The sequence below is a fragment of the Peromyscus californicus genome, unplaced genomic scaffold (assembly GCF_007827085.1).
Source record: "Peromyscus californicus insignis strain IS unplaced genomic scaffold, ASM782708v3 Scaffold_21__1_contigs__length_65335640, whole genome shotgun sequence".
Classification (NCBI taxonomy): Eukaryota; Metazoa; Chordata; class Mammalia; order Rodentia; family Cricetidae; genus Peromyscus; species Peromyscus californicus.
This window is the reverse complement of record NW_026294514.1, coordinates 25,290,284-25,361,544: the sequence shown is the minus strand read 5'-3', so window position 1 is coordinate 25,361,544 and position 71,261 is coordinate 25,290,284. Positions and strand designations below refer to the sequence as shown.

At 46.4% G+C, this 71,261-nt stretch overlaps 1 protein-coding gene across 2 annotated transcripts; it reads left to right on the top strand.

Annotated features, from left to right (window-relative positions):
* Window positions 1–12,125: 12,125 nt before the first annotated feature.
* Mreg (melanoregulin) lies at window positions 12,126–68,290 on the top strand. 2 transcript variants are annotated; one of them, XM_052749804.1, is made up of 6 exons: window positions 12,210–12,325; window positions 28,730–28,843; window positions 33,049–33,208; window positions 63,561–63,651; window positions 64,981–65,144; window positions 66,429–68,290. In XM_052749804.1, the coding sequence occupies exons 3-6, from the start codon at window positions 33,116–33,118 to the stop codon at window positions 66,561–66,563; spliced, it is 483 nt and encodes a 160-aa protein (XP_052605764.1). In that variant the 5' UTR covers window positions 12,210–12,325; window positions 28,730–28,843; window positions 33,049–33,115; the 3' UTR covers window positions 66,564–68,290. The 2 variants fall into 2 exon arrangements, with proteins under 2 accessions (XP_052605763.1, XP_052605764.1); XM_052749803.1 differs by lacking the exon at window positions 28,730–28,843 and having other exon boundaries at window positions 12,126–12,325.
* The last annotated feature ends 2,971 nt before the right edge of the window (window positions 68,291–71,261 follow it).

Here is a 71,261-nt window from a genome sequence, read left to right as displayed (position 1 = left end):
CTTCTAACTTTCCTTCATTTGGCTTCACTTCTGAGCCTCTGGTGGGGCAGCAGCCTGTCACTCCTACTCCCGAGGGTGGAACTGTGACACATTTTCTAGCGTCTTGACCTTGGACCAGAGGCTGAGGACACAGGGAACTAAGAAGGAGGTAGAAAGACAAGCTGGCAACAAAGAGAGGGGAAGCTTTTTCAACAGCGATGCCTGGACACAGTGTGCAGGAGAAAGCTGACCTCTGCGTTTCCAATGCTCCTCACAGACAGTCTTTTAAAAGGCTAATAGTGAATTCCATAATAAATAAAAGAAGCCAGCCCCTTGGTAAAAGGAAAACATTGAGATGCGTATCACCTTGCATTGTGGAGCCCTCTCTTTTTTCTCTCCCTGTAGCTGATAGTTGAGCTTTTGCTCACACTACCCCTTTGTGACATCAACTCCTCTTCAGGGCTGTCCAGACTGCAATGGCAGGAGTACACTTCCTAACTAGTGCTACATGGGATTAAGATTGCTGGAAACTTCCAGAAGCTTCCAGATGACACTTCTCTCTTCTAGAATCCCACGGGTGCTTTTCTCATAGTTCAAGAAGGGCTAATTGCCAGGCGGTTATAGTGGCGCACACCTTTAATCCCAGCACTCGGGAGGCAGAGGCAGGTGGATCTTTGTGAGTTCAAGGCCAGCCTGGTCTATAGGGCGAGATCCAGGAAAGGTGCAAAGCTACACAGAGAAACCCTGTCTCGAAAAACCAAAAAAGAAAAAAAAAAGAAAGAAAAAAAGGGGCTAATAAATATGCTTTCCTGTACAGTCAACTGCCTTTCCTGACAGCAGTCCGTCCTGTGTCTCTTGCCAGAACTAAGCCCCGTGAAGCCTCTATAACTTCCTGCCAAACACGGATAAGGAAGAGACCACCCCAAAATTATAGTAACAAGGGAGGCACCTGCAGGTTGGTGGTGGCACTCAGGAGGCAGAGGCAGGCGGATCTCTGTAAGTTCGAGATCAGCCTGGTCTACGGAGGGAGTTCTAGGACAGCCAGGGTTACATAGAGAGACCCTGTCTTAAAAAGCAAAAACCAACCAAACAACAAAAACAACAAAACCAACAAAAAATTAAGGGAGGCGCTAAGTGGACTTCAGCTGACTTGAGCCCTGAACAGCAATGATAGGTCCTCCTGAGAATGCCTGGGGACATCCAGGAGAGTGGATCAGAAGCCAAGTAATGAGAGCTCCAGCTGATCCATGGTCAGCCATACAGTAGCTATGTATGACCCGAGAGAAGCCGTTCATTTAACCCCTGGAGAGTTCTTTATCCATCACACAACAGATTGAAGTGTGCTGGCGTGAGGATCCACACAGGTGAGGGGTTTCACTCCGAACCAGCAGTGGTGGGTTCCAGGTTCCTGCCGGTTTGAAAATTTAATTAGGAAGACTTTTTTTTTTAAGGTTTATTGATTTATTATGTATACAGTGTTCTGCCTGCATGTGTCCTTGCAAGCCAGAAGAGGGCACCAGATCTAATTGCAAGTGGTTGTGAGCCACCATGTGGGTGCTGGGAATTAAACTCAGGACCTCTGGAAGAGCAGTCAGTGCTCTTAACCACTGAGCCATCTCTCCAGCCCACTGTTAAGAGATTACTGTCACACCAGACTTAGTGGCCCACATCCTTAATCCCAGCACTCAGGAGGGGCAAGCAGATCTCTGTGAGTTCAAGGTCAGCCTGATTTCATGGTGAGTTCCAGGACAGCCAGGGCCATGTGGAGAGACCCTGTCTCAGAGAGAGAGGACAGAAGAGAGGAAGAGATTGTTGTCCACCTGTCGAGGTATTCCTGCAAAGGAACTAAGGCTGATCTGGGAGGCTTGGCTCTGGGAGATCAGTCTTATCGGAGAGCTAGGGGTCTTTTCTGATTCTTTTCTCCCAAGGTCTTTAAAGCAACCTCTTCTTCGTATGTGTAGGGCAGTAGTGAAGGATTTCCCTTTCTTTCCAAGTCTCCTTTTCCTGTCGAAAGCATTTATTCTAAGATGAACATTTTCAGGGGGTTGTTTTTGAGGTTGCCAAGACCTGTGGAGGAGTTATCCTCTCATCTGGAGTTAAACCATTATACCAACTCTTCATCTTTAGGAACTGTACAGAAACTAGACAGAGATGGGTCTGCCTGGGGTTGGAGCATTCATAAGGAGTCCAAGTAGCCTGGCAAGAAACTCAGGGTACCCAGTTTTTGTGTTGATTATTTAGAAGAGGTTAAAAAAAATCCCTACCTGAAGTGATTCTCTCCTCCCTCCTTCTGTCCCTCCCCTTACTCCTCTGGTGAGAAAGCGTAGTCCAGGTTGGCTTTGAACTCATGATTTTTGTGCCTCAGTGTCCAGAGTGTCAGGATTACAGGCATCTCCCGCTATGCCTTGTCAGAGGATATCCTGATTAGACTGGAAATGAGCCCAGGGACAGGGCTCATGGTGGGAAAGCCTACAGGGAGGCTCTGCATCAGAAAGAAGAGGGGAGCTTAGAGATGCGTTAATGAACTTCACACAGTGAAAGCAGCACTCCGCTCTGACCAAATCCGACATTTAGAGTGATTGCCGTCTTTCCCTGAGTCCTGGCACACAGCATATCCTGTCCTCATTGGCAACAGCCACCTTCCTGTGGCCCAGCTTCACTGGCTGTGCCCAGGGGAGCTTCCTCCCTCCTGCCTCCCTCCTATCCCCTTCTGGTTCTTGGCCTGGTCCTGCCTGTGCATCTCACACCGTCTCTAGGGAGTCTCAGGCACCTTCTTAGACCTGTCCTCTGCACAGTCATATGCAGCCCTGTGACACTTCACAGTGGGATATGTTTTGAGAAAAGCGCCCTGGGGCAGTTTTTCTCGGTGACATCACAAAGTATAATGGGTGCTGTATTGCCAGGGAATATTAGGTACAGTCAACAATGTCATTAGGCAGCACTCAATATAGTTTTCTTTCTTTCTTTCCTTCTTTTCTGAGACAGGGTTTCTCCATGTAACAGCCATGGCTGTCCTGGAACTCTTTTTGTAGACCAGGCTGGCCTTGAACTCACAGAGATCTGCCTGCCTCCGCCTCCCCAGTGCTGGTATTAAAGGTGAGCACCACCACACCTGATTCTAATCATGAATTTTTTTTTTTTTTTTTTTTTTTTTTTTTTTTTTTTTTTTTTTTTTTTTTTGGTTTTTCGAGACAGGGTTTCTCTGTGTAGCTTTGTGCCCTTTCCTGGAACTCGCTTTGGAGACCAGGCTGGCCTCGAACTCACAGAGATCCGCCTGGCTCTGCCTCCCGAGTGCTGGGATTAAAGGTGTGCGCCACCACCGCCCGGCTTAATCATGAATTTTATGTAGTTAAAAATCCCTCACCAGCACATTTAATGAAAAGATGGATCTTTTCTGTGTAATTGCATCTACTATGCTGTCAAGAGAAATTTATTTAAATAGATAAAGTGGAATAAACACATTTAGGAAATCTCAATTTTAATCATTTGTTGGAATTCTTTTATATAATTTAAGAAATAGCTGGGTGGTGGTGGTACATACCTTTAATCTCAGCACTCAGGAGGCAGAGGCAGGTGGATCTCTCTGAGTTTGAGGCCAGCCTGGTCTACAGAGTGAGTTCCAGGACAGCTAAGGATACACAGAGAGCCCTGGCTTGTGTGTGTGTGTGTGTGTGTGTGTGTGTGTGTGTGTGTGTGTGTGTGTGTGTGTGTGTGTGTTGCCTCTTTCTTTTCTTTTCTTTCTTTTTTTAAAGATTTATTTATTTATTATGTATACAGTGTTCTGTCTGCATATGTCCTTGCAGGCCAGAAGAGGGCGCCAGATCTCACTCTAGGTGGTTATTAGCCACCTTGTGGTTGCTGAGGATTGAACTCAGGACCTCTGGAAGAGCAGTCAGTGCTCTTAACCACTGAGCCATCTTCTCTAGCCTTTCTTTTTCTTTTTTTTTTTAAAAATATTTTATTTATTTACTTATGTGTACATTTGTCTGTGTGAGGGTGTCAGATCCCCTGCAAGTGGATTACAGACAGTTGTGACTGTTGGGAATTGAACCCAGGTCCTCTGGAAGAGCAGCCAGTGCTCTTAACTGAGCCATCTCTCCAGCCCGCCTCTTACTTTCATAGCCAAGAGAAGGGAGGGCATTCTGTTCCATTCAGCTGGGCACTCGCATGCTGAGCGTTTGGGTGGAGTCAGTTGAAACCTCTTATTTTAATGTTGCCGTGACGATTTCAAAGAGACCGTGGAGGCGTTGAGGGGCTGCAGCTTTGCATGTGGCGTAAAAGCCGGTTTGCTGATCCATTTTTAGGTCTTCAGGCCCATCTGTGCAGACTGCGGCTCATTTACAGTGAAAGCCACAAGGTGGCAGCATGGAGACTCATCCGGGATTTAGAGCAAGCCCGATAGGTTGGTTCATCTGGTACCTTCATCTGTGTAGAAATCACATGGGAGAGCTGCAGGACCATTTGTGTCTTGGTAGGTGTTATGGAGAGATAAGATAAAGGAACAGGAAGGTAAAACACAATAGGCATAAATAAATGTGTTTATCTGTGACAATGAAATTGGTGGAATCTGGGCTTAGGACTTGGTGCAAGGCTTTAGGAGGCTCTAATAGCCAATATGAACCTGTCTTGTCCTTGCCTTGTTATAGTTTTATTATTTTTTTTTCTTTTTTAGGCAGGAACTTGCTATGTTGGCAAGACTGGCCTTGAGCTTACAGAGATCTGTTTATATCTACCTCCCAAATGCTGGGATTTGTTATAGTTCCTGTAGCTTTTATTTTGTGATTTTTGTGACATCTTGCAACAAGTAGGTGGTAATGAATGTTTATTAGAGTTTAATTGGGAAAAGGCACAGCATGATAGGTAGTTCTAGGCTTATCCTTAAACTTTAGTTGGGTTTAATATCACAAAACCTTGGAGAACATGGGATACTTGGTATTGGGTCTGGGGAGGGGGAGTGTCATCAAAATCTAGATACTGTTCTTTGTTGATCATTTCACCCACTCAGGGAGCATTAGCAGTGCTTGTTGTGGTAGGATTGCTTGATGGTAAGTGTAGACATATGGGTATAGTTAAAATGGGAATGTGTTGGACGTAGAGGTATGGACAGCTGTGGGAATAGACTTGCACATGGAAAAGATGGCTGAGGTAAGGAAGACCATCCCTAGGAATCAAAGGTTGAGCACAGACATCTGAGTTTCATAATTTTCCAATTTTTGTTCTGGGTTCATGTTTTTTTTTTCTTCTGAGTATCAAAAGCCTACTTTTCATCTTTAGATATATTCCATAAGATATTGGGCTCAGAACCAACCTTAAATGGTTGGCAATAGGTATTTGTTCAGTTGAATAATTTCAGGTGGTCATAGTTTGCTGCGTATGGGGATGCGGCGCATACCTGGTTTCCCTTTTGTGAAAAGTTTCGGCAGGCCAGGTTGTTGGGTTTGGGACCTCACAGAACCATGGCCTTGCCGTTCCTTGTGAGGTCAGCTTTTTCTCTCCACTGCTGATGGCAGCATCTGTGACCACAGAGAATCACAGTTCACCTAGTGTATCAGCATCTACGGGGGGGGGGGGTACAGGGGTCGATTTAGCTGTGACAGGAGAGTTCACATAGAGTACGGATGGCTAAGCAGTGCAGTTAGACATGGGAAAGACGGCAGAAGATCTGGGCTGCCTTTCGCCTTCCCAGGGCCGTGCCTCTGGTGCTTACAGCTGATTTTCCTTAGGAAACCATCCCTCTCCTGCTGAGTTCAAGGTCTCACTTTTCCTGTCTCCCAGTTCCCCTTCACTTGAGCACTGTGTGAGTGTGCATGAGATTGGCATGTGCTCTGAAGCCTGGTTCCCTCCATCTGCACAGTCCATCCGGTCTGTTGTTGGCCAGCAAGGGTCAGGCCCAGACCTGGTGGCTGAGTGGTAGAGAAGGAGTTGTTCTCTGTGTGCTGAGTTAACTAACAGGAAACACACGCAATCCAGGGCTACTGGAGGCGTGAGAACGGCGCCAACGCAGCCCAGGGTAAAAGCAGACCAGCCTTTCATCCTCTAGGGCCTGGGTCCAGTTGTGAAATCTATAGGCAGCATTACTTCGGAACTTGTGGGTTCCTTAAGGGGCAACATTGCCTTTTGCACTTGTACCAGCCTGAGTGTGGGGGCCACTGGTAATCAGTAGCTCATCTCTACCCAGTGATGGTCACTCACATTTGGACAAGGCACTAGGTGGAGTTGACACAAAAGGTTAGTTTGCTTTCATGGTAGGTCTGTATGAATCAAGTTGGCGCACGCCTTTAATCCCAGCATTCAAGAGGCAGAGGCAGGCTTATCTCTATGAGTTCAAGGCCAGCCTGGTCTACAGTGTGAGTTACAGCCAGGGCTCCACAGAGGAACCCTGAATAAGACTCTCGGTACCGTTTATATGTTTTCTCATATTTTCATATTTGGGGATTAAACTAGATGGTAGGTATCTGCTCCGCCACTGAGCCACATCTCCAGCCCCTCACTTGTTTCTCTTTTCCCAAGGGCTTGGAAATTCAGGATGTGTCTTGCCCTGTAGGAACCACAGGGTGATGGGGCTGAAGTGGAGAAGCCAAGCCAAGCAACAGTACAAATCCTGTCTGACCAACTCTGACTTTGTGCTTTAGACACTGCCTAAGTCTGAGAAGTGCTCTCCCTCGGTCCCACTGATCCTTTTCCTGACCGTCATCCCGTGACGGGACAGGAAAGAGATACATTTGGAGGCAACAGAAGCTGCCCCTGGTAAGCTAAAAGAATATTGAATGACCCACAGAGAATGGGAAAAGTCCAGTAGGAACGCTCCAGGCACCTGGGTAGCCTCTTCTTCAAGGGACTTCCCTCAAACATTCTCCATCGTCGGGTCCTGGTGTTTAAGATGTGAACTGTGGAAGACATGCTTGCTTGGCCTACTTCGGTCATAGTCCATCCCTTATAGAGGTTAGGGAGCAAGGGGTGGTGAGGTGCCTTCAGTCACGTGCAACCCATGGAATTGAGGGTGTTCGAAAAGAACACAAAGGAGAGGTGGGGGGTATTGTAGAAGCAGAAGTTACTCAGCTGGGCACAGTACTGCACTCTCTTTTGGTTGTTGTTCTTTTTCAAGACAGGGTTTCTCTGTGTAGCCCTGGCTGTCCTGGAACTCACTCTGTAGACCAGGCTGGCCTTGAACTCAGAGATCCACCTGCCTCTGCCTCCCGAGTGTTGGGATTAAAGGCATGTACCACTACCACCCGGTGGTACACGCCCTTAATCGCCACACTCGGAAGGCAGAGGCAAGGGGAGTCTCTGTGAGTTCAAGGCCAGCCTGGTCTGCAGAGTGAATTCCAGGACAGTCAGATACATACAGGGTCTCACAGATACATAGTGAGACCCTGTCTCCAAAACAAACAAAACCAAAAACAAGCCGGGCGGTGGTGGCACACACCTTTAATCCCAGCACTCGGGAGGCAGAGCCAGGCGGATCTCTGTGAGTTCGAGGCCAGCCTGGGCTACCAAGTGAGTCCCAGGAAAGGCGCAAAGCTACACAGAGAAACCCTGTCTCGAAAAACCGAAAAAAAAAAACAAAAAAAAACAAAAACAAGTGACTATGAGACCGTCACTCTGCTTTTCCCTTGATTAACTTTTACTTAAAAAAATATTCATATTTTTGTGTATGAGTGTTTTTTCTGTATGTAAGTTCACCATACATGTACAGGTGCCTCTGGGTACCAGAAAGAGGGTTTTGATTCCCTGGAGTTACACTTATACGTGGTTGTGAGCTACCATGTGGGTGCTGGGAACAGAACATAGGTCCTCTGCAAGAGAAGCAAGTTCTTTTTTTTTTTTTTTTTTAAAGATTTCTTTATTTATTATGTATACAGCATGTATGACTGCAGGCCAGAAGAGGGCACCAGATCTCATTACAGATGGTTGTGAGCCACCATGTGGTTGCTGGGAATTGAACTCAGGACCTCTGGAAAAGCAGTCAGTGCTCTTAACCTCTGAACCATCTCTCCAGCCCGAGAAGCAAGTGATTCACTACTGAGCCATCTCTCCAGCTCCTATTTATTATTATTATTATTATTATTATTATTATTATTATTACTGCTACTATATCATTTTGTTATTGAGACAGAGTCTCACTATGTAGCTCTGGGTGGTCTAGAACTCTCTACATAGATGGGGCTAGCCCCAAACTCACATAAACCTTCCTATTTCTATCTTTAGAGTGCTGGGATTAAAGGCACACACCACCAAGCCAGGAGGCAGAGGTAGGTGGATCTCTGAGTTTGAGGCCAGCCTGGTCCACAGAGTGAATTCCAGGTCAGCCAGAACTACACAGAGAAAACCTGTCTCAAACAACAACAAGAACAACAACAAAGTAATAAAAACAAGACCAAAAAGGCACACATCACCTTGTCTGTTTTGAAAAATTGTTTAATTATGTGTATATGCATGCATAGCTGACTGTGGGTGATGTATACGGGAATGCATTTACCTATAGAAGCCAGTGGCATCAGATTCCCCTGGATTCGGGCTCCGAGGTAGTTGTGAGTGGCTTGATATGTACTTGGAATTGAACACAAATCATCATTTGCAAAACCAGTATATGCTCCTAATTGCTGAGCCATCTGTCTAGCCCTGGACACACACACACACACACACACACACACACACTGATGTGTAAGTGGAGGTCAGAGGACAACCTTTGTACGTCAGTTCACTTCTCCCATGAGTGTCCTGGAGATCAAACTCAGGTTGTCAGGTTTGGCAGCAAGCACCTTTAACCACTGAGCCATCCTGTTGGCCTTCACGGGACTACGTGATATGATTTCTCAGAATCATGTTGGCTGGTCCTCCCCTGTGCCTTAGCATATCTCTCCTGGAGGGGTACAACTCCTAAATCGAGCCACCAAAATTAAACAGAGCTTTCCATGCAAACGCTAAAGGTAGTCTGGTGGAATACACTGATGATGTGATGTAGCACTGGCATTTAAATATTTGGATTTTCTTATTTTCCCTCACGCATGTTCCCTTTTCCCCCTTCTAACTGGCAGTAATTGTTAGTAAATTTCTAAAGGCTGGGGGAGTGGGCGGGAAGACTCCAAACTATACTAATGGTTTTCAAAACAGACTCAGGGTTTTCCTTGCCACAGAGAAGTCTGAAAATAGAGGCTGGCTTCTTTCCTAGCTCTGCTTTGAAAACAAGCAGCTGACGGGCGGTGAGTCACCCGTGGCCCCAGGGGACTGCCAACTCCCCCGGCATCAGGTGCCCGGGGGCTCTTGGTAAATGTCAGATGCTACTGTGTGCGGCTGGTGATGCTGTCATCGTCCACTCAGGCAGTGGAGTCGTGGAGCACCTCTCTGAAAAGGGAATCTCCGCGCTGCCCAGTGAAGGATGTCTGAAAGGGGAAATGGGCTGTCCGATGTGCTCACGGAGCTGAAGGTGGAGGAGAAGGTTGTGGTTCCTGTTGTAGCTCGTGAAAATAAGAGAAGCAGGAAGGGAGACAGCTCCCGGGAAGACCTCTGACAGACACTGAGGTGATGGGCCTTAAAGAGCCAATGACCAGGCAAACTCAATGGCTCTGTGAGGTGGGGAAAGGCAAGCCCCACAATCTCGGTTCGAACCCTGGGACCCCCCTGGTGGAAGGAGAGAACCAATTCCTGCAAGTTGTCCTCTGAAGCCCACATGTGTTGCCAGGGTACTCATAGCCCCCCTGCCCCCCCATAAATAGATGTAATAAGTGAACTTTAAAAAGGGAACTTCAACTGTTTCATGTATGTTCTTAAAATTCAACTTAGAAAAATATTAGTCGTTTAAAAGTAGGCATAAACTGGACATGGTTTTTACTAGGGCTGAATGTTAACCTCTTGATCCAAGTCATTAAAAAGACACAGTCCGTTGTGGGGGGCCAGGCCCCACTTTTTCCCCTAGGGTACTCGAGGAGGGAGAAGTGAGAAATACGTAGACAGAAGTATAGAGGGGAGAGACAGAAGCACAGGACAGCTCAGGAGGGCCTGGGTCAAAACCCACCAGCCCCTTCTGTCTCTTCTAAACGGCTTTTATAGGAACGCCAAGGGGTGGAGCAAAAGACCTCCCCCCAGCACAGCCAAGTGCAGACCATCCCAACCACCTGGTGACCATGCCCGTGGTCAAGCCGTCCCTAATGCAGCCCTGTTGTGGAAAGCAAACTCAGATTTCACTAGGAAGCGTTTGTGGGCTCCCACAGTCTGTGGGCTGGGCTGGCGCTGGCCTAACATGAGCAAAGCCCTGAGTTTGATCCCTAGCACGGTATAAACCGGTGTGGCAGCATATACATGTAATCACAGCTCTAGGGAGGCTGAGGTAGGAGGATTAGGAGTTCAAGGTCATCTTCAGCTATATAGGAAGTTTGAAGTCATTCTGGCTACGTGAGACCTTTTCAAAACAAAACACTGGGGACCTGGGGGTGTAAGCTCATGGGTAGAGCCTGGTGTGACCCCCAGGTACACACACACCCCTCTGTGGTACTTGTTCTCTCCCTTCTGCCTTTCCCCCCTCTCTATAATATATACTAACTTCATGTTAACCTATTTGATAAATACTTCCTTTTTCTAGTTCTGCCTCTAAAATGCTCACAAGAGTACGGACTTTTTGCTGGTTTTATTCACTACTGTGTTCACATGTTCTAAAACATGCCTAGCATATAGCTGATAATAAACATTTATCAGGAGCTGGAGAGAGATGGATCAGTGGTTTAAAGCACGGTGACTGCTCTTCCAAAGGATGGGGGTTCAATTCCCAGCACCTTCATGGAAGCTCACAACTGTCTGTAACTCCAGTTCCAGGGAATCTGACACCCTCACACAGACATGCATGCAGGCAAAACACCAATCACTGCTCTAAATAAATAAATAAATAAACTCTCAAATAAATCAGATTGGTGGAGACCAAAAAAAAAAATAAATAAATAAACTTGTGTCTTGTATTGGTGGGAAAGGACATATGTATGCCAGAGTCTATTTTGGAATTGTTCACTGGAGTCCAATTAAAGAGGCATCTATCTTATGCAACCACCAAAAATTTATTCACTTGATTTAGATGCCCCCAAGTACATGTTCAAGGGTGCGCACTGTGGCCCTGCATCTTAGTACAAAATGCTGGCGTTGGTCTACATGTGCACCCGAGTCTGTTTAAATAACACACTGGCATGCATAGATTGCATCACATGTCCGGGTTAGGAAGACAGAAAGGTACACACACTGATGCAGTAGTCTGTATGACGCTGAGTGAAACAAGCCAGCCACAAAAATGTGCGCACAGGAAGGGCTGGAAGGAGGGAAGGGAGGGGAGCGGTAATTATCATTTCAGAAAATAAAACAAAAAAATATTTTAAATGGGTGTGGTAAGTTTCTGTTTGGACCTGAAAAAGCCGGGTCAGCAGGGCGTAGTGCCACACGCCTTTAATCCAATCGCTCTGAGGCAGAGGCAGGCCGGTCTCTGTGAGTTCAAGGCCTGCCTGGACTACAAAGCGAGTTCCAGGACAGCTCCATTGAGAAACCCTGTCTGGAAAAACCAAAACCCAAAACAAACAACAAACAAAACAAAACACCCCCCCCCAAAAAAAAAGAGGAGGGTTTTGGGGGCTGGAGAGGATGGCTTAGTGGTTAAGTGCATTGAGGCTCTTGCAGACGACCTGGATTCTGTTCCCAGCACCTACTTGGTAGCTCACAATAAAACCAGCATCTCCTTGGTAACTCACATCTCTATCATAAATAATCACATCAACAGTTCTTGAACTCACAAGCGATTGCTTTTTTTTTAATCCTGTTTAGGGGTTGAAAGCTTGAAAAAAAAAAAAAACTTTTCAAAGCTTGTACTGTGGGAGACCTTTCACTTCCTCCGCAGTGAAGCCCATTAAAAGGACGGTTGGGTTCGGCCTCGTGCTGCAGACCCCGCGGGGGCCGGTCACCCCCCCCCCACCCCTCCACCCACCCTCCCGGGGTTCTGCTGTACGGTGCGGCTGGAAGAACGCGCTCGCTCCTTAGAGGGCAGCAGCGGGGCGTCGCGGGGACGCATGCGCTCGGGCGACACCCGGGGAATTAAAACAGGAGAAGAGGGAAAAAGCTCCGGCCAGAAACGCGCCGCTTCGCGTCCTCCCCCCCTCCCCCCCGCGGCCGCGGCGTGATGCGCACGGCCCGGCCCGTGACGCCGCGGCCACCCACGTCCCCGCGCCCCAGCTGCCATCGCGTGCCGGGCTCTGGGACCCCGGCGCCGGGCCTCGCTCCCCATGGGGCTGCGCCGCTGGCTCCGGAGCGCCTGCTGCTGCTGCCCGTGCCGGTGCCTGGAGGAGCCCGCGCGGCCCGAGAAGGAGCCGCTGGTCAGGTGCGTACGGTACCCGGGGGGTGGGGTGGGGTGTCCCCTGAACCGGGGACACAGGGGTGGGGTGGGGTGAGGGGGTCCTGTGAGGTCACACCGCGGCGTCATCCGAGCCCCTCGGGCCCCATCCCAGCGCGTCTCCGGTAAAGACGTTTTTTGTTTTTTTTAAGCTTCAGATCTGATTTTTGTGTGGCTCGGAGAGCGCAGGTCCCCAGAGGCTGATGATGCCCCCGGGGAGATGCCACTGATGATGAGTGCAGGGACAGGGGCTGGGCAGAGAGGTTTCCAGAGAGAGAGGTTGAGGGGGTCCCATCGGATGAAACGGACGCGGGTGGGTTTCCGTGTCACTCAGCAAGAAAGTTTGGCTACCCATGTCAGGACGGAAAGAAGTCGAGCTCAGCGACTGGACCTAAGGAGATCTTTCTCATGATAAACACAGCGCGTGTTGTACCGGGGGCAGTCGAATGGGCTGTTTTGTTGTAGTGGAAGCTGTGAAATGTGAGGACATTTAATGCTCGTTAGCTATGTGCTAAAAGAAGGTTTGTGAAGGAACCCTAGGCACAGATTTGCTTGATTTTTTTTTTTTTTTTAAGCGATACTTTAATATAGGAGGAAGCACAAGGGGTTGGAGGAAAAGGCACCCAGGAGTAAGACATATCCACATGTGGGTGCGGGCAGAGAGGACACGGATTTTTATTTTTCCTTAAAATGATTTTTCTATCGTGAGTTTGCTGAAATCAAAGTTCCGCCAAGTCGTGCCTCAGGGAGCAGAAAATTTAGAATGAAATTAGGGCACAGGATGTAGGGTGGAATTCCAGGCTCGGTGAACAAGCTCTGAAGCCAGGGCAGCTTTAAGGAATACGCATCGAATACAATAATGCTTGTACAACTCTTTCCGAAGCACGACTTAACCGTTCCTTATCCTGTCAAGTCCAGACACTTCTCTTGACTTTGGAGGGTTACATAACCTGTCTGCTCGTATTTTCCAGAGCGTTAAGAGCCGCTGTAGGAACAATCCACTCTTAGTCCCTTCATGCTGGAGCCCAATAGTGACCTTTTGCCTTCTCCCCCTTTCCAAATGCTGGTTTTCAAGTAGTCTCATTTGATCACGTGGCTCTTTTTCATCTTCCTCCTGCGATTTAGGAATTTATCATCTTGTTGTTTGGTGAGCACACGGATATTCTGTGGAACATATATAGACACACAAGCCACTATACACACACACACACATATATATATATATATATATATATATATATATATATATATATACACAACACACACACACACACACACAAACATACACACACTCACTATGTAGACCTGTAGACATGGCTGACCTGTAACTGGCAGAGATCCACTTGCCTCCTGAGTGCTGTGATTAAAGGCATGTTCCACCTCTCCGGGCTACCATACGTACGTATGTTTGGTTGTTTTTGCTAATAGCCCTCTCACTTAGATTTTGAGATTACTCTGCGCCGGGAGGAACTGAATTACCTATCTTTAATTTAAAAGGCAATAGGTAACAGTGTAGGATTTTTATCTCAGGACTCCAGGCTCTCGGTTATTATGAAATATAGCCTTCAGTTTAGGTTCATCTACAGCTTTGGGTATTTCTAGTGTTTTTTTTTTTCTAGGATAGCTAGACTTCTGGTAACGTTTATTTTGAAATGGAGACCCTCTCCTGTCTTGCTTTATGTCCAGTGGATGAAAGTCCATGAATTTTGTGATGATGATGATGATGATTATTATTTTAGAAGATAAGATTAGCCAGGAAGGGTAGAGCAGGCCTGCAGAGGCAGGAGAGTCAGGTAGGTGTTCAAAGCAGCCTTGGCTACAGAAGTTTATACACAAGGACCTACCTAAAAAGAAATGTTTAAAAATTAGGGCGATCTAGTCATGTGGAGCAGCATGGCAACGTGTTGATGAATCCAGCTACCTGGGCTGAGTCACATGAGTGGGTGACTGGCCGTGAGTTATGGAGATGATTTGTGCCCACAGTTTCCTCGTGTCTTTGTTGAGGGTGATGAGGATAGTACACACTTCAAAGGATTGCAGGGGAAAAGGAAAGGAGGTCATCCATGCCCAGTGCTTAATAGAGCACCCGACAACATAGTAACTACTCCATAAATTTTAATTATTGTTAATTTTCATTGTTATTCTTCTGAGCATGTGAGTGTGAGTGGCCTTGTCTCATCTGGTCACGGGTTACTCTGACACCATTTTGATATAACCATCTCAGAAGGGCGGTGGCTTATTAATGGGCCGGTGAGGTGGTGGTGGTGATACACATGTGTCTGCAGGTCCTTGAATGTTCTTTTCCACCCTAGTCATGTGAAGATCTGGTTCGGAGTTCATTGTTTTACTTTATTATTGCATATTTGTGTGGTGTGTGTGATGTGCGTGCACATGTGTATGCATGGTGTGTGTGCATGGGTGTGCGTATGTGCAGGTATATGTGCATGTAGAGGCCTGGGATTGACGTCGGGTGTCTTCTTGGTTGCTTTTCACCCTGTATACTGAGGCCAAGTCTCTCACCTGAATTCAGACCTGGCGAGCTAGCCATTTGCCAGGGAGCCCTGGTCTCTGCCTCCTGAGCTGGAATTACAGGCAGATGGCCGTGCCCACTGGGCATGTATGTGGGTTCTGGGGATCCAAACTCTAGTCCTCACATGTTCTCACACTGGCATGACAAGTACTTCACCTAGTGAACCGTCTCTCCAGCCCCTCATTTATTTATTTATTTATTTATTTTTGGTTTTTTCGAGACAGGGTTTCTCTGTGTAGCTTTGGAGCCTGTCCTGGATCTCGCCCTGTAGACCAGGCTGGCCTCGAACTCACAGAGATCTGCCTGCCTCTGCCTCCCGAGTGCTGGGATTAAAGGTGTGCGCCACCATGGCCCAGCCTCTATTATATTTTATTAGTGTGTGTGTGTGTGTGTGTGTGTGTGTGTGTGTCTGTCTGCCTGTCTGTCTGTCTGTCTGTGTCTGTGTATGTATGCTGGCATGCCTGAGCTATGGCTTGTGTGTGGAGGTCAGAGGACAACCTGTGGCAGCCAGTTTTCTTCTGTTTCCCGTGAGTCCTGGAGGCTGAACTCGGGTCAGCAGGCTTGGCAGGAAGCATAGTCACCCGCTGAGCCATCTCCTCGGCCAGCTGTTGTACTGTTTAGTTCCAGTGTATTTTTAACTCCTCAAAAGAAAAAAAAAAACAAACAAACAGAAAAACCCACGCCAGGACTGTTGCACAAAGAAAGCCCGTCTTGAAAAAGAAAAACAACAACAAAACAAAAACAAAAACAAACAAACAAAGCCAGCATGCTTTCTAGCAGTCACTCTTCCTATTTTTCTCAGTGGTTACTAAACCAGTCATTTGTCATTACAGATTTGCCCGTTTTGGAGATTTTGTGTGAGTGGGATCATAATTGGCCTTTTGCGTGTGGCTTTCTGCGCTTAGCGTGATTTTTTTCACAGATTATTGTGTTGGAGTGTATATTAACACTTCATTCCTTTTTTATGGCTGAATATTATTTCTTTGTGTGGACTGATCTTATTATTATAATTTTTTATCTCTTCACCCGTTGATGGACAGTTGGGTGATTTCTCCTTTTGCCTTTTGTGAATAATGTGGGAACGTTTGTGGGCAGGCTTCTGTGTAGACGTGGTTTCAGCGCCCTTGGGTAAAGCTGTCAGAGTGGAATTGCTGGGTCACGTGGCAAGTGTGTGTCCGACTTCTGAGGACCTGCTGTTCGGTTTCTGAAGAGCCTGGCTTGAAGCACCGATGAGGTGAAGTCATGTGGCCAGATGGCTCCCATTATTATTGAGGACTTCAGTTTTTCACGCCATCTTTTCATCTTTCCCCTTCTAACAAACTGGCTTTTTACAGCCCGCTTTGTTCCCTTAAACCATCCTTTCCCAGCTCTGAGAACCTCTCCGTGTTTTATTTTAGTCCCAGCACCGTAGTGCCTGGGAAGAGGTACCCTCCGGGGAGGCTACACAGCCACCTGTGTGTGTGGCCTCCTCCAGTCCTTTCTCAAAGCTGCTCCAGGGACTCCTGTTATTCCAGGAGGCGCTATCATAAGTCTCAGCTGCCTTGCCAGTTTGTGACCTTGATCCTTCGGCTTTTCTGGAGACTATGTCTCTGAGGAGGGAGGCTTCTCCTCCTTTCTTTTTTTTTTTCTTTTCTTTTTTTTTTTTTTTGGTTTATCGAGACAGGGTTTCTCTGTGTAGCTTTGCGCCTTTCCTGGATCTTGCTCTGTAGACCAGGCGGGCCTCGAACTCACAAAGATCCGCCTGCCTGTGCCTCCCAAGTGCTGGGATTAAAGGTGTGCGCCACCACCGCCCGGCTTCTCCTCCTTTATGTCCCTCTGTGTCTTCTCTCCCCAACTTGTCCCCTTCCTTTCCCTCTAGAAACATCCCGAGATCTCCCCTGACTAGCCATTCACCTTGACGATACCATGACCTTCAACTGCTGTTCCCTGACATCCTCTGTATCCCACACAAATGTCTTTGAAGAGCAGTTGCCTGGACCCCCACTGCCTTCTTTCTCGACTACTGTTGCTGAGACTGATACCCAAGTCTGGGTCAGGCCTGGGATTATGCATTGTAGGGACTGTGCTAGGTGGTTTGGCTGTGGATGGTCTGTGGACAGAGTTTGTAACACACAGATGCTCAGCGATGGGGAGATGGTCAGCAGGTTAACGTTTTCATGCTGGCATGAGGGCTGGGATTTGGATCTCCAGAGTCCATGTAAAAAGCTGGGTTGGGTGGTCGTGTCAACCTGTACGTAATCCCAGTGCTTGGAGGGTGGGACAGGAGATTCCCAGAGCGAGCTGGCTAGCAAGACTACTTGAAACTGAGACCAGTGAACAAAAGACCTGCCTCAGTGTAAAAGGTGGAGATCAGGAAGAATCTTGTCATCAACCTTGGGCCTCCACGTGTGTGCATATGCACACATGCGCACACACCATGCATGCATACATACATACATACACACACATGCAAAAGAACTAAAAGCTATGCTTAGATGCAGTGGAAGGGCGGTTACCACATGGGACATGCCCATATAGGTACCATCTATTTGTGGGGCTCCTGGACTTTTCTGATCCTGAAATCAGACTTTTAGTTAGATGCATATCGTGTTTTTGAAAGTTGCAAGCGGAAATTGGCTGTTTCTCTCTCAGTGTACTCGTTACCCACTGCCATGCCGGCGACGCTCCAATCTATCCGTTCCCATTGCCTCCTCCCTGGAGTCTAACTTTGCATTCACTGTCTCTGTCTGTAACCAGCTAGTGAGCTGGCTTCCTACCTGCCGCCTTTGCTGACGTCATGGTTGTTAGTAGCAGTACCTTTTTATTTTCTGTTCTCCCTCCCTCGGAGTGTGGGGGGTGTGTGTGTGTGTGTGTGTGTGTGTGTGTGTGTGTGTAGAATGTGTGAGAAGTGTGTGAGCAGAAGCCAGAGGAGGCTGTCTGGTACCCCGCTTTTACACCACACACTATTCTTCCAAGAAAGAGTCTTACAGAATCCAGAGCTAGGCTGGCAGCCAGCAAGCCTCCGTGGTCCTCCCGTCTCTGCCCCCTTGATGCGCTGCGGCTACAGGAGTGTGAGCACGGTCATGCCCAGCCTTTTAGGTGGATGCTTGGGATTTGAACTCAGGTCCCCGTGATTGCGCAGCAGGTGCTTGTACCTGGTGTACGATCTCTCCAGTTTCCTATTTTCTCTCTTTCTGAGAAACTTTGCTGGGGTTGTAAGGCCCGCTTCAGTTACTCCCTTTTTGAGGAAATGTTGGGACATCTCCCTAAGAGGTTAAGGTGCCTCTTTATTTTTACCCTTGGGCCTCTTCCTGCCTCTTGCCAGCTGTCACAGTTATAAGGCGCATAATGTAAGTCTGTCGAGACTGGAGGTCTCAGGCCAGCATCTGGAGGCTGAATCCTTTTCACTTATGTATCCCAGTACGGAGAGCCACAATGGAGTAAGAATTGAATAAAAGTATTTTTGACTATTTATAATTATAGCTATCCATTTATTAATTGCTTGCTATGTGTAAATTTTTAAATTTTTTTTTTAAAAATCACGATGACTAATAAAACAGACAGCAACAATTCTGACTTGCACCGTAAGAAAGGATGATAATGTCCCTGTATCTGCCACTGTTGTGTGTACCCCCAGTTTCATACTCTTTCCACCTTCAAAGGTGACCTCTAAATGAAATTAGCATCCTTAAACTTTGTGTACAAGGAGCATATTGCATTTAGGCTCTTGCATAAGTGAGATTTCTTTGCACATATTGTCATTTAATTTGACCAAAGGAGATAGATGTTAGGTATCTGTTCATAAATGAGGAGTCCTGAGCACAGAGAAACTAAATAATAAATTCAGGGTTATAACTAATAGGAGAGACTATATTTGAAAACCAGTTGTGGGGCTGGAAAGGTGGCTCAGCAGTTAAGAGCGTGGCTGCTCTTCTAAGCAGCCCTGGGTTTGATTCCTAGCACCCACAAGGTGACTCACATTTACCTGTAACTCCAGTTCTAAGGGTTTGTATGCCCTTATCTGGCCTCGGAGGGAACCAGCCACGTACATGGTACACAGACATGCATGTCAAACACCCTTGCATATAAAACAAAATAATTTTTTTTTTTTCAAAACAGGGTTTCTTTCTGTAACAGTTCTGACTGTCCTGGAACTCACTTTGTCGACCAGGCTGGCCTTGAACTCAGAGATCCGCCTGCCTCTTTCTCCCAAGTGCTGGGATTAAAGGTGTGTACCACCAACACCTGGCTTAAATAAAATAAATAAATCTTAAGGGGAAAGAGAAAACAGCATGGTAGTGATGCACACCTGTAAATGTGTTCTTGGGAGATGTGGAAGCAGGAGGACCAGAAGTTCGAGGTCTTTGAGATGTGGTGACTATGCCTTTAATCCCAGCACTCCATGGCAGAGGTGGGTGGTTCTCTGTGGGTTTGAGGCCAACCTGGTCTACATAGAGAGTTCCAGGTCTATCAGGGTGACATAGTAAGTCTCTCTCTCTCTCTCTCTCTCTCTCTCTCTCTCTCTCTCTCACACACACACACACACACACACACACACACACACACACACACACGTCAACCTTGGTTATATAGTGAGTTCAGGACCAACCTAGAATATACCAGACATTGTCTGAAAAAGAAAGAGGATGTGAATGCATGTCCGTCTGGGTAAAAGCCTGTATGCAGGAGTTGGAATGACGGCTCAGTTGGTCAAGGGCTTGCCTTGCAGGCACGAGGACCTGAGTTTGATCTGCAGCACCCATGGGGAAAAGTCGGGCATGATAGTGCTTGCAATCCCCAAACCAGGGAGTCCTGCTAGCTGAGGAGGTGGAGATAGGCAAGATCCTTGTAGCCTACTAAACTAGCTCTAGGCCAGTGAGAGACTTTGTCTCAAAAAAACAAAGTGGTGGCCGGGTGGTGGTGGTGCACACCTTTAATCCCAGCACTTGGGAGAAAGAGGCAGGCAGATCTCTGAGTTCAAGACCAGCCTGGTCTACAAAGAGAGATTCAGGATAGGCACCAAAACTACACAGAGTGTCTCGAAAAACCAAAAAAAAAAAAAAAAAAAAAAAAAAAAAAAAAAAAAAAAAAAAGCCAGGATAGAACATGTAGTGTAATGATACATGTAACAGCGCCTCTCATAAGCATTGCCTTGGTACCTTTTCAGTGAAAAGGGATTCTTCTTTTTTTAAAAATAATTTATTTATTTTATTTCATGTACATTGGTGTTTTGCCTGCATGTATGTCTGTATGAGGGTGTCAGGTCCCCTGGAACTGGAACTACAGACAGTTGTGAGCTGCCATATGGGTGCTGGGAATTGAACCCGGGTCCTCTGGAAGAGCAGTCAGTGCCCTTAACTGCTGAGCCGTCTCAACAGCCCCCAGAAAAGGGAGTCTTACTCCTCCATTTTTATTACCTGTTAGTAACTGGGGAGCATCACCATTATTTTCTGGGTATTTAAAGGCAGAAGAAGCAGAGAGAACCACCAGGCATGCTTGAGATTTTCTGTAACCCAGACAGGCCTTGAACCTGTGGTCTCCAGCCTCAAGCATCCCGAGTAGCTGGGCTTACAGGCCTGTACCACAGGCCTGACTTAAAATGTTAACTGTTGGTGATCTCAGTTTGCTCTAGACAATTATTTTGCATCCACAGAAAGGTTGTTTTAGGAAGGGATGTGATTTCTCTGAATGTCCCTCAGGCCATGTAGACATGAAATAGTTCGAGCCATCCTTCTTCAGGACGCTGGCAAGGAGGAGTCTCAAGGAAGCATCTCTGACATTTCATCGTCCCTGAGCTCCTCGCCCTAATCCTTCCCAGGTTGTCCTTCATGCCCATGGTGTAGTAGCCACTGTTGAAAGGGCTTTGTATTTGTTAGTTGAATATTGGCCTAACCTATGCGACACAGTTGTTAGTCACCTTCAACTTCAATGAAGTTACCTCGACAACCAAATGAGTAGATACTGAACCCCTGTTCCAGAAGGTTCCACAAGGAAAGTTATGTTCCCATGAGCGAATTCACCGGCTGGTCAACACATCATCTTCTTTCATGTATCTGTTGAATGACACCTCACTGTTGGTCATTAACATTGAACTCATGGGGAACAGCTGCCATGTGTCACGTGTGCATGGAGTTTATTTAGCACATGTCTTTTATTATTTTGTTTTGTAGAACTCAAGCTGACTTCAGACTTGCTGTGTAGCTGATAATGATCTTGAACATTTGATCCTTTGACTCTTAACTTCAGAGCGCTATGATTTTAGGTTCACACTACCATACCTAGTTTATTCAGTGCCGGGGATTGAACCCGGAGATTTGTGCATGTGAGACAAGTACCTGCCGCTGAGCCAACTCTCCATCCCATACACATGTATTTTCACATTTCAGTGTCACACTTGGGGGCATCCTAAACAGCCAGATCACCAGTGAAAAGTACAAAAATGCAAAAATATGCCACAATAAAACATTATTTTTTTCTCATTTTGCAAGGTGGACTTAGGTGACCCTGGAGTTGAGTTGATTTATGTGTGTTACAAAAAGGACATTTGTTGCCAGCATTTGATCTAAAACAAGAGAAGTAGGGTGTTGCCTGTTCAGCCTCGATTGCGAATGTTCACCTGAGCTTTTCCTTGCTCTGCCTTCCCACGTATGACCTTAAAACTATCCATTTTAGGGTTTAGATAAATTTTAGTGAGTGTGAAAAATTTCAAATATAAGATAAAGGAGATCAACGAACTAACGTCTACACTTAACATTAGGAGAAACCAAGGCCGAGAGAGCTTCAGTAACTTGCTGAAAGGCATGCATGGCCGAGGCAGGATTCGCATCCTGTTACATTTTGGTGTCACTGTGAGAACAGAACCTTTCCGGGACGCAGAGGGGTACATCTCCAGCTGCTCATAAACTGTGTGCTAGAGATTGTGTGTTGAGTGTGAGATTTTCCTTGAATTGTGGTAGCTTGGGGTCCAGAATCCTGAGCCCCTTTCCCTGTCCTGAGGCTAGAGATGAGGTGCCAGTGTGGGGGAAGGACAAGGGTGTGTGGGGGGGGGGGGCTCGTGGCATTTGAAGGGGTCATCTCCTGCTGAGAAGTGCATCGCCTCTTACATGTGTAGAGTCTTTCATTTTACAGGCTGAACTCACATGACCTTTGAGCTGATGGAATCACCCTTAGAAGGGCTTACAGAAAGTTGGCAGGTGTGTTGATGTGGGTGAGAGCTCTCAGCCCGGCGTCCAGATGGCCCGGTTTTCTTCTTGCAGCACACTGTTGGATTTGCAGAGCCAGGCTTCAGCAGACTGTGAAGGGCGGACGCATCTCATCCCCGACTTCCTGTGCTGCAGGTTCTGGGCTGCCCCAGCTCTAGCCAGAGAGTGCTTCACAGGAGTCAGTGGGAGACATTCGGGCTTCCACTGCAGGAGAGTGCCTTGATCCATGAATCCCATTTGAGGGCTGACACGTTTACCTTCTTGAGACAGAGCAGAGATGGAAAACATGGGTGTAGACTGAAGTTTCTGTCCTGCCTGGTCCCGCAACCGTTCAGTCCCAAATAAACACACAGAAGCTTACATTAGTTACAAACTGTTTGTCTGTGGCTCAGGCTTCTTGCTAGCTTTTTTGGTTGTTGTCCCCCCTCCCCAGGGTTTCACTGTGTAGCTTTGAAACCTGTCCTGTTGACCAGGCTGGCCTCAAACCCAGAGAGATCCACCTGCCTCCGCCTCCCGAGCACTGGGATCAAAGGCGTGCGCCACCACCGCCTGGCTGCTAGCTACCTCTTAGAACTTAACTCACCCCATTCCTGTTCATCTATGTTTTGCCACGTGGCTTTGTGGCATTCATTACCTGTTCTTTCTCACTTCTTCTCCTGGCGGCGGCTGGGAGCATCTCTGTGACTCCATCCTGCTTCATCTCTGTCTTCAGTTTGAATGTACTGCCTGACCTTATTCTGCCTTGCCATTGGCCAAACTGCTTTATTTATCAACCAATGAGAGCAACCCATTCACAGCCTGTGGAAAGATATCCCACCACACACGTGGGCTATTCCTGGAGCTCAGAGGTCAACACGAGTTCTGACTGAGTGTTTCAATAACAAAGGAAAAGGTCCCGGAAACAGTGAACAGCTCTGAGCCCCACTATTTATGGGATGTTTTCCGTTGTTATTGAAACACTCTTAACAATATTAATTCTGGATGGCCTGGTACTTACTATGTAGACTGGGCTTATCTAGAACTCACGGGGATCCTCTTGCCTCTGCATCCCAAGTGCTGGGGTTAGAGGCGTGGTACCATTTTAGTGCACAGGTGTTTTTGTTTGCATGAATGTCTGTGTGCATCATGTGCTTGCCTATTGCCCAGGAGGGCCAGAAGAAGACATCAGATCCTCTGGAGCTGGAGTTACAGGTGGTCCTAAGCCACCACGTGGGTGCAGGGAACTGGACTCAGTCCTCTGAGCAGCGGTCAGTGCTCTTAACTACTGAGCCATCTTTCCAGCTCTCACAAGGATGACTCCTAAAGGTTTTTTTTTTTCTCTGGAAACCCACAGCAGCAGCCTGTTCTCCTTTTGTGACTGATACCAATTAGTCACGTGACCCTGGAAGGTCCCTAGAGATGACATTTCTTTCAGTCATGTGATACTGGGGGGTCCCTAGAAGGTGACATTTCTTTCAGTTAATCAGGTGACAGGGGAAGTTCCCTAGAAGGTGGCATTTCTTTTAGTTGCACATCATATGATCTAGGTTTCCTGGAACTTTCTAAATGTCTTGAAGTGATTATATCACTATACCTTTGTGTAAAAAGTAAACTCTGCTGAAAATACTTGATTAGAGACATAAGAATATTTTGCTGGGCTAATAAATATCTGAACTGAGGCAGTTATATAGTGTGTATTCTATTCTTTTTTTGCCTTTTGGGAAAATAGTTTTGTTTGGTGAGACACTGTACCTAAAGACTCTTTCAATATTTGGCAATATCCTGAATTATGTTTTATTTTTATTTTTTTTTTTTGAGACAAGGTATGTAGCCCTGGCTGTCCTGGAACTCACTATGTAAATCAGATTGGCCTCGAATTCACAGAGATCCATCTACCTCTCTGCCTCTCAAGTGCTGAACTTCACACATGTATGTGTAAATGCTGTCACAGACAAGGCAGTTGGTATAAAAGCTGTACAGGGCACACTCCTGTAACCACCAATCAAGATAAGAGATGGATGTTGCTACCCGCCTCCCATCCCCACCCAGATCTTATCTAGACTTTCATCAGAGTTGTTTCTTTATAGCCTTACCGCTTCTCTGTGCGCCTACAGCCTAGCTTTGCCTTGAAACTTCCCACGAATGGGGTCAAACCTTGAGCGCTCCCACATGCCTCTCTTTGCTGCACTTTGGAGATTCATTCATGCCGTTGTGGTGAGCTTGCTTCCTGCTGCACGGCGTGTCCGTCACACTCACCCTCTCTATTAGTGGACTCGGGAGTGGTTTCTAGTTCAGTGCTATGATAGCATGTTTCTAAGGTCAGCACAGACCGTGAAATTATTCATCCTTTCTGTGACCTTCTCCTGGTTCTTTAGATATGCTAAACAAACCCCCTAACTCAGTGCCTCTGTGCATCTGCCTGGAATATTCTTTCTCTGGCTGCCTGCATGGATAGCTCTCACTTTATTCAGTTCTCTACTCAGTCATTTTTTATCAGACCGCGCTTCTCTGACTGCCATGTCCAACCCTGCTCCATCCCCTCTTCCTGAACCTCTCTGTGTATTTCTTCACAGTCCTGGATTGTCACCTGACAGAAACACATGTGCTTATCATCTGTTCCTCCCACAAGACTCTTAAGCCCGAGTCTCATCCGTTCAGTCAGCTGAAGAGTGTGAACAGTTTTCTGTGAGCCCATTGACGTAGATGCTAGCCTCATCTCTCCTGTTTAGAGGCCTGTGAATTGGGGAAATAAATGTTCAACAACTCGGCAAATATTTATTGAGTACCTGTTGTGTGCCAGGTACTATGGTAGACACTGGCAATAAACCACTGAGCAAAACTATGGCCAGAACCCGGTCCTCATGTGTCCCCTAATGGTGCTAAAGCAAAGGACACAATAGACAGTAAATATAACCAGTAAAGTAGGAATTAAGCATGTGCAAAGAGAAAGGGTAGAGCTGAAGAGGGAGGCATGATCACAGACGATTGGTCATAGCAGGCCTCGAGCAGGTGATGTGTAGAGGGAGAGAGGCAGCGAGTGTCTGGAGGAGACTGGGTCGGTAGATAGAGCAGCCATTACAGAGGGCTGACAGGACCCGACGGACATTTCGGGAGACTCAGTCACTCTGGCTGTTGGATTAAGAAGAGAAGAAGCGGGTTGGAGAAATGGCTCAGCTGTTAAGAAACCTTGCTGCTTTTGCAGAGGACCTGGGCTTGGGTCCCAGCATCCACAAGGCGGCTCACAACTGTCTGTAACTCCAGTTTACGGTTTAAAGTTTAAAAGATGCCCTTTTTCTGGATTCTCTGGGCACCAGGTACACATGTGGTGTAATATATACATACAGTCATACATGACAAATTAAGAAAGAAAAAAGAATAGACTAGAAAAACAAACTCCTGCTTCCAGGAATTCTCCTGGAAGACATAAGAAGCCCTGGTTCAGGGTGTCGTGGGGGAGGTGGGTATTTTTTGAACACAGAACCAGTAGGATTTTCTGATGAACTGGAGATAGGGGTTGAGGGACTCAGGATAGCTTTGTGTTCTTGGCCTGAGCAACGTGAAGATGGAGCAGCCATCGTGGGAGTGGGGAGCCCACTAGCAGCAAGGTCCTTGTTTGGGTCACTTTGAGCTCGTGCTGACTGTCAGACGTCAGTCTTCTTTCTGTCAGCCGCTGCTGACCCGAGGCCCAGGATCAGGGCAGTGAGGTCACTGGAACTTCTGGCCAGCAGCCATCCAGTGTGTGGGCTTTTGTGGGTCTTTTCAAAATCCTTTTCACACAGGGTCCTTGGTCCTTTACCACTGTGAGGAATCCCAGGCTTTGCCTGGAAATGGCTTTCATGCTGACAAGCCCTTTGCAGACATGTCCCCAGGCAGATTTTTTTACTTACACGTATTGAAAGTAGACTCCTGATGGTTTGGGCCTTATGCCCTGAGGTGAGATTAGGGTGAAATTCAAGACCTCCCCTTTGGGAGTGGGAGTTAGCTTCTGCATGGGTTGTAACATCAGAGCAGCTTCTCAAATGCCTGAGGTTCATAAAATATTTATTATCAGCAGACGGTGGCCAGGGGCAAAGCAGCTGCTCTCACTTTCTTTAGAACCTTTTAGACATGGTTACATGAGGGGGGAAGAGAGGGAAGCGTCTGGCTGGGAACCCCCTTCCTTCGTGTGTTCTCCCAAGGCTCCTGGGGCTCCTGGGTCCACTCTGAACTGGGTTCACACACCTGCCCACTTCCTGGTCTGGGGTTCACAAAGGTTCCCAAGCAGCTTTTCCTCACATTATTTTGCTCTATGCTTTTTAGCCTGATCTCTAGGCTAAGAGTAAGGTGGATTGATGCGGTTGTTGGAGTCAAGGGGCCTGCCGATGATCAAGACTGGGGAGTCAGGATCTGGCCAGACGTTATAATTCCAGCACTCCTCAAAGAGCTCACATCTATGGTTCTTTCTGAATAGTGCTCGTGTGCGTGTGTGTGTGTGTGTGCGCGTGTGCGTGCGTGCATACATGCATGCACATGGGTGGGTGGGTGCATGCCGGTGTATTTGGAGATCAAAGGATGTCCTTGGGTGTCATTTTCAGGAGCTGTCCATCTTTCTTTTGACACAGGGTTCTTTTGCTGACTCAGAACTCACCGGTAGGCCAGGCTGGGATTACACAGGTACCCTACGGTACACACACCCATGCTACAAAGGCAACCTCTTTTCCCACTGAGCTCTCTCCAGCCCCTTGAGCATTCTTTTATAAGTCATTGCTAGAATAATCACTTCTTTAGAGACTTGGAGGCAGGACTCCACCTTCCCTCTGCTTGGAGGGGAGACTTATTAGTAATGAAGAGCATGGCCACAGGGGTCCTGGTGAGGAGACACTGGGGTGGGACAGTTGTGGCTCTGCAGAGCTGAACAGGCTTAGAAGGGTGAGGGGGGTGGGTCACTGACACCCCTGGAGAGGCTGTGTTCTCTCAGGGCAGCACCTTTTGGTTCTTTCCTGCTTTCCATTGTTCCATTGTCTCCTGAGTATCAGTGACTAGGCAGAGCTTGAGGCTCTTCGTGGGCTAACTTCAGAACCCCACCCTGATTTAGGGCAAGCCTAGATGTGGGGAGAACTCAGGAGGGAGCACCTGTCGGTGGATCATTTCTATGTATGTTAAATTTTAACCTTTCTATTATGTGTCTCTCCAGTTTACACATGAAGTGGCTAGCATTTAACATCGGATGAAGGGGTGTGTGTGTGTGTGTGTGTGTGCGTGTGTGTGTGCACATGTGCAATTCAGTTCCTGTGAGATGATTGCTCTGCCTTGGGGCTAGGGGCGTTCAGTTACTGTCATGGGGTAATTGATCCCACTTAGGGGATGATCTCATCATGAAGTGGTCTGTCTGAGTGAGGCTTCAGTGTTCCTGGAATCCATGTGACTACAAGTCTAGGGGATACTGGAAACTTCTAGGCCAGACTCCAGGGGATCCAGAGCAGGATGTTGTAAAAGCTGACAGCTGGACTCTCCACCAGTCTGGAAAATACCTTATTTATCTTATCTTCATGCTTTTGCTCTTGAAGAGGGATGAGATAGGTTAGGTAAATTCTGTGCTAATCAACTCCTGTATTACCAGTTTTTCAACAGACACTCCTTCAATGATTAACACATCCCTGTGCAGACTGGAACAAGAGTCTGACCCGGAGTTTTAAGACAAAGGAGGCAAATGAAACCAGAAGGCAGACACACCAAGCCTTGTCCCCTCGCTCTTGGCTACCCATTGGCCAACAGGTCCAAGAGAAGGGTCAGTGCTACCTACAAGTGCTAGTGAGCAGAAGCAGTCTCTCAGGGCTTGCTATGACACGGTTGCTCAGTGAGACCCTGTCAGGGACCTCACTCAGGAAGGGTTGTCAGCCTTTCCTTGGAGAAGTTTAGTTCTTTTGTTTTGTTTTGTTTGTTTGGTTGGTTGGTTTTTCGAGACAGGGTTTCTCTGTGTAGTTTTGGTGCCTGTCCTGGATCTTGCTCTGTAGACCAGGCTGGCCTCGAACTCACAGAGATCCGCCTGGCTCTGCCTCCGGAGTGCTGGGACTAAAGGCATGTGCCGCCGCTACCCAGCAGAAGTTTAGTTCTTATCTATCAAGTGGGATAGTGCCCGTAGCCCTTCCTGTCCCGGGAGGGGTGGAATGGGAGACCCTAGATACAAGTGCCGAGTCTGTGGTGCTGTGGTGGCTGACAGGTTGTAAGAGCTAGTTAGGCAAAGAGAACCTACGCTTCGCCATCATGCTCCCTGCCGTGATGCTGCTAATGGACTGAGCCTGAGATGGGTAGGCAGGCCCCCAGTTAAATGCTGTCTTTTGTAAGAGTTGCCGTGGTCATGGTGTCTCTTCACAGCAGTAAAAGCAGTGACTAAGACACATACCCCTCCTCATGTGACAGTGGGTTTGTGACATCACCCCCAACCACGCGATTTTCTTGTTTCTTCTTCAGTTCTCGCTCTACGACCCTTTGATCTGGCCCATCATAGCTCGTGGGACAAAAGCCTAACACTGTCTTCGATCTGATGTCAAATCATGTGTCACTGTGTCCCTGCAGTGTGTGAGCTTGAAATGCCCCAGTCTGTGGGCACAACATGAAGCGTCCGTGTGCTGCACTTTCTCACTTTGCCCTTGCTCCTCCTTTGGGGGAAAGGCTGATGTTGTCTCCATAGAAACTCCTAAACTTCCTTCTCCTCTCATGCAGTCGGTCTCGTCTTCCTTTCTGCTCTTACGTCACCTTGTGCTGCGGATTGTACTTACCTTACTGAACTGTGAGGGCGGAGACAGCGTCCTGTTTCCACAGACACAAAGTATTCAGGTACCAATCTGTGATTTTTGATCCATAGCCATGAGTGAGGGTTTGAGTGAGTGAATGAATTTAGTATAGTATTGAAGCCTGTGTACACGGAGCACCAAGGCATCTCTTGCCTGTCCCCTTTCATTGGCTCATCATTCTCATTCTCTCTTTCCCCCTCTCTCCCTACCCCTCTCTCTTCCTCTTCCTCTCTCTCTCTCTCTCTTTCTCCCTCTCTGTCTCTCTCCCTCTCCCCACCCCTCTCATTTTTTGAGGCAGAGTTTCCTCTGTGTAGCCCTGGCTAGCTAGCCTGGAACTGGCTCCATAGACCAGGCTAGATCTCATTCACAGAGATCCGCCTGGCTCTGCCTCCCGAGTGCTGGGATTAAAGGCATGCGCCACCACCGCCCGGCCTGTATGGCCCTTCTTTTAAAGATTTATTTATTTATTGTGTATACAGCATGTATGACTGCAGGCCAGAAGAGGGCACCAGATCTCATTACAGATGGTTGTGAGCCACCATGTGGGTGCTGGGAATTGAACTCAGGACCTCTGGAAGAGCAGTCAGTGCTTTTTTTTTTTTTTTTTTTAAGATTTATTTATTTATTATGTATGCAGTGTTCTGTCTGCATGTATGTCTGCAGGCCAGAAGAGGGCGCCAGATCTCATTATGAATGGTTGTGAGCCACCATGTGGTTGCTGGGGATTGAACTCATGACCTCTGGAAGAGCTGTCAGTGCTCATAACCGCTGAGCCATCTCTCCAGCCCCCTCTCCCCACCCGTTGCCCTGGTTTTCCTACGTGGGTCCTGGCTGTCTTTCCCAAGTATGAGGAGTTGATCGACAGCCTGATCTGCACCCACTCACTCTAGCCCTGGGGCATCTCTCTTGTTGGACAACTCTGCTGATTCCCAGTCTGGTGATGGGTTCTTGCTTTCTGTTGTGAGATTTCCTGGGTGCCAACTTGCAAATGTGTCGTGTGTGTGTGTGTGTGTGTGTGTGTGTGTGTGTGTGTGTGTGTGTATGTCTTGGCAGTTACCCTCAGCCTACCCATCATTTACTCTCATCCCCCATCCCTTCCCAGGTCCTTCTGTTTTTCTGGATGTCTTCTGTACATTTTCACTTGCCGTACCCTCATGTTACACACTTAGACGTACTTGCTATCCCACGGCCTCTGGCCTTTCTCATTCTGCCTCAAAATAGTATCACTCTTTGTCCAGGTAAATAACTCGGAGCTCAGGGTGGGCTTGACTCCTCCCATGCCCTTACAGCCCTCTCCTACTGAGTTCAGCTTGAACACCCTACTTCTGGGGTGTGCGGTCATGGATAGCACACTTTTCACCAGCCGCACACTGACATTCAAATCCTGCCCTCTACCGTCTCTCACTTGAGTTATCTAACTTGCTTACGTATGGATCTGTGCATTCTGGTGCTAGGGATCAAGCCAGGGCCTTGCACACCTCAATGCCATCTTTGTTTTCTCCTCCCCCTTACTCCTCTTTTTACACACACACACACACACACACACACACACACACACACACACACACAGTATCTCTGTGTGACACGGGCTGGCCTCAAGCTTGCTCTGCAGCTCAGGCTGCCCTGAGTTTATGATTCTTTGCCTCAGCTTCCCATGTCCTAGGATTGCAGGCCTGTGCCCATGCCTAGCTCCTGTTGAGTCTTCTCCTGACGTCTCTCGGGCGTTCCCCACACTTAACCTGGGAAGAGCTTTTAAAGATGTTGATGCTGCTCATGCCTCACTCATTACAATCCTGCCTTTGCTCATGACGAGTAACTCTACCCCAGAAACGTGTTAGGTGCATGGCCCACGGAGTCCCGTGTCTTTAGCCCTGGGCTGCCTCCCCAGCCTCCCTCATTTTTCTGACCAGTGTTCCTTTTTTTTTTTTTTGGTTTTTCGAGACAGGGTTTCTCTGTGTAGCTTTGTGCCCTTTCCTGGAACTCACTTGGTAGTCCAGGCTGGCCTCGAACTCACAGAGATCCGCCTGGCTCTGCCTCCCGAGTGCTGGGATTAAAGGCGTGCACCACCACCGCCCGGCTAGTGTTCCCTTTCTTCCAGGGTCGCCCCCAAGTTTCCTCATAGGCCTCCCTTGCCGGTGCCTCCTTACAGTTCTAACATGACTTCTGTATTATGCCTGCCCGATGTCCACTGCTGCTAGGGTCTTCTGGTATCCATCATAGGTGTGCTCCTCACAATGCCCCCCTTTACAGCACACACCATAGTCTTTAATTAGATAGCCTTGTGATCATCCAGCAGAAATTTCCTGTTCTTGGTTCTAGTGAGGACCAGAGACAGGATCATGCCCATATCCACAGTTTTACTGAGTCCCGTGATTAAGGTGTCATCATATTTCATACATGTTATTAGAGGAAGTGAGTAGCTCCCGTATGGGTGGCCCTGTTTGTCCTGTCCTTCAGAAGTTAACTAAGGCTCCGTACGGGCATACCACCATGGGTAGACCTTGTAAAGGAAAAAAATCGTGAAACAAAAGTACAAAACAAGCAACCGAACTTTCCCTCTCCGTGTGTGTGTGTGTGTGTGTGTGTGTGTGTGTGTGTGTGTGTGTGTGTATAGGCATACATACATGTATGTGGGCATGCAGGTTGTGGGTGCAAATGCATATGGAGGCCCAGCATTTATGTCAGCTCATCCTCTGTTACGCTCCCACCTTTTTTGATGAGGCAGAGTCTCTCAGTCAGGCACAGATGTGCCAATATTATGGCTAGTCTTGCTAGCCAGCTTGCTCTAGGGATCTCCTGTCTGCCTCTTCTGAAGCTGGAATTACAGGTAGGCTGCCATTCCCACCCGGCTTTCACCTCGGTTCTGGGGATTCGAACTCTGGTCCTCAGCCTGGTGCAGCAAGTGGTTTTTGTTTTTGTTTCACTATGTATGTATCCTTGACTGGCCTGGAACTTGCCAGGTAGATCAGGCTAGCTTCAAACTCATTGAGATAAACATTCCTCTGCCTCGGGAGTGCTGGGATTAAAGGTGTGCACCCCTGTCCTTGGCCCCAGTTAAAAACAAACAAATGTGTATGGGTATTTTGTCTTCTTGCATGTATTTGACCTGGTACCCTTGGAAGTCAAAAAGGTTGTTGTTGGGTCCCCTGGAACTGGAGCTACAGGTGGTTGTAAGTCATCATGTGGGTGCTTGGAATTGAACCTGGGTCCTCTGGAAGAGCAGCCAGTGCTCTTAACTACTGAGTGATTTCTCCAACCCCAGTCTTGTGTGTGTGTGTGTGTGTGTGTGTGTGTGTGTGTGTGTGTGTGTGTGTGTTGCTAGGAACTGCACCCATGGCCTAGCACATGCTAGGTAAGTACTCTCCCATTGTGCTATAGTGTCAGTCACACTTCAAGTTTATTCTGTGTCTGTGACCTCAAAGCCAGTAAAAGTTCATTTCTTCGTGTTGATTTTTGGTTGGGATGCCTAGTGCTGAATTTCATACTTAGCTGTAGTAATTGCTTCTTGTCTCTATATGTGATTATATCAGTTTTCTAATGTTTTTATTATTATTATTCCTTACCTATTTTATTTTATGTGATCTTGGTTTGGGAGGACAGAGTCTCCTTGAGTGGTCCAGGCTGGCCTTGAATATGTGAGATTGTGCTGCTTTGCCCCCCCCCCCCCCCAGTGCTGGTATCACAGGCATGGGCCGCCCCACCTGGCTGGTTTATGTTATTTAAAACAGTGCACTTGTACAGGTCAGAGTTGAACTTGTAGAGTTGGTTCTCTCCTATGTGTAAATTCTAGGGGTTGGACTCTGGACATCACACTTGACACAAGACCTTTATTTGCTGATCCATATTGTCATCCCGTCTTGGCTATTTTTAAAGTGATTAACTTCTGGGAGGTGGTGGCACATGCCTTTAATCCTAGCAGTCGGGAGGCAGAGGCAGGTGGATCTTTGAGCTCGTGGCCAGCCTGGTCCCAGGACAGCCAAGGCTACACAGAGAAACCCTGTCTCAAAAAAAAAAAAAACCCCAAAAATAAATAAATAAATAAGAAATTAATTAATTTTGTTAATTATATTGTGTTTATGCTTAATTATTAAAAATAATAACAGATCCTTTTTGTTATCATTTACGTGTTTTCATTTATATTGTAAAATATACATATGTGATATATAACATGTTGTACATATATAAGGTATATAATATATAATGCATGCATATAACAAAATCCTTATGCTTGCTTTCTTTATTTCACAGTGGTAACAATCCGTATTCCTCATTTGGAGCAACTCTAGACAGGGATGACGAGAAGAATTTATGGAGCATGCCTCATGATGTGTCCCACACAGAGGCAGATGATGACAGGATCTTGTACAATCTGATAGTCATTCGTAATCAGCAGACCAAAGACTCGGAGGTAAGCACCTTTTGATATCTCACTATGTACAGCGGATACCAGGCTATGATGGGGGTGGGGCGGAGCTTGGCTTTGTCAGCGGAGTGCTGTTGTGCAAACACAAGGACCCGAGTTTGATACCCTAGAACTCGTATAAAAAAGCTGGGCATGGCAGCACATGCCTGTAATCTCAATGCTGGGAAGGCCGAGACACAGGAGGATCCCTGGGTCAGCCAGTCTAGCTGAATCAGTGAGCTCCAGGTTCATCGAGAGGCCCTGTCTCTAAAGGTCAGGTGGAAGGCTGGAGAGATGACTCAGGGGTCAAACGCTTGCACTGTAAACCTGTTGACCCGAGTTGGGATCCACAGAACCCAAATAAAAGTCAGCTGCACTATCTCATGAGTCTGTAATCCTAGCATGCCCCTACTGGGAGATGGCAGGCAGAGGCAGGAGAATTGCCAGAAGCCCACTCGTCTGCCAGCTAGCCTGGAATACACAGCAACGAACAGCAAGAAAGACCTTGTTTCAAACAAGGTAGAAGCAAGGACCGATGCCAGAGGTTGTCCTCCGACCTACAGACACACACACACACACACACTTTGGTACATGTGTGAGTGTACTCACACGTGCCCACACATACAGGGATAATGACCCTGTCTCAAAAACAAACAAACAAACAAACAAACAAACAAACAAACAAACCAAAAGAAGACCATCTGGGTTGAAAGAATGAAGCATTGACTACATGGTCAGATGGTCAGGCTGATCTTGAACTCTTGAACTCAAGAAATCTTTCTGCCTCATCTTACTTGGTAGTAGGGACTCAGCCTACAGATAAGTTGTGTGAAATGAAAGGCAAATATCTTAGCAGTGTGCATTAGTATTTGTTAATTATGGTTGGTGTTGATAGACTTGCTTGATACCATGATGGGACTCATTTTTCATGTTTATTGTAACAGTATAAATTACATGTAAGACAATCAATGCTGTTGAAGAACAGTGAGAAGGATGACTTGAAACCTTAAATCATTCATCTCTTCTTATCTTTCCAGTTGTTTAACAAGCCACAGTTAGATAATTCAGATTGAAATGCGAAGGATGGTTTGTGTTACCACTAGTTCTGAGTTAGTGGGACCAGAATAAATGGTTGTGTGTGTGTGTGTGTGTGTGTGTGTGTGTGTGTGCTGGTATGCACAGTGCATGCTTGTTTTCGTGTTTAAAGGTTTTAAACTGTTCGTGTGGATCAGACAGCCGTGTGATTTAGAATGCTTTTTACAATAAGTCTTTGTTTTAAAAAATAATTTATTTTTATTTTATGCTCATAAATTTTACACATTTACCTGCATGTATGCCTGTGTGGGGGTGTCAGAAGCTCTGGAACTGGAGTTACAGACAGGTGTGAGCTGCCATGTAGGTGCTGGGAATTGAACCCGGGTCCTCTGGAAGAGCAGCCAGTGCTCTCAACTGCTGAGTAGTCTCTCCAGCCCCCTACAGTAAGTCTTGAAACACTCCTAAGGACTAAAGAGTGGCATGGGAATACTAGAATATAAAAAGAAGGATCTGTGAGTAAGGATAGCAAAGAGGACCGTGGTTCATCCATTTTTTCTTTCTTTTTTTTTATTTTATAATTTAATTTAATCTTACATGTCAGCCACGGATTCCCTTGTTCTCCCCCCTCCCACCCCCCATCCATTCTTTCAAAAGTAGTAGTATTAGAGTATTGTGTAAAATAATTTCCAAATAATGTGACTGAGGCTGACTCCTGTGCTTGCCGGCTAGCTCAGAGTAGACACCCATAGCAGATACACACAGCGTGTTTATTAGTGCTTTACCCTTGTTCAGAGTAAGGAGGGTAAGAAGCTCTGAAAGAAAGCACTTGGGTGTGCTGTGGCGCGTTAGTGATAACTGTTTGTTTCTTTTGATTTGTTTTTTTGAGACAGGGTCTCCCAGTGTAGCCCAGGCTGATTTGCTGTGTAGACCAGGCTGGCCTGGGACTCACAGAGATCCGCCTGCCTTTGCACCACCCTGCCCAGCTCTTAGGGGTGACTTTAGCAGTGCACGTGTTTTGGTGCGATTCGGTTGCCTTTGGTTAGAGTTGCAATGGAGAAAGGTGGTTCCCTGGTTCTGAGGGGCTAGAGCTTCCTGCAGCAGCTCCTGGGGGTTGTTTGCGTCTGAGCCCTGCAGCTCTCCTGGGAGGAGCTCTTGTGACTGTCTTCTGTGGGTGTCTCCGCATCTTTTGAAATGACCCCTGAAGAGGCAACAGGGGCCGCGGAACACGCCCCAAGTGCAGCTTCCGAAGTGAGCCAGGTATGGATGGCCAATGGCCGCCACCTAGAGGTTTCCGTTGTTTCTTATTCTTGCTCAAGAAATGATGTCAAGCTTGACTCTCAGAGAGTATTACTAAGAAAGAGAACCGGATAAATAGCATGAAGATTTGATGGTTATTACTCATGAAATGATTTGAAATATCTGTTCACAGGGCTTCCCTTTATTAGAAAAAAAAAGTATAAAAGTAATATGATTAAAGGCGGTGGCGCACGCCTTTAATCCCAGCACTTGGGAGGCAGAGGCAGGCAGATCTCTGTGAGTTCGAGGCCGGCCTGGGCTACAGAGTGAGTTCCAGGAAAGGCGCAAAGCTACACAGAGAAACCCTGTCTCGAAAAACCAAAAACAAAAAAACAACCACTTTTCCTCTGTATAGTACTTGGTTCTAAGGAGCTAAATTTATTTATTATTGAAGCATCCGATCTATTCATTTGTAAAAACAATAGTAAGTATACTGATTTTGTCCAAGATAATAATAATGACTACTGTGTCTAGCCCTAGTTGTCTCAGTTTTTGTATATTAGGATGCCCTTGTAACAACTCAATGAAGTAAGAACCGTTATTGCTCCCATTTTAAGCAGCTTACCCAGGGCCACATATCTGTTAATTTTAAAGCCAGGATTTGAATCTGGGCTTTATGAGTCCCAAGACCTAATAAACAAGGTGGGGAAGAACACACCTCACCAGTGATTAATTTCAGACTTAGATCAGGTTTCAGAGAGCGTTAACGAAGTCTGCCCACAGCCTGCGTGTGATTTGTTGAAACCAGTGAGTAGGAAAGACGTTTTGGAGAGTGGGTGGAGCACCATGCTTAGTGAGGGGGCTGGTGACCACATTTCAGGTAGTGTTTCTCCGCTTAGGATTTTCCACGGTGACCGATGCTGCTCACCATTTGCCAAGTTCCACCAACAGCTCTCTGAGGACTTGGTACTTAATTCTGAAGTGCTGGGACTAAGTCCAGGATCCTGAACTTGTGAGGCCGGTGTTCTGCCACTGATCTGTGTCCCCAGTTCAGATGTGATACATTGGATTAAGAAAATACATGTTAAATGTCAAATCATTCTCAGAAACACTTTTTAAAGCACAATGGATAATAGATATTCTGTGCTTACTTTTAAGTAATTCATGATAAAAAAAATGTATGCAGTTGTCATGACGGGAACCTGCCAACTTGTCACTCAGGCAATATTTACATATTAACAGGTGCCACGTGGTCACCAGATGCTTGTGTGGATGGAATACTGTAGAAACCACATCAGGCCAAACCTCAGGGGAACAGCTAAATATTATTAGTATATATATATATATATTAATATATATTAATATATATATTTAATTACAAAGACAAAAATCATAATATCAGGACTAGGTTCTGGCACTGTGTTGCCAGGCATAGCACACAGCTCCTGTCATGTTTAAAATAGTATCTGGCCTTCCTTGGAGCTATTTCTAGTGCTGGATCATACACTCAGGATATCATGTCCTTAATCCGAAGGAAACAGCAGAGTGGAGTCGAGTGGGATATTTGCAGGGAGAAAAGAGAGAGGAGGGGCTGAACTGATGTCAGACCGGCTGCGTGGAGGATTGTTGAAGCCCCTGGAGCCTTGGATGTTCGAGCTGGGCTCTGCATTACCGCCCCAGCCGGTCTCAGGAGTTGGGCAAGCCTCACTCTTTCAGGGTCACCTGATTGCCCCCCAAATGGGTGAGCATTGGCTGGTTTTGGAGATAGGACTGCAAGTTCACACCAACCAAGAAGGAGTAAAATAACAGTGGGAAGTTCAAGCAGTTCTCCAGATAACTCTGCTTCTTCCAAATGCCTTTAGCTTGGAGATCCAAAGAATTGAATTACGGAATAAGTCTTTTTGTTTGTTTGTTTGTTTGAAGTGCTGGGGATCAACCTAGGGCCTTGTTGACCTTTCATCCAACCTGTGTATATCTTGTCTGCTGGACCTGGGATCCGAGGGCTTGAAAGAATGGGGCGGACTACAGTCTAATGCTGTAGACAACCTCACTTCAGTTTCTGTGGACTTTTATACACGAATGAAACACAGAAAGCAATGATCCAAGGCAGGTTGTTTGAGTTCAGAAAAACATGTAAATAAACGCCAGTAAGCATATATTAAATATTGACAGAGTAGCCCCTTTTCCAGAACTTTCTCAGGACAAATCAATGTAAACACAGTTGCCTGGCACATACTATGGATTCTGTCTGGGGAAGCAGGAAAGCAGGGCAGAAGGCCGTATCCAGACTCAGGGCACACTGAACAGATTGGAATCTACAGCCATGTTCTGACATCTAACAAGAATAAACATGTCTTATAAATCGAAGGAGGCAAGAAGTCACATCCAAGCACAGTCCAGGGAACAAAATGCACCTGAGGTAAAAGGCCCTCTGCCTTTTCTCCTGCAGCCCCTCTCACGTTCCTCAAGGCATTGTTCACCATGCCTCAGTCTTTTGTCCGTGTCCCGACAGGCTTTGTTCAAGTAAGTGCTCTGAGACTAAGCCAAGTCCTCGTCCCCAGTACTTTGCTAGTAAGCGTTTGGACTTAGGTGACCTAGAGGGGGATTCAAGAAGCATAGGATCGGAGGAGCCAGGGATCTTGCCCTGTTTTCTACTGTTAGTGTTCATGAAGTACTGTGTTGTGTGCTGAGCGGTGTGTGTGTGCGCGGCATGCTGTCCTGACAAGTACTGAGTTCTTGGAAGCTTAGGAAGGAGGAGTTTCAACAGGTTTGCCTAGGAAGCTTTGAGTCATCTCAGATGTTGGAGGAAATGGGTGGGGTAGCTGGGGTCCCAGCTCAGGTCTGTGTGACCCACAAACCTGTCTGACTAGAATCACTTTTCTGGGCTGGGTGCAGTGGCGCACGCCTTTAAATCCCAGCACTTGGGAGGCAGAGGCAGGTGGATCTCTGAGTGTGAGGCCAGCCTGGTCTACAGAGTGAATCACAGGACAGCCAGGGCTACACAGAGAAACCCTGTCTTGAAACAAACAAACAAACGAACAAACAAAACAACAACAAAAATCAAAACCAAAACAACAACAACAACAAAAAAAAACCCACTCTTCTGGTTTCTCCAGTAAGTTTGGGAAAATCTTCCCGGCCACTTCTTGACTTACTGCCTTCAGAAGACAGTGGCGTCTCTGTGCGCTTGTTTCCAGAGACACACCCTATATAGGAGAATCACAGAGTGACAACTTTGGTGATTGTGGGCTATGCCGGTGACATGCCCTTAGGGTTGTGGCATATTCTGGATAGTGCAGTCCACCAAACTGTACCGGATCACATTCTGCTTATCTGCCTTACTATCCCTTTAAAAGGTGTAGCTGTTTCTAGAGGTCAACATCAACATACCCAGCATTTTTTACTTTACACGTCTGTGTAAGCCATGTCAGCCACAGACTTGGCCATAAATGCTGGCAAGTGAGATGTGAGCCGGGGGCAGGGACTTCATTAGATGCATTGTAGCATGCTTACTGTTGAAGATCATGGGCTTTGGAATCACACGGCTTTGAGGGTAGGCGATATATTGTCACTGTGTTCTAATTAGATGACACCCGATTCAGCCTTAGGGTGACTACACTATTTGTTTTCAAGTTTGGGTCATAGTCACCAACTATTAAACTAGAAGGAAGGACGCTGTTTGATAATATCTAGTATATGTGGCCAAAAAAATAAATTGAGACTTTCCTGGACAAGCTGAGACATAGACCACCTTTCTTTTTCTTTCTTTGCTTTATTTTTTTTTAAATTGTGGTAAAAAAAATATATATAACATAAAACTTACCATTTAATTATTATTTTCTTTTAAATATGTATGTATGTATGTTTGAGTGTATGTAATTTGTTTGAGTGTCCCTGTGGAGGCCAAATGACAACCCCAGGTGCTAGTCTTCATGTACTGTCCACCTTGGCCTTTGATATATGGTCTCCCGCTGGCCTGGAACTAACAAGACTAGACAGGGTGGATCACAAGCCGTCGGATCTGCCTGTCCCCACTCACCCAGCACTGGGATTACAAGCATCTGCCGCCATTCCTAGCTTAAAATTCTTTTCTTTCATTTGTTTATCTTTTTTGGGGGGTGGGGTGGGGGATGCTGCATGTGCACACTGCATGTGGGGAGGACAACTTGTAAGAGTTGATTCTCCTCTTCCTCCGCCTCCTGAGTGCTGATATTACAGGCATGTGCAAAATACCCTGATATTTTGTGTTGTTAAAAACACGGGGGCTGGAGAGATGGCTCAGTGGTTAAGAGCACTGACTACTCTTCCAGAGGTGCTGAGTTCAGTTCCCAGCAACCATGTGGTGATTCATAACCATCTGTAATGAAATTTGGTGCCCTCCTCTGGTGTGCAGGCATACATGCAGACAGAACATTGTATACATAATAAATAAACACCCCTCCCCCCACAACAACAACAACAACAACAACAAAAAACCAAAGCAAAACAAAACAAAACAAAAAACCCAGAACACTAGCTGGCAGTGGTGGCACACGCCTTTAATCCCAGCACTCAGGAGGCAGAGGCAGGTGGATCTCTGTGCGTTCGAGGCCAGCCTGGTCTACAGAGCGAGTTCCAGGACAGCCAAGGCTACACAGAGAAATCCTGTCTCAAAACAAACAACAACAACAACAAAACAAAAGCCCACAACCCCCCCCCTACAAAAAAAAACCCCAAAAAACCAAAAAACCCAGAACACTTGTGGAAGTCACAGGACAACTTGTTGGAGTGGGTTTGGGGATCGAACTCAGGTCATTAGGTTTGGCAGGAAGCCCACATCTACTGAGACATCCCAGCAGCCTGTGCCTGCTTTTGTTTACATTGGTTCTGGAGACTGAACTCAGGTCCTTAGCTTGCCAGGCAGGCAGACATTTTACAGCTGTGGTGGTCTGAATGAAAGTGATCCCCGTAGGCTCACGGGGTGGCACTGTTAGGAGGTGTGGCCTTGTTGGAGGAAGTCTGTCACTGTGGGCATGGGCTTTGAGGTCTCAGATGCTCAAGCCAAGCCCACTGTGGCAGTCTCTCTCCCCTCTGCCTGTGGATCCAGATGTAGAGCTCTCAGCTCCTTCTCCAGCACCATGTCTGCCTGCATGCCGCCATGCTTCCCGCCATGATGACAATGGACTGAACCTCTGAACTGTAAGCCAGCCCCAATGAAATGTTTTCCTTTATAAGAGCTGCCGTGGCCATGGTGTCTCTTCACAGCAATAGAAACCCTAACTGAGACTCCATCTTCTCTGTCTCCCAGCTCATCTTTAAACTTCCTTGAGTGTTCTGTTGAGCAGCATTAAGGACATTCATAGTCCTTGGCAGCCATTCCACAGTCTCCAAAAGTTCTTCAACTCTGTCCCCATTCAACAGTGACTAGTAATTCCCTTCTTCCCTCAGCCCCTTTCTAGATATACTCCCTATAAATTTGTCTACTTTTAGCACCATCGGCAAGGGGAATCCAAATGATGCCTGTTCACATGCACAGTATGGCACATGCAACCTCCACCCCACCCCACCCCCAAAAGATGAAAGAAATGAAAAAATCAGACAATATATTCTGATTGAAAGAAAAATTTTAATGCTATATTTTTATTTCATGTGCATTGGTGTTTTGCATATGTGTCTGTGTGAAGGAGTCGGATCCCCTGGAACTGGCATTACAGACAGATGTGAGCTGCTATGTGAGTGCTGGGAATTGAACCCAGGTCCCCTGGAAGAGCAGCCAGTGCTCTTATGGGCTGAGTCATCTCTCCAGCCACAAAAGGAAAAAAATGTTAAAAATCAAAAGGTGGTGGCAGATGCTTGTAATCCGATGAGTGGGGACAGGCTCTAGGCTGGGAGTCCAGCTAGTCTAGTCTAGTTAGTTCCAGGCCAGCGAGAGACTATGTATCAAAAACCAAGGTGGACAGTGTAAGCATTACATACAGCTCAGACGGAAAGGTATCCTGGCAGCCGGGAGCCAAGGAATACCGCCAAGTCACCGCACAACAGACCTCACACGAGATTGATTGGGAGGGAAAAAACCAGAAGGGTGGCTGCCTCTTTGCTCGGGAGAGAAACAGCAGAAAACTGAACAGGATACAGGGCTTATATAGAGTTTCTTAGGAGGGTGGTGGAACTTTTCAGGGTGGATATTGGTGGGATTTCATGTCCATAGATTGGGCTTTTTACTCCATAGGGTGGGGGCTGGGTCCAGCAGTTAGGGCAGTTAGAGTATTCTGTGGGTGGAGCCTGGCAGCTAGATGTCCTGGGGCAGGGCTCTGGCTGCTTGTGTGGCTCGAAGGGCTTATAGAAGAATAATGCACCTGGGGTCTTCAATCAACATCACCCATGCTGTAGCAAGTATAAGGTTTTTTTTCTTCCTGAAGTCTGAGTAAGACTACGTTCTCTGCTGGAGAGAGGAACTGCTATACCATTTTCCATAGCAGCTCTACCATTTAATATCCCCACCCAGGTGGGGATATTAAATGGTAGAGCTGCTATGGAAATCCCCGCCAACACTGGTTACCTCCTTAACCTTCTAAGTCAATCAGTAATGCATTGCACATCTCCCAAGTTGATCCGTTTTCACGTACATGTAGTGTAGATGCAGTTGACACTGTGACCTAATCAAACCCACTCAGTATGGGCATTTGGATTGGAACCCGAGAGGTGGAATTTGTCAGGGCTTCCCTCCATCCACCTTCCCCGGGAAGGAAATGGAAAGGGCAGAAAACCTCGAGCCTTTTGTACCTGAATTCGGTGTCTTGGGCCATGCATGAGGAGGATGTAATGGCCTGATCGATTTCCCATACTGTTCTTTTGTTCTTTATTTTTCCTTTGATTTCTTTATTTCTTTTATTACCTCTATTATTTGGATGGTGTGTGTGTGTGTGTGTGTGTGTGTGTGTGTGTGTGTGTGTGTGTGTGTGTGTGTAACAGCTTTCAGGAATTGTTTCTCGCCTTCCAGTATGTGAATCCCAGGGATTGAACTCAGGTCATCCGGTTTGTGAGCAAGCTTTTTTTACCTGCTGGGTCATTTCAATAGGCTTTGTCGATTTTTTTCGTTTGGAGACTGTGTCTTTTTTATGTAGTCCAGGCTAGCCTAAAAATCTCTTAAAGTGCTTAAGCTGGCCCTGGACCTTTCTGCCTCAGCCTCCCGAGTGCTAGGATTAAAAGGCATGTGCCACCATGCCTTTTCTACTGTTCTTGAGGCCCTGTCCTCCTTGGCTCTGTCTCCTGAACCTGCAGGAAGGTTTGTGGAAGTGGTTAATGTACTCACAAGTACCGACAGCTCTGTGAAATAGGCCGGACTAGCTGGGCAGGGGCTGGCCAACTTCCTCCATACCAAACGCTTCACATCCCTGCAGCAGGTTGCCACGCCTCTGTGGTGTAGTATTTGTGATAAGGAAGGCCACTTCTTTATTGGCAGGTACCAAGCAATTTGCTAGTAAGATCTCTCTTTCTTCCCGCACTCCAATTTACATAAACCAGATGGGGTTGAGAAGAAACCAAAACTATAAACCTGTCTTTAAAGTCTTATTTTAAAAACAAACAGTCCAGCCTGGTGCTGCATGCCTTTAATCCTAGCAGTTGAGAGGCAGAGGCAGACAGATCCCTGCGAGTTCTGAGTTCCAGGACAGCCAGGACTGTTAGGCAGAGAAACCCTGTCTTGAAAACCAAACAGCAAAACCCAAAACAAAACAAAAAACTCAACAAACGAACCAACCAACAACCAGTTGACCACTGACACATTTGAAACACTGAGGAGTACTATCAAGCTAAGTCTCCAGTGACCTTAGCACCAGCTTTGGTTGTCCTGAGAACCACTGAGGGCATCAGGATGCCTGCCTGCCTGCAGTAGGCATGGATGCCATGCGAGACTTCTCACAGCTGTCTTAAGGAATAAACGAACTTTATTTCAAAAGAGCGAATGAGTAAGAGAAACAAAGAGCTTAATGGACGTTTCTTAATATTGTCCGGGGAGAGATGGGCTTCGATCAATGTCGATTGTAGACCGGGGAAGGGATGGTAACAGGGCCGTCCACCCAGGGCAGAGGACTTCAGAAAACCCCAGTGTGTGACTTCTACTTGAAAAGTACCTAAGATATCGTATGTAGGGGAGTTGTGACAATATGACGGTTGTTTCCATGTCCCAAAGGAGCTGTTGTGTCTGTTTATCAGTTCATCTTGTTAAAAATGCTAGGGATGGTTTGATTTAAAATTAGTGCTCCCGAGTCTCTTCCTCAATTGTGTTTCTTCTTATTTCTATGTTTTTTGAGATAGGGTCTTACTATATAGCCTTGACTGGTCTGAAACTTGTTATGTAGACCAGGCCTGCCTTTGCCTCCCAAGTTCTGGGATTAAAGGCATGTACCACTGTGTCTGGCCATCTTATTTTATTTATTTATTTATTTATTTACTTTTGTTTGTTTGTTTGCTTGTTTTCGAGATGGTTTCTCTGTGTGGCCCTGGCTGTTCTGGAACTCGCTTTGGAGACCAGGCTGGCTTCGAACTCAGAGATCCGCCTGCCTCTGCCTCCCGAGTGCTGGGATTAAAGGCATGCGCCACCACTGCCAGCTACCTTATTTTCACTTTCATTGTTTTGTTGTGCTTAATAGCAAAGTATTATGTTCTGTGTCAAAGTATCTGGGCTGCAATGTACAGGTGTTTGGTCAGATGTTCTGGGGACTGGTAAAATAGCTTTGTGTGCAAGATTGAGGACCTGAGTTCAGAGCCCCAGCTCCCATATTAAAAGCTGGGTGTGGTGGCGTGTGCCTGTGAGCTCAGCAGTGAGGAGGCAGAGACAGAGCATCCCTAGAGCTCAGTGGCCAGCCTCTACCTGTACGTGTTCACTGGTCTCGCGGTTCGTGGACAGGCCATGCCCAGCTTGTATGTAGTGACGAGGATCTAGACTCAGTACCTCCTGCGGGTGCAGCAAGCTCTTTACCCTCTGAGCCATCTTCCCAGCCTGTAATCAAGCACATGGCTTTGCGAAGTAAAAATCTGTCCAATGAAAGTTCAGGTTAGTGTATCATATCACAAATAGCCGTACTAGTAGGTGGTATGCAGCTTGACGAGCAAGAAGGTCGGACTTATGGGTACTTCTGGGAAAGGTAGTTTTGTTTGATTGCTAGATGGATAGGTATGAATAGCTCAGAGATGCTGCTACACAGTGGAGACCTTTGTATTCCTTTGGCTTTATCGTTTTCTTACTGTTTAGACACATTGCAGGCATGTTACTTTGTATTCATAGACTTCGTTAATATTTAAATACAACTCTAAGCCATTTTGCTTTGTTTCACTCTAGGTGGTGCTCTGGAAAAGGGCAGGGGAAGAGGGAGGGTATGTGTTTAGGAGTGGCCAGAGCAGGCTTTGTGGAATTCCTCCAAAGTGGACTAGTTTGAGAGTGCGTGAAACCGTCAGTCACCTTTGTCTTTGCCGTGTGACATCAGTCTCCTGAAGCCGGTCATTTACTCTTTCCCACACCATCCAGAGCTTCATTGTTGCCTTTTCCCCACTCTGCCCTTGTAAACATTCCTGCCCCGACTCCTGCCCTTTGTTGGTCTTGCTCCTATCAGAATAAATAAAATTGGCTCTTAATCGCGTGGAACCCTTGAGAGCCCTGGGTACTGACGCACTGGGACTTCCTGATGTCGGTTTGACTCAGCTGCGCGGGATCACGGGAGGGTTCTGAAGAGCACTCCACAAGAGCTGCATGACTTGTTTGCCGGCTTTGATTACACCTGTGTGGGGGACTAGAGGTTGTGGAGGGGGTGGAGACCTGCTCCTCAGCCCTCAGAACCCGGTGGTGTGCTGGGGACAGGAGCATCTGGGTCTCTGTGGTTGTGCAGTTTAAGAAGCAGGCCCTGTAGGTGCAGTCTGGAGAAATAATTGTCAAGTTTAATTACGGATCAGGTGAGGAAAAGTCACACCCCAGCCTTTTTTTTTAAACTAGTTTATTGTCATCATTGTTATCAAAGCACTTGGGGCAATTTTCTGTAGACCCGAGTTAAGATGACTTAGTTCCTCCCCAAACAGTGTATTTTGTTGTGGTCGGCTGCCAGCGTACCGGAAGTGTGCATTGGATCCACAGGGTGCTAGTACTGCCTGTGCAGGGTCTGAGAACCAGGAGATCTACCACCGTTGACGGTTACCTAGACCCATGTACCTGGCCAGCCATCCCAGAGGGCTGAGGTGGAGGCATCCTTTTCTATAGCCGCTGCATCGCATCTTCCTTGCGATTCAGCTTCATTTTTTTTCCACCCTTTTTTTTTTTTTTGGATAGCTTCAGTTGACCGAACCAGAAGAAAAACTGAAAATAGGTGTAAAAGATATGGCTACAAGTCTGTTGCATTGTGGTTTGTGGCTGAATCTAGCCATCCCTTGGGGGCATGGCCTTCTTCGCTATTTGGTCTCTTTCCCAGTAATCGTGTAAACTTTGGGGGCTCTGGGGAGCTCTAGGAATGGGGGGGTGGCAGCAGCTCCCAGAAAAGACGACTGGGGACTATGGACTGGGTAGGGGTCCAGTGTTTCAATCTAGGCCGAGCGGTCTGCAAAACTAAATAGAAAAATAAACGTCATGGCCCACGGCTCTGCTTCCCCAGGCAGAAGTTTGGAAGGACGGGGTTATATGTAGGGATTGAAGCAGACCCTTTGAAGCAAGAGTGTCCTACCCTACTTTATGTGTGGATGAAAAAGGAGTGTCCTTTGCATGCATAACCATCCCCTTTAAAGAATTCTCTAGTCAGATATTCTGCAGGTTGTTTATCACGTTATCCTCTGTGCTCTCTTTGGTTAGCTCATTACAAAGCGTGGTTCTCCCAACAAGTACTACAACCCTGATTTTTTTTTTTTTTTTTTTTTTTTTTGCTTCTCAGCTTTCCACCCATTTGAATGTCCATTTTCTCTGTGTAGGCTCAGCTCAACTGGGAGTTTAAATAAAGCAGATATTAGGAAGAATTCAGCTGAGGTGTGTGTGCGTGCGAATGAATTTAACCTGCTCAGCATTTTTTTTTTAACCTAAGCATTCATTTAAACATTTTTTCCCATTTATTTATTTACTGGGTGGGTGAGGGGCCTCACGTGTGAGCACCATGGCTCGAGTGTGGAGGTCAGAGGACAATCAGGAGTCGGTTCTCTTTTTCCGCCAGATGGGTGCTATGGATTAAACTCACATTGTGACCCTTGGCAGCAAGTAAGTGCGTTTACCCACTGGAGCATCTCACCAGCCCCAAAGCATTCATCTTTAAAAATGTAAACATCTTTATTAACTGATTTTGTTATTTGATACTCTCATACATGTAGACACATCTATAATATGTTCTGATTACTTTTCCCCTCCACCCTCCCTTTCCCCAGTCCGTGACTTCATGGTTTTGTTTTGTGACCCACAGTTTAATCGGGGCCGTTGGTGTGACCATTGGGTTGGAATTATCTATTGAGACCTGGTGGGATCATGGGTGCTTACATAATCGAAGGCAATGAATCTGCCTGACTCTAATGCTACCAGATAGTTGAGCAGTGAGTGCCAAGGCCCTCTGACTGTTGAGGAACCCATCCTCACGTATACCCTGTGCAGGTATCCAAAGCTGTGGACTTTGTGGTTCGGATAGCTGGGCCTTGCCCTAAAGATGTTATCTTACAGCCCCTCTTGTTATTTTTTTCAGTCCTTACATTCTTTCTGCCCCTCGTTTCTGCAGTGCTCCCCGAGCCTGAGAGAGGGTGGTATGCACGACTTAGGTAGGGCTGGCTGAATTGTTTTATCTAATTATTCTTTATCAATAAAAACCTGGGAGTCAGATATTGGGGTAAGAACCTGAAAGATCAGAGAAGTGACAGTGAAGCGATCTGTCTGTCTGTCTCTCTCAATCCCAAAGGGCCTAGACTCTCTCCAAGCCCTGCCCTACTACTTCTTGTGTCTCTCTATCTGTCCTTAGTCCTCCCAAACCTCTGTGGCTAATTCTGATCAGCTAGCTCTGCCCTCTGATTCAAAGCAAACTTTATTGGCAGTCTCGGGAGTGTCAGAATTCGACCAAAATACCCCACAATGTAGGGCTGCCTCTTTGCAGTTTTGAGAGGGGAAACTGAACTCCTCTGTATTCATGTGTAACATGAAGAGCCCGATCTGCTCAGTGCTTTCTTGCTAGGCTTCCAGACACACCATGGGTACAGTTACCATGGCATAGGGACTTCCTTGGATGGATTAAAGTTGAAATAGCTTCACCACCTTCTGAACCCTGCCAGAAGCTTGGGGTCCAGGATTCCCTGGGATGGAGACAAAGGATTCCCTGGCTGGAGGTCACGGCACTGAACTCAGACACTTCGCATTAGCATCTGACAGGTCTCTGAGGTGACCAGGGAAGACTGTGGACAGCTCGGGCATGCCCAGCATGCCTTTCCCATCTGATAGGCAATGCGGGGAATTTGAGAACTGGTGCCGTCCCTCCCTGGGCAGGTCCCTGGTTGGTGCCGAAACACAGTCCTTTATCCCACTCATGCTACCTGCTTCTCTGCCCTAGTTTCTAAAGGGTAGTTCGTGTATCTTCTGTTTCTGCTGCTTCCCCGCTCCTTTTGACTCTCGTAGCTGCGAAGCTACATAAAACCACCAGGAAAGGAGAGGGCAGAGCCCCTGCTCAGTTCATTCGTCCTTTCCTTTATTCCCCTTCTTTAAAGTCCAGGACATTTTCACCTTTGTCTGTCCCCATCTTTCTGTGACCTTCTCATCTGTCACATGGTGAAAACCTGGTCACTCAGAGAGCATCGCATTCCCTGATGTGGGTGCTGGGGGCTGGACTCAGGTCCCTGGAAAGAGCAGGAGGCACTCCTTCTTACCTGCTCCGTTGTCTCGCCAGCCCCGTATGCTGCTCACTTCAACGGCTGGCATCTCTTACCTGTTCAAAGTGATGCTTTGGCTGCATGGAAACTAGTAGGCGTGCCTACTGAAGCGTCTCAGAGTGACACTTTTCCCCGTGTACCCCTCCTTCCAAGCGTGGGTGTTCGTTCACACGGTTGCTTTTGCAGCCAGTTGTAGATGCTGACGCTATGCTTGCGGCCCGGTAATCCGCATTCCCCACCTCATTCTGTTTCCTGTCGCCAAATAGAATATCTGAGGTTTGGTAATGAGCAGAAGAAAGACTTTTATTATTTTGGCTCATGGCTTGGGGACGGAGGGGAGTCTAAGAACGTGGCACTGATGGGGGCCTTGAGCCGCTCCGACTCACAGCGCATAGCGGAATGGCAAGTGGGCGGTTTTAGGAGAAACAACACACGAAGAACTTTATACGAACCCTCTCCGAGGTAACGAACTGTAGTGGTTTTGAACAAAGTGTCCTCCACAGTCTCGGGTATCTGAACACTTGGTTCCCATTTGGTGGTGCTGTCTGGGGAGGTTTAGGTGGTCCAGCCTTGCTGGAGGGAGTGCATCACCCGGGAGAGGGGAGTTTTGAGAGTATATATGGCTATAGCTTCTCCTTACTTCCGTTTCACCCTCTTTCCGCTTTGAACTCGCCGCTGAGGGTATGACCTCTCAGCTTCATGCTCCTCCCTCGGTTCCTCCCCACCATGAGGGACTCTTGTCCCTCTGGAACCATAAGCTCTGCCTTATGTACGCTGCCTTGGTCATGGCATCCTCTCCCAGTAACAGAAAGATAACGAATACACGGATGCGGCCCTTTGAGATCTCTGCTAATCCTTTCCCCAGAGTGGAGCTCTTATGACATGACCACTTCTCGAAGGTCCCGTCACATCCAGAGCTATTACGTTAGCTATTACATTTCAACGCAGCTTTCGGTGGAACAAACCCATAGCACGGGCAACGTGCTTCTTACAGAGTGCTTTCGCTTATATCCTGAGCTTTACAGCCTGAGTATTTTTGACTTTATAATGAATGAATAGAAGGCACAGAGGTTCTGTGGTTTGCTAGTAAAGAATGGGAGTGGGCTCAGATCCAGAGCCCATGCCCTATGCAGCGCTGCTCTGCATCGAAGGCTGTGAGGCTTTAGTAAGAAACTTTTGCCCTGGAGGCCTGGTTTTAAAGGAAAAAGCTCACACTTCACAAACTGATTTGCAACACTTTGATAATATGTTAGCTCACTGTGGCTGCTGTACAAAGTTCCATGATCTGGGTGTTTTTTTTTTTTTTTTTTCCCCCAGACAAGGTTTCTCTATGTAGCCCTGGCTGTCCTGGAACTCACTCTGTAGACCAGGCTGGCCTTGAACTCACAGAGATCCACCTGCCTCTGCCTCCCGAGGGCTGGGAATAAAGGTGTGTGCCAACACCACCCAGCCGAACTCGGTTTTAATGACAGAAATGTATTCTGCTGGTGTTCTGTAGGCCCCAAGTCTGAGATCAAAGGCTGCTTTTTTTCTGAAGGGCTCTGAAAGAGGATCTGTCCCAGGATCCTCTCCTAGACAGACATGTTACACGTCATCCCATCCCGTACATCACCTCTGTGTGCTGATCTGTGTCTCTGCTTCCTTTTCTTACGTGGATATGGTTTCCTTGGAATAGGACCCTCCTGTATGACCACATTCCTGTTTAATTACTTCTGCAAAGACGTTGTCTTCAAATAAGGCCACATTGTAGGATACTGGGAGTTGAGATGTCAACATATGAACGTTGAGGAGACACAATTCAACCCATGATGGTGAGCATGCCAGTAAAACATAGCTCTTTCTCCTGGCAGTCAGACACAGACACAGCAGTAAACACAGGGTCTGCTTCTGGGGATCCTATATCCTGCTGAGCGGAGACCCATAGGGAATGGGTAAGTATGAAGTCAGGTCATGACAGTCACTTTGAAGGCAAGACAGGTAGAGAGTGACTCTGGGCTGGGGAGTGGACCTGAATGAGGGGAGGGAGGGAGGGAGCTTCATGCAGGGCCTTCCTGGCTGAGGGAACAGCCTGTCCAGCGGCTCCAAGGCCCTGGGATGAGTGCTAGGAAGAGAAGGCAGGCCTGTGTGGCTGTAGCAGAGGAGCAAGGAAGAGCAAGACAGCCAGGGGAGGATTTTGAACTTTGTCCTCTGCACGTCTTTATCCTTTCTCCCTCATTCTGGATGCACTGGGTCTGGGACCCTCACATTCCTTGGGAGTCATGAGAGCGCTTAGGCTCATCCATCCCTGCATGTGACTCAAGTCCCTTAGCCACCCCAGGGGCAGAAGCACTATCTGCCCTTTGTTTCCCTGGGTCCTGGACTGTGTTTTCTTGGATGTTTCTGTAACCCGCAGCTTTGGGAAACGGAGGTAGGGCCTGCCTCTGACTCCCAAGGAATGTGGTCACCCGCCAGTGCTTTGGCGTATGTTTGTGGTTTTTTTTAGACTTTTTTTTTTTGGTGTTATCTCTGCAGCTTTTCACCCCACAATGAAACCTACCATGAAATTGATAAAATGACAACTTTGGTTGGAACAGGGTCACAGCTTAGATTTCCCCATGTTAAGCAGCTCCCTAGAGATCATTGTGGAAACTGTCCCACATGGTTCCAGAAACACTGCTTTTGAGCCACTAAACGTCCCTTTAGAATTCCGATCTGATAGCTGCAAAGGATACTATCTTAAAGTCTTAGGGAAGACAGATTGTGTTTTAGGAAAAAAATTAACTTACCAATTATTAACAGGACAGTACAAATTTAGCATGGTACATGCGTTGTGTTTGGAGTGCAAGTTGGGGGCATTTTTTTTTTTAATTAAAAATTGTTATTTGTGCTGGGTGGTGGTGGCACATGCCTTTAATCCCAGCACTGGGAAGGCAAAAGCAGGTGGAGCTCTGTGAGTTTGAGGCCAGCCTGGTCTACAGAGGGAGTTCCAGGATTGGCTCCAAACCTACACAGAGAAACCCTGTCTAGAAAAACCAAACCAAACAAATAAATAATTATGTGTGTGTGTGTATATGCATAAGTCAGAGCTGGTCCACCCAGTTGCGGGCATTTCTTTTGCACAGTCCCACCTGTTTGTTTATGTACTCTCTGTGGCTGCTCTTAGCAGGGCGACAGAGTTGAGTTGCTGTGACAGACCTTTGGTATCTGGCTCTGCCAGAAGAAGAGCTAGCTGCTGAGCTCTAAACAGGGCACTTAGGCTCGGTGTTTTGTTTGGTGTGGGGTGGGGAGGGTTGGCGCAGACTTGCCTGAATGATCATGTGATTTAATTTTCATATGAAAAGGGTGTAAAAATGACTCCTCAGTGAGAGGCTTCTCACCAATGATGATAATTTGGAGGAAATTTAGAAATTGAGAATCAATTTGTAGTATGAAATATTTTTTATTTACTGATTTTTCCCCTCTTTGAATAAACCTGTGGTACAATGACCCAGTATAGAATATTAGTACAAATTAAAAAACTAGTATTTTAAAATATTTTATATGCGTTGGTGTTTTGCCTGCATGTAGATCTGTATGAAGGTGTTGGATCCTGGAGTTATGAGCTGCCATGTGGGTGCTGGGAATTGAACCTAGGTCCTCTGGAAGAGCAGTCAATGCTCTTACCCATTGAGGTATCTCTCCAGCCCCCTAAAAAAAATCCTGAATTTTATTGTAAAAGCCAGAGGTGGTAGATGACTTCCAAGGAAACAACATCTTCCAGACAAAACAGGACGGATGCGCAGATGAACTCACAGAACTTAGGACAGCCTGCGCAAGTCTTAGCCAGACCAAAAATCCTAGTATTGAGAAGGGGAAGTAATGAAGCCTCCTCCCTAACCAAGAAGCTATTTGCAATTGGACCTGCTGTCGAAGGGAAAATCTGTTTTCTCTAGTGGAGCGTCACTGGGAATATCAACCACACTCCAGGACAAGGTCCCATTCCTGGCAGTGGTTGGCCAACACAAAATGGCCTTTATTTTTATTTTAATTTTTTTTTTATTTTTTGGACATGGCTTATGTAGCTGTCCTGGCTCTCATGCTGCAGGCCAGGTTGGCCTCGAACTCACAGAGATCCATCTTCTGCTTCCTGAGTGCTGGGGTTAAAGATGTTTGACACCCTGCCTGGTTTAGACTCCGTGTGTGTGTGTGTGTGTGTGTGTGTGTGTGTGTGTGTGTGTGTGTGTATGTGTGTGTGTGTGTGTTTTATTGTTTTGCTTTGATATTTTTTTCTCTTATTGATTTTCTTTTTCGCTTTTTGATTATTAGTCTGTTTTCAATTTTGTTTGTTGTTGTTGTTGTTGCTTCCCAAGAAAGAGGGAGAGAAGAACAGAGAAGATGAAGTTGGGTGGGGAGGGAGGTGGGGTTGGGGGGAGGGAAAAGAATATAATCAAAATACATTGTATGAAAAAATTTAGAAGTCAATAATCTTTAAATTCCAACTATATTAAAATGCACTTTATCTTAGAATACTGCGATACCACCCTTGTCCCTAACAATTCTGGGATCTTCAATCCGTAGGAATTGTCTTAAGGGCTTTGTTTGAGTTAATGAGAACCCGCCATGTTGATAAGGAGGAAAGAGGCAAAGTGAACAAGATGAGGCTGTGTCTCCAGGATTAACAGGCTGCTTGCTAATTGGGCTGATAAGGAGACCATGCCTGTCTGTGTGTGCCAGGAACCACTTGGTAATCAACAGATGTTTTAGCCAGAGAATTTCCCTGTGGAACCAGGACTGTTGCTGTTTACATGGTTATTTTACCTCGGGGCTCCCAGTATATTACATCAGGCTTTGCAAGTGGAAGCCCTAAATACCCGTGGTCATATGCAAATACCACACTATTTTATCTAAGGGACTTGAGCATCTTCAGATTCTGACATCCGTCAATACACACACACAAAAAATACAATTTGAGTGTATCTCTCAGTATACGTTACATTCCCCTGCCTCATAGTATAATATAAGTGCTATGTAAGTAGTCTCCCACAATCCACCCATACATTTAAACATGGCTGAGGTCTTTGAAGTGGCCTTTATCATGGTACATTCTTCTTCTTTTTCTTATGTACCCTTTTATTTTATTTTTTAAATTTATTTATTTATTTATTTTTAAAGATTTATTTTATGTGCATTGGTGTCTTGCCTGCCCGTGTATCTGTGTGAGGGTGTCGGATCCCCTGGAAATGGAGTTACAGACAGTTGTGAGCTGCCATGTGAGTGCTGGGAATTGAACCTCCGGCCCTCAGGAAGAGCAGCCAGTGCTCTTAACTGCTGAGCTGTCTCTCCAGCCCCTCATGGTACATTCTTAAGGTAACTGTGTGAAGTGGTCATTTCTACCTTGCTGGAAACAAGAAGTCTTCCTTTTCTCCCTGTGAGCAGGAACTTAGTCTTACTGTCCCTGGCCTTTGGTGACAGCAGCGGATTGTCATTTTTCTGTGCAGTAACTGGAATCCCAGAACTCTTGAGTTGGTTCCAAGTAGTTGCTTAGGAATACTCATGACTCATGCTAAACATTGCTTCCCCCGAGCAGCATTATTAGCTATATCACATTCTGAGTTGTAACCCTGAAAGCCCGTGAGGCCTGAGACCCCCACCTATTAGACAAAATGAACTAGCTCTGTACTGCTTAGCCATCCCTTTCCAAGGCTTTGATCGCATGCCTGGGAGGTGGTAAGAGCTGTGAGCTAGCCTTCGACTTAATCTGATTAAAACCAGATAAGGAATTAGGTCAGAGGCCTTGGACCACAATGCAGTCTGTTTCCAGAGGAGATATGGGGTAAAAATAAACAGGGGGAGTGGGCACAGCATCGCTCAGCATTTACCTTTGACCTTTCCTAGGCGGAAGCAGCTGAACACTGCAACAGGCCGTAGGACTGAGTGAGTGGCTAGGGCGGGATGTATCATTCCAAAGCAGTAACCCAAGGGTGATGTCTGTCACCTGAGCCTCTGAGGGGCATGTATACAATCTGCTCTCAAGTTTTTCTTTATCAATCTTTGTGACCTCATTTTAGGTGGACCTCGGGGCCTGGTAGCATAGCGGCATGCTAGGCCTCACGGCCTTCAGGGCCGATTCCAGTAAAATCTGGTGCTGTGTGACTTTTCCTGGAGAGGTGTAAATACGTGTGTGTTTATTCACCCTGGATAGAGAGGACCCCGATGGACCAATGAAGGGGTTCTGTCCAAGTCTGGGATGTTGGACTGATGGGTTGATTGGGGTTAATTACAGGAGATGGGTGACTCAGGCAAGGCACACCACTAGGAAGTCACACCCCAGTCCACTGACATAGTCACAGAGTCTTGTGAGGCGCAGGAGCCTGTTCCCTCCCTCCAGGAGGAATGGTCACAGGCCTGATGTCATGGAGGTCATCATAGGTACTCAGCTGCGCCGGGCGATGGTGGCACACGCCTTTAATCCCAGCACTTGGGAGGCAGAGCTAGACGGATCTCTGTGAGTTAGAGGCTAGCCTGGGCTACAGAGTGAGATCCAGGAAAGGCACAAAGCTACACAGAGAAACCCTGTCTCGAAAAACCAAAACCAAAAAAAAAAGTACTTAGCTGCAAGGTGGAGGTAGTGATCATACCCAGCCTAGGGGAAATAGCTGTGTTATGCCAAGTTTTCCTTTTTGTCCCTAATTTATTTGTTTATTTATTGGTTGATTGGCATATGTGTGTGTGTGTATGTATGTATGTATGTATGTATACATGCCATGGCTCATACCTGCATGGAAATCAGAGGACAGCTTCCAGGAGTTGATTCTGTCCTACGACATGCATTCTAGGGATTGAACTCAGATCATCAGGCTCAGTGGCAAATACTCTTATCTGCTCAAAACTGTCTCTCTCAAGGAGATAGTTCTGGAAGATCAGTAGGGAGGACCCAAGTGTTACCGAACCAGGTCCGTTTTGCCTGGCACATAGCATGTCAGTCACCAAAATAATGAGAGTTTTGTTTGTTTGACTTTTTTTTCCTGATAGGTTCATGCAATTAGTCCCAGTGCCTGGAACTCACTGTGTAGACCAGGCTGACCTCATGCATAGAAGCAATCATGCTGCCTCTGCCTTTTTAGTGCTGGGATTATAGGCATTCACCTATAATGCCTGGATTAAGATGATGACTCTCTCTCTCTCTCTCTCTCTCTCTCTCTCTCTCTCTCTCTCTGCTTGTTTGTTTGTTTGTTTTTCTAGACAAGGTTTCTCTGTGTAGTTCTGGTTGTCCTGTAATTCACTCTGTAGACCAGGCCTCAAACTCAGAGATCTGCAAGCCTCTGCCTCCCAGGTGCTGGGATTAAAGATGTGCGCTGCCACTACCCATTGAAATGATGAGTTTTTCAAAATAGGAAGTTTGTTCATGAGGTAGCCATGTGTGGAGTCAGGAGAGCAGGCCTCAGTTATTCCTATTCAAGGATATGGTTTAGGAGTATTTACGGTTAACAAATCTGGGTGGTCTGGTGTGTGGGAAAAGGTGACTAGAGGTAAGGAAAATTGAAAAAAAAAATGGCATTCTGTATATGCATAATCAAATTTCATGGCTCTTCCCATTCAGACAATGTTGACATTAGCATGCTTTGGGTGTGGAGTTTTGGTCCTCTGACTTCGACAGGTCACCCTTCAGACACTTGTAAAAGGCCAAGTGAAGGGTCAGCGGCATCAACCATTTTGAGCCGCTCACAAGTTCCTAAGAAACAAACGCAGGCATCGTGACCCTCCGGAGAGGTGTTAACTGTAGCATAGCGCATGAGAACGTGTCTCTTAGCTACACAACTTCTACAGTGGTGGTGAAACCGAACATCTGGAAGCAAGCAAAGCCAGAGGGCGCATCCCCTCAGCTCTGCAGGTCAAGTTCCAGCATCAGAAGCTGCTTCTGTCACTGAAGGAGGGGTCTGGTGAGGACAGTGAAGCCTTCATCAGAATTTGACCTACTCAGCTGAAAAGGCTCTTTTCTCCATCGGCTCTGGTTACCAGCAACTAGACCTTCCTTTCTTAGAGTGTCTCATAGTAATGGCACCCTCTGGTTGAGGCACTAAAGCCAAATGTGAGCTGTTGGGGAGACAGGTCCTGGAGCCCCCATAGACCTAAGTGCCAGGCCTCTGGACACCGATCCCTCTTAGACTGAATGAATTCCTTGGCACTCTTTCCTCAGAGGTTCATGTAGGCCGATACGTATCCTTTGGTGTACTGGGTTTCTCTGTTCTGTCACTGGAGCCTGTCCCGTCTGGGGCGAGGCAGAGGCAGATGGCTGAGTGGACCGGCTGTCTAGGAACAATGAAATAAAATCCGACCTTTCCCCTGTACACACCATGTCTGATGGACGGAGAAAGCAGGCTTTGAGAGCGCCGACTGACAGTGCCCCTTCTGCTCCGGTGGCCTTGACACTGTCTAGTCCGGGGATGTCTAGAGGAAACTCTGATCTCCCTTTGCATAATCGACTGTCTGACACCCTCCTTCCTTGCCAAGTCTCTCCAGTCTGTCGCTCGGCCCAGGTGGCGTGAAGTCTGGTTGCATTGGTCTTCTTTCTGCTGCTGGATAGTAATGGGCAGCTAGAGAATAGAGGAGGGCCGCCCCTCTTTTTATTTATTTACTTTTATTATTCATTCATTCATTCATTCATCTATCTATCTATCTATCTATCTATTTATTTGTGGTTCTTTTGAGACAGGGTTTCTCTGTTTAACAGCCTTGGCTGTCCTGGAACTCACTTTGTAGATCAGGCTGGCCCCGAACTCACAGAGATCCACCTGCTGTTGCCTCTCACGTGCTGGGATTAAAGGAGTGCCCACCATACTTGGCATTCCTTTCTTCTTCTTCTTCTTCTTCTTCTTCTTCTTCTTCTTCTTCTTCTTCTTCTTCTTCTTCTTCTTCTTCTTCTTCTTCTTCTTCTTCTTCTTCTTTTCCTTCTTCTCCTCCTCCTCCTCCTCCTCCTCTTCTTCTTCTTCTTCATTTATTTAACTTTATTTTATGTGTATTGGTACAAAGGTGTCAGATTCCCTGCAACTGGAGTTACAGACAGTTGTGAGCTGCCATGTGGGTGCTGGGATTTGGACCCATGCTTTATGGAAGAGCAGCCAGTGCTCTTAACTGTAGAGCCATCTCTCTAGCCCCTATTATTATTATTATTGTTATTATTTATTACATCCTGGCCAGTTTTCCTTCCCTCCCCTCCCCCTATTTCCCCCTCCTCCCCCAGATTCCCACCCCCCCAGAATAGAGGAAGGCCACGCTTCTGCTTTCTATACTTAGGTGACCAGACCAGAGATCATTTTTGGGAAGTTTTACATCTCTTTGAATTCTCATTCCCACACCTTGTTGGTGATGGAGGAACAATATTACGGGCTAAGTTTGGGTCTGGTTGAGTGGCAACTCTTTGAGAACTATGGGATCTGGGAAGCAGATAGTTTCGAGCTTAATTAAGTTGAGGTTTCCTACTTAATCAACTGAGTGTTTGCCTCAGAGTCTCACCTGACAGGTTCCTGCTGTACATCCTCTTAGGTTTCTTATGAACGTGATGAACGCAGAGGGGCAACTCAGGGCCTGTCACCCAGTTGTCCTTGATAGTTTTAGTGCTGAAAGAGACAGGTCTGGAAAGCAGCCTTCAGATCTCAAACCGCCTGATCAGGCGCAGAGTGGAAGGGATCATGGATTATCTGGTTTTATTTCATCTTCATTGAATTCATTGCTTCTCAAATATATGTGAGCCAAAATACTTTATTATATAAATCTGCCTTGTTCAAAATAGGAAAGGATTATACATTATCATTATTATTGTTATTATTATTATTATTATTTTTCAAGACAGGGTTTCTCTGTGTAGCTTTTGGAGCCTGTCCTGGAACTCACTTTGTAGACCAGGCTGTCCTCGAGCTCACAGAGATCTGCCTGCTTCTGCCTCCTGAGGACCGAGATTAAAGGCGTGTACCACCACTGCCCAGCCAAATTATTTTTCATTACATTTATTTATTGCACACGTGTGTGCACACACCCTCGTGCTACCAATGCACATGTGGAGGTCAGAGGACAATTGTGAGAGTCGGCTCTCTCCCTCCACCATGTGAGCCCTGGGAATGAAACTCAGTTTGTTCGGTTTCACAGCAAGAGCCCTCTACCCACCGAGTCATCTAGCTGGCCCCTAAGTAGCTTTTTCTTGTGGGATGTGGCGCTGTGTTCTAGATTTGAAAGGCACTCCATCACCCACAAAACTTGGCTTCCTCATGCGTCTTACGCGCCGCTGATTTCAGCAAACCCATTGTCGGATGCACCGCGTACGAAGGACTATGCAGGGTACCGATGAACCCCGGTTCTAGTGTCCAAGGAGCCTGTACTCTAGTAGTGAAGGAGACCCCGCACACACCAATGTGGCAGTGTAGAGACCTAAGTCTGTTCATAAAGACTGAGGGAAGAAGCCATCACTTCCAGTGAATCGGAAAGAGGTGGTGGCCTTGATAAGTAGGATTTAGATGTAGAGTAGTGGTTCTCAACCTTCCCAATGCTGTGAGCCTTTCTGTTTTTGTTCGTCATGTGGTGGTGACCACTGCTGCCCCCCCCCTAAAGTTAATTTCGTTGCCACTTCGTAACTGTCATTTTGCTACTGTTACGGATTGTAAACGTAACAGCTTACATAAACATGTAAACATCTTATGTTTTCTGATGGTCTTAGGCAGTCCCCGGGAAAGTGCCCTTTGACCCCCAAAGGGGTCATGACCCACAGGCTGAGAAACACTGATGTAGAGGCATGCAAATGATCATTCTTGGTCAAAGACACCATAGCAGTAGAGGACAGTGTGTGTGTCTCAGCTCTGTAATCGCAACACGGAAGCAGGAGGATTGCTGCTAGTTTCAGGACCGCCTGGGCTACATAATAAGAGCGTGTCAAAAACAGAACAAAGGGTGTGTGTGTGGGGGTATCCTGTAATCGTGTGGATGAACATAGAGGTCATTGTGTTATGGTCTGAATGGGATAAGCCAGACGCAAAAGGACAGATACTGCCTGATGTCACCTCTGTATGGATTCTGAAGTGGCATATTTGTACCAACAGAGGGTAGAATTATGGTATCAAAGGTTGGAGTAGTGACCAGGGGAATTGCTGTTTAGAGAATACAGTGTTAAATTTATTGTTTTTAAATTTTATTTTTATGTGGGAGTGTTCTGTCAGCATGCCTGTTTGCACACCATATCCGTGCCTGGTGCCCACAGAGGTCAGAAGATATCGTCAGATCACTTGGAACTGGAGTTTTATGGATGGTTGTGAGCCATCCATATGCATGCCAGGATCCGAACCTGGGTCCTCTGCAAGAACCAAAAAAGCGCTTTTAACTGCTAAGTGAACTCTTCAGCCCTGGAGAATACAGTGCTTTGATTTTGCACAGGAGAAATGGTCTGTCTTAGTTAGGGTTTCCATTGCTGGGAAGAGACACCATGATCATGGCAACTCTTGTAAAGGAAAACATTCAATTGGGGCTGGCTTGCAGTTCAGAGGTTCAGTCCATTATCATCATGGTGGGGAAGCGTGGCAGTACACAGGCAGACATGGTGCTGGAGAGGGAGCTGAGAGTCTTGGTCCACAGGCAGCAAGAAGAGAGAGAGCCACAGGGTTGAACATCTGAGACCTCAAAGCCCAGCCCACAGTGACATACCTCTTCCAACAAGACCACACCTCCTCCAACAAGGCCACACCTCTTCCATCAAGGCCACACCTCCTCCAACAAGGCCACACCTCCAGTAACACTCCCAGTGAGCCTGTGGGGGGTCCTTTTCATCCAAACCCCCACATGATCTAATGAACTTAAATCAGTGTTCATGTTCGCAGCCAGCTCTTGGCCCTCAAAGCTGGAAGGCAGTGGCACAAGATTCCATTTTTTCCTTCTCTTCCATGCTGTTGCTTCAGCCTTCCTATCAATCAGTTCTAATCTGATTTGGCCAACAACTGAAGAGGAGAAACAACAACAACAAAAAAAATTAGCTGTGAACATCTCCAGGTGTTCATTTCAGTCACAAATTTTCAGTTTGGCGTGGTTCCCAGATGTTGCACAGAATGAATCCCACATTATTCTTTTTGTCAGATCTTTACCAGTTCACCCATTCTTAATTTTTAAGGCTGCCCCAGCACTCTGACCACAGCGCACTGTTTCGGAAATTATGGGAAAATCAACACAAGTTAAGAAAATAAAACTTAACAATGTTTGGTGCTTAGTGGAACGAAATTCTCCTGTGAAGGTTATTTAACTGATTTTGAATTTTTATTTTCAAGTTGCTTCAAGCTTAAAAAGTAAGTCATTAGGGGCTGGAGAGATGGCTCAGTGGTTAAGAGCACTGACTGCTCTTCCAGAGGTCCTGAGTTCTATTCCCAGCAACCACATGGTGGCTCTCAACCACCTGCAATTAGATCTGGTGCCCTCTTCTGACCTGCAAAGACACATGCAGGCAGAACACTGTATACATAATAAATAAAATAAATCTTTTTTAAAAAAGGAAGTCATTACAATTTAACAGTTATGAAGTACATCAAGAACTTCTTCCTTTCTAACATGAAGGAGTAGGTCTTTTCAGTTATGAAAAGATGTAGTTGGAGAAGATTTTGCATGCCATCGTTCCCTCACTTTGGCTCTGTTGTTTGGAGTCCTGTATTTAAGGGGAATTCAGTCTCCACTTCTCACTCATTTTATTAAATCCAAATTTCAGTTAAGTTCTGCTCAGGCTTCTACTGGTTTTAGAGTTTTTTTTTTTTTTTTTTACAAAACTTTTAGGTATTATTATGTTAAAAAATATAATAATCTCTGGGCGGTGGTGGCGCACGCCTTTAATCCCAGCACTCGGAGGCAGAGCCAGGCGGATCTCTGAGTTCGAGGCCAGCCTGGTCTACAGAGCAAGCTCCAGGACAGGCACCAAAACTACACGGAGAAACACTGTCTTGAACCCCCGCTCCCCCCAAAAAAGATAGTAATCTTATGTGTGGATGAATGGATGTGTGAAAGTTTTATCCCGTTAATCTTTTTTTAAAAACATTTATTTATTTGTTATGTATACAGTGTTCTGCCTGCATGTATGCCTGCACACCAGACAAGGACACAGATCTCATCTTTGGTGTGGCTGTGATTAATGTGGTTGCTGGGAATTGAACTCAGGACCTCTGGAAGAGCAGCCAGTGCTCTTAACCTCTGAGCCATCTCTCCAGCCCAATCCCATTAATCTTATGTGCAGGCTATTTACAGTAGGGGAGCCTGGGATCCTAGTATGTGTCACCATTCAGCTGCCGAGGGTCCTTTTGCTCTTGAGTAGATCGTAGGTAGGTAAGAAGTTAGTCCCTAGTGGCCTTTGTCTTCAGTGTTTGGTAGCAGTGAAAAGAGTTGTAGGCGGGTAGAGGGCGTACAGGTGACATCCTCTAATACTACTGTCCTGGTACAGGGACCCAGGTCTCTGATTCTTGATCCTTGGTGGTCGTCAGCTACAGCTCAGCCTGGGGTTTGAGACTCTTGGCTCTGAAAACATGACAGCTCTCAGGAACCTTTGTGACTGGGGCCTACAGGTTGTCACCTCTGGCTCTTTTAGTCCTTCTTTATACCCTCCCTCTCTGTGCCAAGGTTTATTTATTTATTTTCATGTATATGGGTGTCTTGCAGGCATAGATGTGTGCAAAGTGCCCTCAAAGGCCAGAAGAGGGCATCAGATCCCCAGGAATTGGAATTACAGATGTTAGCTGCCATGTGGGATCTGAGAACCAAACCCAGGTCCTCTGCAAGTGCTCTTAACCACTGAGCCCTCTCCTCAGCCCTGATTGGCTCTCTCTTACTGACTCTCTTCTTCCTCTTGCCTTCGTTCTGTCTTGACTACTCTGGACTTTTCTCTTCAGATGCTCCTTCAGTAGTCAGTAGCCACTGCCGGGACTTGGGTACCCATGGCAACAAACAGGAGTGCGGGGGGCACCATGGGGACTGACCTTGGGTAGCCGGGGTCATTCAAGCACAGCATCCCTTGTCACTGAGGATGGAACCCTGGAGGGCCGGTGAGATCTCTGTTGGAATCAGCAGGGTTCAGGCCTGGACACACTGCTTCCTGCGCGCTTCACAGGCGGCCCCGCTAAGCTCCCTGTCCCACTGCTGCTTCTGCAGGCCACTTGTGGCCTGAGAGGTTCCTGGCATTTGGGTCTAGGTGATACCAAGTCCCGGCTTGGCACTGGGTGGTATGGGATCTTTACCTGTTAAGCTGGAATCAAGCCACCCCCAGGCGGTGCTGCTGCCTGAGATAGGCACTAGTTTGGCTGTGAAGTTGTCAGGCACTGTTCGCCACCAACCACAGATGTTCATTTTGGAGCATTCACAGTCATTAAACTTTATATTTAGGACCAATCCCAGTCTTGTGTGAAATGTAGTAGCCTCTCCACCAGGGGAACTGTAAAATAATGAATAGTGGACAATAGGAGAAGTCTGGCACCTGGATGATCCAAGGGCTTTCTCTTCCTGCTGTTCATTTATTAGTTATTTTTCTGTTGCTAAATATCAACACTGGATTTTATATGACTCCCTGTAATTTTAGCGCCTCTAACACTGCATAATAAAGCTTTTGTCTGTCCATGGAAAGAATCTTGTCGGGGCATCAGCACTGGACTGAGACAAATTAGTAGACCTTTAATCACAAGTTAGTGAAGCCACCTAGTGGTTTGTTCCATAAGTTAAGGTTCTGGGTTCTCGTGAAGCAACTGCTTGGTTATGTGAACTCCTAATGAAGTGTGAGTAAAGTTCTGACCACTTTGCATTGAGTCCAGAACACAGGATCAGTTTTGGTAGAGAGGAAACACTGTATGGTGCTAATACTTTACTCAGCCTTTTAAAAGTTTAGCTTTTTTTTTTTCTTCTGGTTTTTTGAGACAGGGTTTCTCTGTGTGCTGATGTTTTATATATACCTTAAGTCCTGACAGTAGTCTCGTGTGGAAACTTTACTATTGCGTACCCCATTTTGCAGGCAAGGTCACTGCAGTGGAGAAAATTGGTATCAGAGAGTCAAAGTGACATATTTAGAAACGCTGTCACCTAGAAGGGGACACATTCTTCAGCAGTGGTAGCTGATGACATTCTTTCTTGCCAGCTCCATCTCGTCTATGCCTCCTTTTCTTTTCTGATTGTGTTTAAGATTAGTGAGGTGGAGAACCACATGTTTAAGCAACCTACAGTTCCAGAAATGAGACAGAGGTTTCAGGCCCGAGGGTGTTTGTAAAAGCGAGTTTTTCTCTCTTTCCAGGAATGGCAGAGACTCAACTATGACATCTACAGCCTGCGGCAGGTTCGCCGGGAAGTGAGAAACAGATGGAGGCGCATCTTAGAAGACTTGGGTGAGTCTTGGGAAATGGTAAAAATATCTAGTCACGTGCACCGCTTTTCCCTTTTCCCACCGAGGCTTTTGTAGAAAGATCGTCAGCACTGGCTGCTAAACTGCCTTGTGCTGATTTCTTCTTCAGACTTGCTTCTGTGTTCTCGAGAATAAACCTTGATATTTCCGTTGTCACCAGCTCGTGTTCTTCTTGTGTCCCCAAGTATGAGGTAACACAGAGTAGTGAAGTCATATGGGTGTTACTGTTTACTATAATGCCATCATTTATCGATTGAGTTGGGTGAGGGGTGACTGAGCAAGTAGTAATAGGTTTATGGATATGGCAGGTTGGAAGAAATATTGTTTGTAAGAGACGTCGAGACACAACAGCAAATTCTAAACGGAGCAAAAGGAAGAAAAGTTATAAGGTTGGGAAAATACACTTGGCATTATGGTAGACGTTGAACAGTGGCCTTTCTTAATTCTACCAGAATTGAATACATATAGCTCACGTCATAAAATAAGCTTACTTTAGTGTTCAGAAATGAACGATCACCTTTAAAGTTCTAGATCATTCTGCTTTGAAATAACATGACCCTGGACATGTTAAAGATTTTCAAAGGTGGGGGTACCAGGTTGCTAGCCCTTGCTGTCTAAGTTGGGGGATAGTGGGGTAAAGTGGACGCTCTTTAACTTACTCAATATTGCTGTGGGTTAACAGTCTCCTTTTTGAAGTGTAAGTCAGCCTGAGCAGGTTTCCTTCTCTGAGTCTTTCCCATCTTTAGGGAAATAATTTTTACCCGTTGACCATACTACCATGAGGAAATCAGGGCTTCGAGATGTAGTAACCTGGAGGTGACCACTGTTCAGGCTGGGGAGAGGTGTAGGGATTCTAGGACAGGGCAGTGGACAATTGTAGTGAGCAGTCGGGGATCGGGTATGACTTCCCTCAGTAGAGAGAAAAGGTAACAAAGAAAACAACAAGGAGAAACATGAAAATAGTTTTTTATTGTTGTTGTTTGGTTTTTTTTTTTTCCGAGACAGCCCTGGATGTCTTGGATCTCGCTCTGTAGACCAACTTGCCTTAAACTCAGAGATCTGCCTGCCTCTGCCTCCTGAGTGCTGGGATTAAAGGCGTGCACCAACACTGCCCTGCGAAAATAGTTTTAAGTAAAGAGCCCCCCACTCTCGCAGAGCTGGGAAGCAGTACTCTGTAGTGCCTCTGACTTAGTTTTTATTGTATAGAATCCACACTTGGATCCCTTCGTAACAATCACACAGCGATAGAGTATCACGGGATGAGCACTTCCTAGTGACGGCTTCACAGAAGGACTCTGTGTTTCTGCCTTAGGTTTTCAAAGGGAAGCAGACTCTCTGCTGTCAGTGACCAAACTCAGCACCATGAGTGACTCTAAGAACACGAGAAAAGCCCGAGAGATGCTGTTGAAACTGGCCGAAGAGACTTCCATCTTCCCAGCCAGCTGGGAGCTCTCCGAGAGGTATCTCTTGGTCGTGGTAAGTGGATGCCGTTCCTCACCTGCCCTGCTTTGCTTTCCTTCCCCATTTTCTGTTATTTCCTGGGAGCCCCCCCCTGCATCCCAACTTCACCAGCTCCACCAGGACAGAGGGGCAAATGGTGCTGCCACTGTATGCACCTGTGGCTGGTGGCTCCAAGGGCCACCCGGAGAGCTTTGAAGAGAAAGATTTCTGGATCCTGCCTAAAGCTGTTTTTAGCCGGAGTTTTCTCCAGTCCCGCTCAGACCCGCAGCTGCTCAGACCCAAGTAAACACACAGAGACTTATATTACTTATAAACTGAATGGCCGTGGCAGGCTTCTTGCTGTCTAGTTCTTATATCTTAAATTAGCCCATTTCTATTAATAAGTTGCCATGTGGCTTGTGGCTTACGGGTACTTTACATCTTGCTTCTCATGGCGGTGGCAGCCAGCAGCATCCCCTGACTGACTCAGCCTTCAACCTGTCAGCATTCACCTCTCTCTTGTCCCACCTATCCTATACTTCCTGCCTGGCTACTGGCCAATCAGCGTTTTATTTATCAGTCAATCAGAGCAACACATTCACATTATACAGAATGACATCCCACAGCAACTGTTGAGGCTCAGGTTGTGTTTTTCAGATGATTTCTGCTGCGTGGTTAAAGTTTCTACATCAGGTCAAAGAGTCAAAGTATCTCTACAGCCCAAGATCAGAAAGACTGGCAGAGGGCTGCTGGGGAGAGAGTTTAGTTGGTGATAGGCTTGCTGTGTAAACAGGAAGAGCTGAGTTTGATCCCCAGCACCCATTTTAGGAGCCTGACATACATGGTGGCCTGCTAGTAACCCCAGGGCCAGGACACAGAGAAATAGGCCGATGCCTTAGGCTTGTGGCCCCACCAGCCTAGCCTCGGCGGGTGTGCCACAGCTCCCAGTGAAAGACTGTGTTTCAAAAAATAATGAAACAAAGGTGGGGTGGTTCTTGAGGAGCAACACCAAAGGTTGACCTATGACTTTTGCATGCCTGCCGTGTGCACACCGGCCCACCTGAACACCTGCACACACACCTACATGCACATAAGTATGCTCACATACACAAATTATTGGCAGAAACATCTCTTGGGTAACGTACATAAAGGGGTAAGGTAAACCTCCGAATCTTGAGATTTTTAATGAATGTTTTACTTGCTTGGTATCATTTTAAGGGCAGGCTTTATTTTTGTTAAACTTTCTCATCCATATAGCCCTGTTTCCAACTTGGTAAGTAAGCTTCTTTCTCTTTCTTTTATCTTTTTTTCTAACTGCAGGACCGTCTCATTGCTCTTGATGCTGCTGAAGAGTTCTTTAAAATTGCTAGCCGAACTTACCCCAAGAAGCCTGGGGTCCCTTGTCTGGTCGATGGCCAGAAAAAACTGCACTACCTTCCATTTCCAAGCCCCTGACGAATGGCCTGGAAGAGGGACAGAGTTCTTTCACCATGACATAGTAATTTACCAAAGTTGGACCACTGCCCGCGGTTGCAAATGAGCCAGGAGACGGCTTTCTACACTCAAACACGATTCTGAATCCTACAAAACGTAATGTCTTCCTCAGGACCTTAGCCTAAGAAGGTTACATTAAAACACCTGGCAACTGCATTGAGAAATGAAGTTAAAGAGTCGGCCGGTGGATAGATGTTCTTTTCTTTTTTCTTTCTTTCTTTCTTTTTTTTCTTCGAGACAGGGTTTCTCTGTGTAGTTTTGGTGCCTGTCCTGGAACTCGCTCTGTAGACCAGGCTGGCCTCGAACTCACAGAGATCCGCCTGCCTCTTGCCTCCCGAGTGCTGGGATTAAAGGAGGTGGATAGTTTTTCAAGGCTAGTCGGATTCTAAGAACTCATCGCCTCCTTTGTTACATAAGCTACAGTCATTCATCCTGTGGAGGACTGGTGTTTTCTAATCAACAAAATAGTATGACTAATAGAGAAACGTGTAACTGAGCCCTTTATTACTTCACCAGTTTTGAAAGTAATCATTATTAAATGTAATGCTAGACAGAATGCCCCAAATTTCATAAAATTCTAGGCCTTGTGTGGCCTCTCTTTGATTTGGAAACACCTGTAGCAGCTCAGACACTGTTTTGAGCAACAGGCATGGTTGTTTAGAAGCATAGGTGAGCCAGGCAATAGAGATGTGTATTGACACGTGACTGTCTTCATTTGTGACACAGGCATCCTAAACCCTCAACGATAATCCCCAGCCTTGATGTTACCCAATGACCTCAATTTTTTACGTGTTGCCCATTTCTAGTCCAAAAGCCCTTGTCGTTTTATGAATAGCATCTGTAGACTGGAATGTTTGGCCTCCACTTCCTGTTTTGAACCTGTTTCCTGCTTACCAGCTGAGGGTGGTACCTGCTGAGGGACCTTGGGGTGCACATTTGTAGATATGCAGGCTGTGACATATTGACAGAGGTCACCTCTGGGTCTTCCATCGGTCTGAACATGATTTTCAAAATGGAGCTTGCCAAGAGTTTGTGGTTTGTTTTGTTGAAAAGCCTTTAAAGACTTATAGGATTTATCAGTAATCTACTGAGAACAATAGGAATATTTTTATTTTTTAACGATTTTGCACTTCTAACTTCAGGTTGAAAACAAAGTCTGTTCAGGAGGTTGTGACTTGAAAAATTTCATATCCTGGGAAGGATTTCTGGCTTGTGTACTGAATGTTTAAAATATCTACTAGGAAATACATGTCCTCTGTTCATTGATGCATTGTAGACCAATTTAACAGATTCGTTCCCAGAGAAATCTTCCTAGTTTATTAAGTAAGCTAAAAGTTTTATTTTTTTAATATTTAGTGCTTAATCTCTGCCTCATGTTGTTTGAGATTGGCCCCTTGGAAATTTTCACTCACTTCTGTGGGCTTTTAGAAAATAAGCAATAAAATAAACAAAAGAAATCTGGGAACATTGTATTGTTTTAATATCTGTACTCAGAATTTGTTTTGTCTTTTGTCTTTTTTGATGTCAAAATAGATGAGTTTGACTGTGTCTGTGGATTGTAAACTATTACCATACTTCTTATTTTTGGTAATGAACACGTAAGGATTATCTCTGTGGTAATTAAAATACATAAAATTACTCAGGAATGTTTCTCCAAGGAATTAAAAGACTTCTACGTGTGCTTCTGAGTTGAATGTGTGTTATATTTCTGATGAATGAGAAGGGCTTCTGGTGTTCCTTCTATGGTCCCATAAGTTAAAGGGCAAAGATGCTGAGAGACAGATGTGTTTAAGGACCTCTTTCCCCGCTGAATCAGGGAGTGGATTTGTGCTGAGTAGACACTGCAGTGTATGAGAGGCTCGGACTGACTCAAGTGGACACTTCAAAAATCACAGCGTTCTCATCAGGACCAGGGTCCGCAGATGTGTTGGGAGGCCACAGGGCTCTCCTACTTAAATCATCATCCCCTTGTGGACCACTTCAGCACTTCTCACAGATTCATCTGTGTGTGCTGGGTGGTTTTAAGTGGTAGATGGGAACACATTTTTATATTAAAATTATTTATTCTACTGGGCATCAGGGAAAAATCCCTGTAACTAGTAAGTCAAATACTCAAGTTCATATTTCATTGATGGTATTGGACAGGACAGTAAAGTATTATATTTTCTGTTTTTGTTTGTTTTGGGGGGATAGAGTTTCTCTGTGTAGCCTTGGCTGTCCTGGAACTCCCTGTGTAGACCAGGCTGGCTTTGAGCTCACAGAGATCTGCCTGCCCCTGCCTCCCGAGCGCTGGGATCAAAGGTGTGCGCTACCACTGCCCAGCTGAATTTGGTTACTTTTCAAGCTCATAAACTATTGACCAAAAGACAGGGTGGACCCCCCCCCCCAAAAAGGACTTTTGATGCTATTACTGTTCATTCTGGCAGTAATTCCCTGTGATGGTTTATATGGAAGAAAGAGAATATACACACACACACTCAAAGGACCATGAGCTCCAAGGTCAGGGTTACCTTGATCTCGGGGATTAGTGAGTAGTTGTCACCTCCTTTTTCAGATGGGAATATCTGAGAGGTGGCACATGGATTCTCCCCTGGGACTTATTAACACTGAATTCATAATCTACTTCCTTGGCATCTCCCCACATCCAGAATAAATAATTGGGCTGAACATACTGTGTCTTCACTGGTAGATGAAGAATTATCTTAATGAGAAAGACACATAGAAAATCCTGAAAATTCCCCATCCACTGGCCAAGACTGTAAACTAAAATTACTATTCTACCCTAGGGAGATGGCAGACATTACTTTTTAAAGATTTATTTATCTTATTAAAAAAAAATGTGTGTGGGTGTTTTGCCTGTCTGTATGTAAGTGCATTCATTATATGCATGCCTGGTCATCGAGGAAGGCTGAAAAGGGCGCCAGATTCAAACTTGGAGTTACAGACTGTTGTGAGCTGCCACGAGGCTGCTGGGAACTGAACCCTGGTCCTCTGTAAAAGCACCATTGCTCCTTAACCACTGAGCCATCTTTCCAGCCCCAGCACACTTACTCATGAAAGTCCTTACCGAAGTCCATAGCTTAGTCAGATGTTTTGAGTTTTTCACCTAACATGTTTTTGTTCCAGGACCCCATCTAGGCCACCAGATAGCATTTAGTTTGGCTGCTGTGAATCAGGAGACTCCGCTTGGTCATGACTGTAGCTGGAGGTTTTCCTGTGTCCTGCCTGACCCATAGTCAGGACAAATCTTTCTCACATGCCAGTCCCACAGCTGCTCGGACCCAAATAAACACACAGGCTTATATTTTTTTATAACTGTTCAGCTGTTAGCTCAGGCTTATTACTGACTAGCTCTTACACTTAAATTAACCCATAATTCTTGTCTGTTTAGCTACGTGGCTTGGTACCTTTTTTCAGTTCTGCCTTGTCATCTTGCTTCCTGTGTGTCTGACTCCTGACTCAGCTCTTCCTCTTCCCAGAATTCTTGTCTGCTTGCCCCACCTATACTTCCTGCCTGGCTACTGGCCAATAAACATTTTATTTATCAACACACATTCACAGCATACAGAACGACATTCCCATCACATGACAGTTCCTTAGACTCTCCTTGCTTTCAATGTCCTTGACAATTTTGTAAAGTGCTGGTTAAGAATCTGGATGACAGGGCTGGAGAGATGGCTCAGAGGTTAAGGGCACTGGCTGTCCCTCCAGAGGTCCTGAGTTCAACTCCCAGCAACCACATGGTGGCTCATGACCATCTATAATGAGATCTGGTGCCCTCTTCTGGTGGGCAGGCACACATGCAGACAGAGCACTGTATATGTAATAAATAAAACTTAAAAAAAATGCTGGTTGCTATAGCAAAGGACCCGACTGCAATTCTTAGGACCCATATTGGGTGGTTCACAAACACCTATAACCTATAATTCCAGCTGCAAAGAATACACACACACACACACACACACACACACACACACACACACACCCCGCTGGGTTCTGTGATTCTGTGGTCACCTGTGCTCACATATGTCCACATCTACACATGCACAATGAAAGTTTTTTTTTTTTTTTTTTAAGAATCTAGAGGAAAGATCTGGATACCACTGTAACAGTGGGGTTGTGTTAATGTTCTATTAATTCTTCTTGCAATTTCCTTGAGAAAATATAGGTACCAGACTCCTGGAGGAGATGCCCCTAGAGCTCACCGTCAAAAGCAAGTGGATCCGAGGAGTGTACAGGACTGGGCAAAGAATGAGCACCACTGCTCAGCTCGGGTCTTTGTGATGATGTTTCTTGGTCCTTTAGCTGCCAGCAGTACTGCAGTTTGACTCCTCAGATGAGATTGCTGCTAGCTGATGGTAGCTGCCTTGCCCATGCTTATTGGATAGTTTTATGTTAACTTGACACAAGCTCGAGTTATCTGAAGGGAGGGAACCTCAACTGAGAAAATGCCTCCAAAAGACCTGGCTGTAGGACATTTTCTTAATTCGGTGGGGAAGGGCCCAGCCTGTTATGGGTGGTGCCATCCCTGGGCTGAGTCCCGAGCTCTTTTTTTAAAAAAATAATTAATTAATTATGTACACAGTGTTCTACCTGCATGCCAGAAGAGGGCACCATATCTCATTACAGATGGTTGTGAGCCACCATGTAGGTGCTGGG

What these genes read in the sequence shown, in the direction of transcription:
- Mreg (XM_052749803.1), top strand. Translation starts at nt 12,231, where the DNA reads ATGGGGCTGCGCCGCTGGCTCCGGAGCGCCTGCTGCTGCTGCCCGTGC. An exon ending in GCGCATCTTAGAAGACTTGG is followed by an intron (nt 63,652 to 64,980) that starts GTGAGTCTTGGG and finishes TTTCTGCCTTAG; the next exon opens with GTTTTCAAAGGGAAGCAGAC. An exon ending in AGAGGTATCTCTTGGTCGTG is followed by an intron (nt 65,145 to 66,428) that starts GTAAGTGGATGC and finishes TTCTAACTGCAG; the next exon opens with GACCGTCTCATTGCTCTTGA.